The sequence below is a fragment of the Melopsittacus undulatus genome, chromosome 1, assembly GCF_012275295.1.
Source record: "Melopsittacus undulatus isolate bMelUnd1 chromosome 1, bMelUnd1.mat.Z, whole genome shotgun sequence".
In the NCBI taxonomy this organism is placed as follows: domain Eukaryota; kingdom Metazoa; phylum Chordata; class Aves; order Psittaciformes; family Psittaculidae; genus Melopsittacus; species Melopsittacus undulatus.
The window spans coordinates 131,110,170-131,164,782 of NC_047527.1; the positions used below are offsets into that span (position 1 = coordinate 131,110,170).

At 41.9% G+C, this 54,613-nt stretch overlaps 1 protein-coding gene across 1 annotated transcript; it reads left to right on the plus strand.

Moving 5' to 3' along the window:
• The first annotated feature begins 1,426 nt into the window (after positions 1 to 1,426).
• Positions 1,427 to 54,271, plus strand: TRIM71 (tripartite motif containing 71). The gene is made up of 4 exons (XM_034065669.1): positions 1,427 to 2,303; positions 40,431 to 40,598; positions 50,665 to 50,799; positions 52,820 to 54,271. Exons 1-4 carry the CDS (start codon positions 1,431 to 1,433, stop codon positions 54,269 to 54,271), a joined length of 2,628 nt encoding a protein of 875 aa, XP_033921560.1. The 5' UTR covers positions 1,427 to 1,430.
• The last annotated feature ends 342 nt before the right edge of the window (positions 54,272 to 54,613 follow it).

Consider the following 54,613-nt stretch of genomic DNA (forward strand, 5'->3'; position numbering starts at 1 on the left):
GAAGAGGGGAGATGACAAAGGAAATGTGATCCTAGGCGCTGCAGGGGCTCAGAGCGAGAGAGAACTGGAGAGGAGGTGGGGGGGAAGAGCGTAGCGCTCTCGGATAGCATTGCACAGCGGCTGCAATTTGTGCGAGCGAATATAATACCGCTCCCCCCCCCCCCCCCCATGAATAATTCAGGGCGGCCGGCGGGGACCTGCCGCTGCTCCTCTGCCTGGCCGCTGCGGAGTGTGCGAGCCGCGTCGAGCCCTTGGTGCTGACCGGCCGGCCGGGAGAGCCCACTGGGCACCGCCTGTGGAGGCGCTCTGTGTGCTCACCGTTCCCCCCACCACCGAGGGGAGCTCCTCATAAGGGAAGGCGTGCGGCGGGAGCTCTGAGAAGCAAGGGGGGTGCGGGGGTGGGGACTTGGTCTCCTTAGTCTGCTCCTCCTAGCCCTTTTTTTCCTCCCATCTCCTCCTTCTCCTCCGTGTCCCGCCAGCGTGAGTCTCCGCCGGTGGGGTGGGCACCAACGCCGGCCCCCATCCCCACCCCCAGTCATGCGGTGGTGGAGCAGGCGTCGGTGGGGGAGGATTGGAGCCGGAGAAGTCTGCCTGGCCACTGTGTTTCAGTGCCTCTCTCTCTCCTAGAGCTGCTCTGGATTGCAAAAGTGGAGGGGGGAACTGAAACGAAATTTCCCCTTCCCCCCCGACAAGCACAGGTTTAAAGGAAAAGAGGAAAAAACCCAACGCCCCAAGAAGAAAGAGCGAAATTTGAGTTAAGCCCCTGCTGCCCCTCACCCGCGTCCGCCCGGCCAAGAGGAACTTGAAGTGCCGCCCCGACTCCGTCCTGCAGCCGTGGGAACCAGAGCCGAGCCCGGGCAGACGAAGGCCCGGTCCCCGCTGGATGCGGTGGGGATCGGGCAGTTGGCGCCCATGCATTTTCCGTTCAGGAAGACAAGTAACCAAACAACGTTGTCAAACTGCTGACCCGAAGTGGAGATGGGAAGACTGAGTGTGAGGTATTGACAGATCTGGAATCGATACAATTTGTCTAATGCAGCGGGGGATCGGGGATTAAGTACATGTGAGGGAAGAGAGGATCCATTTGCTGAGAGAGAACGGGACAGCTATACCTTGATACCAAAAATATCCCCCTGCAGTAGCGGGAGCAGCAGCAAGCCCGGTGGCAGTACGAGGCGAGGACCTAGCTCCCTGCAGACCGCCGGATCGATGACACCGTATTTGCAAAACCGGCCAATCGATCCCACTTGGCAAAACGACTGATCGTTGCTAGCTTGCTCGTAAGCCGCTCTCAGAACTACCTTCTCCAAACGTCCGCTGCCTCCTCTTGTGTTTTCTGAGCACGTTTTTTGTCTTGTTTTCTTTCTTATTTTGGTAAGGGAGGGGAGATAACATTCTTACCCTACATCGAGGAGTCAGGCCCATCGCAAATGGCTTCGTTTCCCGAGTCCGACTTCCAGATCTGCCCGCTGTGCAAGGAGATGTGCGGCTCGCCAGCTCCCCTCTCCTCCAACTCCTCTACCTCCTCGTCCTCCTCGCAGACCTCCGGCTCCTCCGGGGGCGGCGGCGGCGGCGGCGGCAGCTCCTCCTGTGGGGGCCCGCCGCGGAGGCTCCATGTCCTGCCCTGCCTGCACGCCTTCTGCCGCCAGTGCCTGGAGGCGCAGCGGCACCCCGGCGCGGGGGACGCGCTCAAGCTGCGCTGCCCCATCTGCGACCAGAAGGTGGTGATCTCGGAGCCCTCGGGTATGGACGCGCTACCCTCCTCCAACTTCCTCCTCAGCAACCTGCTGGACGTCGTCGTGGTGGCCACCGCCGCCGACGAGCAGAAGAACGGCCGCGCCCCCGGGGCCGGACCCGCCGCGGGCTCAGGCGCAGGAGGGGGAAGCGGCGGCAACAACCGCCACCACGGCCGCCCTCCGCCGCCTCCCCGCGCCGCCGGCTCCTCTCCCGCCGCTGCCTCGGCTGCGCCTTCCTCGACATCGTCGTCGTCGTCCTCTGGCGGCGGCGGCTCGGCGGCGCTCCTGCTGCGGCGGCCTCACAGCCGGCAGGGCGAACCCCGCTGCAGCTCCTGTGACGAAGGCAACGCCGCCAGCTCCCGCTGCCTCGACTGCCAGGAGCACCTGTGCGACAACTGCGTGCGGGCGCACCAGCGCGTCCGCCTCACCAAAGACCACTTCATCGAGCGCTTCGCCGCCGGGTCCGCCGCACCGATCGCCCTCAGCCCGTCCTATCCTGCTTCGCCCTACAACATTCTCTCAGTGTTCCCCGACCGGGCCAGCTACTGCCAGCACCACGACGACGAGGTGAGCGAGTGCGCGGGAGGTGAGTGGCCGCCCTCCCGCCCCTGGCCGGCGCCAGAGGGCCCCCGCCTGCACTGCACCCGGCCCGGAGGGGCGGGCGGGTGGTGGGGACCGGCCGTGGTGCTTCCTCCTCCCTTCCCGCGTTGCACGGCGGACGCGGGTGGTTTCGGGATGGGTGCGGTAAGGCGGCGGCGTCCGGGGAGGAAGAGGAGGGGTGCGGGAGGGATTGACACGAGAGGCGGTCGTGGGAGCCGCGGACCGTCGGTGCGCGGTGGGTAGCCGCTAACGCGATGTGCTGTGAGGCATCGGACTGTGTGGGCGCCGCCGTTCTGCGGGAGCTTGTAGAGCGCTTAGCGGGACTTTGTGGAGCAGTGGAGGTGAGATGAAATCTGGAGTCCCCCCCAAAGCCCTTGATGTCTCTAATACAAAGTTAAATTATTTCGTGGAATATCTGTGGCGTGTAATCCATTGAAGACAGAAACCCCTAATAGATATGAAGGAAAATGTTTGCATCGAGGAAGGGATCCTTTTTTAATTAGTTGGAGGTAGTCAGAAGGTTAACAAAGATAATCACACTTGTGTATACCAGCTTCATCTCTTGCCCTTGAGTAACACTTTCGCTGCCTCTGTGGTGCAAACGGGAACGGGAGCTTCACTGATGTAAAAATGGGAACTTGGCTTTATGTGCTCTTCATTTAAAGCACTTTGCTTGCAAGTTGTGTTTCTGATGATCCTCAGTATTGTTTCACAGATCTAAAAGAGGCTTCGGCTTCTTCAAAGTGAACTGGGATGTATTAAGCTTCATCAGAACACAGTTTCTTGCTGTGATGGTCTGAGACTTGGTTTTCATCACCGACTGGAAAATGGCGGTCTGCTGTCCCCCCTTCTGCCCCCGGTGTCAATGCAGGGGATTTTCTTGAAATTTGACAGTAACTTCAGTGTTTGAGCTAGTTTCCTCCCAGTATGAAAGTGGGCAGCTTCGGGGGGGGGGGGGGGGGGGGGGGGGGGGGGGGGGGGAAACTGCCTGAGGACAAGAGTTTTCTGTGGGATGCTTCCTTGACTGATAGAGGAAGGCGTTGAGCCCAGTGAAATGTGGTGATGCCTTTGTCTTGGGTTTGCAAGGATGCTTTTATTATCTCCTCTATTGCTGCTGTACCTCTGAAATAATTTTCTAGGAGGCTCCGGAAGAGCTTTTACATTTTCTTAAAGTTGCTGGTATCGGAGGACAAATTTCGGTAAAACAAAAACCTTCAACGTGTGTAAAATTAAGCAATAGAGGGCTTTTGGCCATAGCAGGAAGTATCTTCCAAAGCAGATATATTCACCACCACTTAGTGAAGATGTAACTGGGACAGAAGCTCCAAGGTATTTTGTAGACTAAAAATCTTAAATTGTAAAGTTAAAAAAAGATATTCTAGCCTTGCTTAAACTGTACAGCTTTCCTAGAAGTGACTCCTAAGAAAGCTTATTAGCTTATTTTACATAATTAATTCTTTTCATTAGTGTCTTTTGAAAAGTGTAAAAGAGTACATGTCTCTTGGGATTGGTTTTGGGTGCCCTTATGTCTTGTAGACCTAGAAATTGCTTTAAAACAAGTAAGCACTTTCAAGCCTTTGGCTTCTGTTGAGAAAGGCTTTTATTCTGCAAATTAATGATCTACTAGTGTTCTTGATTAGTGTGAGTTTTGGTGGTTCCTTAAATGTGAGTGTGCCTGATCAGTACTTATCCACTCAAGTGAAAACTTTTGGGAGAGACTGGGACAGTTTATACTGTTAATCTTTCTCACTTTTGCTGGGAAAAACAAAGTGGGTGAGGTGTGCAGCCTTTTTTGTTTGTGTGTTTGTTTTTTAGAAGGGATGGCTGCAAAACTGGGAGGATTATTGCTTGTATAATTCTAAGAATGCTATTTACAGCCTCATAAAAGGAATGATACTAGAAAGGCAGCCTTCCAAGAGGGTACTTAAATGATGCATTAAGTACTTTGGCTGTCTAATAGTGTGAAAACAAACCTAAAATGCAAGGTGGGAATGGTAGATTGGAACCTTAACTTAGTACTATTAAACAGTGGTTTAACACTAGTGTTTAACAGTGGTTAAAAGCAGTGGTTCTGCTCAGTGGGAAGAGCTGGTGCCAGAGCAGGATATTCCCTCAGGCTAAGGTCATGCAGGTAGGTTTGAGTGCAGGTGGATCTCATTTGCAGGCTGCTAGAATAGTCCTCTTGGGTGTAGAGTTCTCCTTCCCCAGGATGTATCATCCTCACCCTGTTTGGGAACAATTATAAGGAGTTAAACTCTGACTCTGATTCTGCCTGTGAGGCTTTTCTGGACCAAAGCAGCTGTGTACCTTATTTTCTACCTCCTGGCCTAGAATGTAACTTCCTGTCTATCCAACATCACTACTTCATTCGTAACCTTCTGTTCCTTTCTGGTCTTTCCACTCCTGGGAAGCACTGTCCATTCTCCCTAATGTTGCCTCCTTCCACTCCCATTTTGAGACTCCCTCAAGTGAGGAGGGTAATAGTACTGTGGGTGGTTACATACTGGGTGTTCCAAGTCTCAAAGCAACTACAGATAATGCATTTGCCAGAAAAGAGTGACCTAGTTGTTTGCTCATCAGAGAAATGTTGGTTTCAGCTTTGCCGGGATGTCTAGAGCAGTATCTTTTAGTTGAGCTGGTTCTGGTCTCAGTTGAGCTGTTGGAAAAACAACTGTAACCCATTGTGTGCTGTGAGTGCATAGTCACTGACAGCATAGCAGGCAATATTGACTGTTACTGTAGTGATAAACACTAAAAAAAAAAACCGTGCAACTGATCGCTGCTTTCAGGGTGGCTAGTGCCTGTAAATACTGCAATGGTGCATGGAAGGAAAGTAAGTGAACTATTCCTTGGCAGGGAAAAAGAGCAAAACCCAGTCAGCCTTGCTTATGGAGCTGCTGCTGAAGCCTGTTCTGGTTGCTTACCACTTGAAGCCTCACTGTTTGAGGTAAAAGGCTATCCTGTTACCAAAAGCAATGCTTAAACTCTACAAATGCAGCAATATTTGTGTTGCAACCCTGAAAGCCTTCTTCTGTGTGACTATGTTTGTATGGCTTAGAATTATCAATGTTACAGTAGTAACTAGATGCTACTGTCATAAAAGCCCCTAGAACAGGACTTAAGTCTTGAAAAAGGCTTTACCTTTGTCTTATACATAATTAATTGTGTTAACTGATATGTCAAAGTGTGCTTGATTTGTGTTGTGCTCTTCTATTTTCTTCTAAAAGAATTCTCAGTAACAGGCTGCAGACCCAATGAAATGCTTGGAAAATGTTGGGACAGCTGTAGGATTCTTGGATTCAACCTGGATTCAAATGCATTTCCTGTTGCAGAAAGTGGGAAAGGCCATAAGTCTGAAGTTAATGTGGAGTTTCCTTTATACAAACTCTCAGCTGCTGTGTGCTTTAGTATCACTTAGTGATAACGGTGGATGGTCAAAGTACTTCAATAGCAGACTTCTAATGCTGTCTAGGAAAAGTTCAGAGTTGCCAAATTCAGTCAACTTAATGGTCTGTGACCCCTTAATTCTCATATTGCTTTACAGATTCCATTTTAGAAGTGGTTCACAGGCTCCAAGGGAAAACCCTGCAGCACCACAGTTCCCCACCACTGCAAGAAAGGATTTTAAAGTTATTTCTCCCCTTACCCACATTGTTCCTTTCTTTTGCTCAGATCAGTTTTGGCTTTGGTCACATTCTCTATTGAGCAGATTAATTAGCAAGCTCAGAAGTTTTTTGCCAGATAAGTGAGTTGAAATGGCTTGTGGTGGCATATCAGTGTATATGAACAAGACTGGCTAAAATTAGACTGTTGCACTGAATTCTGTAGTTGTATATGTTCCTGAAAACTGTCTTTTTAGACTACCAAAAAAATTACACTTCTCCTTATTGTCTTCCAGATTGTAAAAGATGCAACTTTTGAAGTCTTGTGTATATATAGGGGAAAGCATTCAAACATTTAACTGTCTTCTGAACTGAAAGGTACTTATCTGGTACCTTGGGTAAATTTGCTGATCGATTTTATACCTTTTTCTAGCACTGGAATAAGTTTATTTGAATTGCAGAGGAATCTGGCCCGAACTAAACTGCTGTGAGGTAAAAGGAGGGATAGTGTGGCTAGGAAGGAAGTGTAAGTTAGAAATGGTTCCTTTTGTGTAATGGCTTGCAATCATTGCCAGACACTAAGCTTTACTCCATGGTGCTCTTAAAGCTGTCCACCCACATCTCACCAGAACAGTTGGCTAACACAAAGGGAATATGCTTGTGTATCCCCACTTCTGTGTCTCTTGCTCAAGGGCTATTTATGTGAAACTGTGGTATGTGAGAAATATAATGCAGGCTCTTGCTGTTTGTTTTTCTAATGGTTAGGGGTTTTCTACCTCCTATCAAATGGCTGAACTTTTAGGAGGGCATCCTGGAGGCACTGGTCTTACCATGTAGCACTTTGTGTTGCTGCTGTTGTGGCTGCTAGAGCTTCAGCTGTAGAGGAAAATGTGCATATGAGCTAGAGAAATTCATACTTCCAGTATATGTAAGCAACTGTATTTATTTCCTTATGCAGATGTGCCCTTCATTTATTGTACTTGTTTTGTCTTTTTTTCTTCTGGTATCAAATGCACATGCAGGTGCCCAATCTGAATGAGATATTTCAAATTCAGTTACTGACACTTGGGTTCTTTATTTTTTTCTGGGTGAAGGCAACAAGTTATTTTGTTCATATGTGGTCTATATAATGTGGACGTAACATACTCAGAATGAAGGGGTTTAATAATTTCATACTTTTTTACTTGGAATGTTCAGATACCTGGTGCTAAACAGATTGTCTCTTAGGTTACTCTGACTTACTTCTCTTTTAGCTGCTCCTTCTGAGCACACCTGTAGCTCCTGTATTTTCTCTATATGTAGAAGAATTTTATTTAACTGCTGCTTTATTTATTTAACTGATATTATGTTACTGGCCTAATTAAACATGACGAGATAGTTTTCAGTGAGTAAAAATGGGAAGAAACAGAACTGCTTTTTTCTGTTCAGGCATATTTCATGGGGTGTTCTTACTTTGAGAACATCTTTGAAAAAACAGAGTACCAATACAGTAGAAACTTGCAGGCTGCAGCATAGACCTCGAAAAAAATAGGAGTGGAGGTAAGCCTACAAGAGTGTACAGTATACAGTGTACAGTAACTAGTATCATGCCTAATTTTCTTTAACTTCAATTTTGCTAAAACTGATGTCTCTTAAGTGTATTTCCTAACTCGTAGACAGTCTGACTGAATTTGCACTTCAAGTGATGAAATCTTGCATCATGTGTAGGGAGTTTCTCTTTTCAGCTGAATCTTCAGAGCATGTAAACATGCTTGCTAGACCATGCTTCCTTACAGGAAAACTATTTAGTTCCTCTGGTTTAAAGTTAAGAAGGTATTACTCCTCTTTCAATACTGTCTTGACCCTGTTTCTTCCTAGTTCTCCTCCCATACTCGCTTCCTTGGTTCTTGGTGTCTTTCCATCAGACAAAGAATCACTGTGTTGAAAGCACAGATCTTAAGATGTATGAACAATGCACCAAATGCAAGACTAATGTTACCACAGATAAGATTTCACAGAAGGGGCTTATTTTCTTTAGGGTTAATCCACTTTCAACAGAGCAGCTACAAATATAACCTTGGATCATAATTATATAGTACGTAATTTTAGTAATGCTTTTGACCTGTCATTCTAAGACTTAATTAAAGTGTAGAAATCCTGGATGGGAATAGGACTACTGTTTGGCAGTGCAAGTATTGGTTAATGTAATGAAGGGATGTCCCTAATCCCTAGATAGATAAAGCATATGTGTTTGTTTTAGGTGTTCCTCATCATGGCCTCAGCTGCAGTTCGTTCTTTGGGGTTGTTTTCTGCTTTCTCTGGTTGTGCTTGTTGAAGGGCCATGTGGGTGAGATGGGTTTGGTCCTGTTATTTAACAAATTATGTTCTGTGTCTATATTGATTTTTTTTTTGAAAGTCACAGGAATAGAACAAAAAACATGTTAGAGAATTGGAGCAATAATACCTGCTGTTTTCTAACTGGAGTTCAAAAGTTTCTTTACTATGTAATATCACTTTGAACAACTTTATCTCTTCTTTCCCCCTTCCATTTCCCAACTTGAAGAGAAAGTGTAGGTAGCTAGTAAAGGAGTAATATTAATTTCTTAAAGTTCTTTTGACTCTAAGCTACTTTGTTCTTCACCAGCCCTGAACAAAATAACTAGATTCTCAACTATGGAGTCCATAGGTAACCTTACTTAGGAACTGAAACTGCTGACGAGCTTTGAATACTAAACAGCTCTAGCTGTTCAGTATGACAGGGAGGAAAACTCAGTACCCACAGATGAGACTCACTGTGTGTTCTCTGTTGTCCTACTGTGCTGCTTCGTGGATATGTGTGCTATACTGTCACTTAAGTGTCAACTTAAGTTACATGTTCAGCTGGAAGAAATAAGAGCCCAGTTGCATTTCACTTGAGTGTGTAATACGCATTTCTAAAACCTCAGATGCTGGGCTTGTTGAATAAGATGATGACTGGTAAGCAGTTTTCTCACATCTGTAGGCAAATTATTGAAGTGACTGAGACTTAAACCAGAAACTATGTGAGAAGCTTATTGTTTTATGATTTGGCATACTTTGTGCTATATGCCTCTGCACTGTTGCTGACTTGGGGAAAATGGATTATCTTCCAGCAGCAGGTAGGCAATTTGAAGCAATCTAACTAGCAATGGTTGTAAGTAATTTTTCAGAGAGAACATTTAAAATACTGGAGATTGAGGTCTCCAGTGCTATAGTGGAAATGTTCTTCACTGAAGAAGTAAGATTACCAAGGCTGCTTCCAGTACTGGTACTCTCCAGGACTGTTAAAACTGACAGCCTGCCCTTGGATCTGGGTGCTCTGTGGAAGAAGGGTCCTTTAGTGAGCTAAAGGTAATAGTTAAACTTGTGCATCATTTTCCCTTTAATGTTGGTCTCTATGCATAATCAAAATATTTAGCAAGCTTGACAAAATACCTTTAACTCGTATCTTTTCCAGTTGTTGGCTTGTATTACCTGCCCATCCCATACATTGTGTGGATGGCTGATAAACTACCACCCACTGTAAATATTTCCTTTCCCTGCTTAAGGTATCATAAATTTAGAGAGCTATCAAACACTGTGTTTGGCTGGATTAAAAGGCTGGTAGGGACCTGAGATTTGACAATCAAACTTCAACAGGATTCTCAGATGGTAATGTCAAAGCTCATTGCCCTTGTTGTATGTTGTCTTGGGTTTTGTAGGTTCTCTTTCCATGTTTAGGTACTTGCTGTCCAGAGTGGCAGGCATATGCTAGAAGATTAGTTTTATACAGCCTTTTGTTCAGCTGCTCTTGCTCAACAAAAGGCAAACTATTATTTAGGGAAAAATGTCAACTATCAAACTTCAAATCCTCCCCTTTCCCTCCCCCTGCACTTCAGTGGTTCTTATTATTCAGCCATTCACACTGTCAGATGGTGAAGTGTATACCATTGCCTTAAATCTTCGGTGCAAGCAAAGAATGAAAGCTGTCTACTTTATGGATGCCTTTATGCTTTGTAATCCAACCTAGTGCTGCATCAAGGGACTAAATAGAATTCCCTCTTATGTGAGGGTTGGTAGTATGGTCTGTAAATTGCCAGCAAACTAGTTGATACTGGTCCCTGATCTTCTGTAACTTTGAATAATGCCATGTCAGGTGATTGAGGATGTAAGAGATAACAATCATTTAGCTTCTAGGGGCTCCCTGTTGCTCTTTCTGTGGCTTGGGAGTCAACTATATGGTCCTAAAATGTTTTAGCAAGTGCAAGGGGAGGCAGTCTGTTACACTGAGGAAAAACCTTACAGAATGGAAAGGATCATTGTGCCTCCAAGCCTCCTTTTTCCTTTAAAAGCAATGCTGTTAAAGAGTTAAATTCCTGCCCCCCCCTCCACCACAGCACACCCTGCCCCCACTGCTATATGCTGTGTGCCCACAGGCACTGGAGATTTAATACATTGAAGTTGGAGCGTGAAGGGGGTCTGCAGCCTGCTAGACAAAGTCACTCAAATTTCAAGAATACTTGATCCATACAAGGATGTTACTTGAGAAAGGCATGACTTCTCTGTAAGAAACTGGTTGCCAAATGAGCCAAGTGTATCCTAAGCAGTTTTTGTGTATAGATGATTAGACTGGAAACCAGATTTTCTTTAATTGAAGACTGATAAGCAATCCAGCTAAAGTGGCTGTAGGAACAATCGTTATTTATAGGGGAAGATGAAAATTGTGATTCTCCCACTGAAGTGCTTTCAAGTTATAGAAACTATTGTGCAGATAACTAAATTATCTATTGTATTATATTGAATTGACTGAACACTAGACTGATCAAATGGCAAATATAACCTTCTCCCATCTAGTTACTGTAGAAGCAGCTGTAGTGTCACAGTGGTGTCCCAGCACAGGGCATTTGCTATCAACTTCTTTAAAGGTTTTTAAACAAATGGGCAAATACTTTGGGAAGAGAGGAGGGGATAGTTACAGGGGAGGAATAAAACAAAAATCAGAGCTGGAAATATCAGGCAGTGGTCTGGAGTAGATTCTACCTTGAGAGAAATAACCAAGCTAACAACAACAAAGTATTAGGAAATTGGAATGAATGAAGTAGAAAAGAATTTCTGAAACACTGATGTTCTGGTTATCCTAGTGCTGCTCTCATACCCAGTTAAAATGGTAATAGAAGGAAGATGTAATATTCTTCTTGCTTCTTCCCCTCTTGTACTTAATATAATTGTGAATGGGTGGATGTAATACTACCCCCCCCCCCCCAATATCATGAGAGTATTGATAAGATTAGAATTGGAGATTTGATGAGGGTTATAAATGGGTGGCTTCGTGTCCCAAAAGGTGACAGCATGTGCTTTCTTAGAGTGAGGGTGTTGTCCGTCTTTCTCCATTCCAGGCAGCATGTATTTTAATTGACAGTACTGTTTCACGGTAGCTCTTGCTCTATTCTAACATCTTTTTTTTTTTTTTTTTTAAGGACTCTTGAGCCTCTTAATAGAGCAGAGAGAACTTCTGTTGCTGAGGCATGGTTCCCTTACTTGAGTTACCCTGTATATACCCTGTCAGTGGGATGGTTACTATGGAGGTTAGTGGGCAGTCTTAAGCAGGCTGGTGTTGACTGGAAGCAAGTCTGTGAGGGTTTTGAGGTGACTTCCTCTGCCTAGTTGGCATGCTGCTGGAGGGCTGTCTATTCCAAATCTTGGGCCCCTCTTGCGAGGTGCTCTTCCCAATGACAGACTGCATGCGAATGCATACAAATTTGATATACTTACAGGGCAAGTTTCACACAGTTGTAACTTGTCAAAACAAACCTGATTGTGTCTTCACATTAATGCCTTTCTGGCAAAGGTGATGTTATTCCATCTTTGCACCTTGCCAAAAAGTAGTTCACAAAATACCCATAAATCTGAACTTTTATTCTAAACAGTAGCAGCTGTGGTCAAGGCAAACTAACTTCTGTGTCTCTGTACCAAATGCAAACAGGAAACTTCTAAGGCAATGTTCATGTGAGCCTGAAAGGGAGAGGAGTTTCATTCCATGTGGCTTACTCTTGAAATAATATTTTCAGGAGTAATTGTATGCTTTGATTGCATGTGATGCAGCTACATACAATTAAAACTTCTTTATGATCCAGGGAAACAGACATTCCAGAGAGCTAGTAGAGAGATTCTGCTGAAAGTTCTGAAGCGCTTCAGCTAAAATTAACATAATGCCTGTGTTTCATGACCCCTTGAATGAGCACTTGGCACTGACTGGGTAAAGGTAATGGCAGGATGCCTTTGCAAAGACTGCAGTAGTTGGGTTCTTTGGCCACTTAAGCTTGTAGTGGCATACTGTATGTTTGGGCTTGCATTAGGTCCAGAGGCTCTTTCACCTGAATGCTTTCTTGTCAATTCTTTCATTTCCTATGCCTCTGAGTCAGTGAAGTGACTTCACATAGTACATGATTACTGCCAGTATTTACTAGTTTCTATCTTGGTCTCTTAGCAACAATGCTGAAAAAACCCTCTACATTAAGGTTCTCCCATTTCTACTCTCAATGTAAAAGTGTGGGTGTTAACATGAAGTACACACTAGAACAAAACAAACACTTGAACCATTCTTACAGTTGATAGTTTAATTTTCATATATCAGTTCTTAGATGCTACAAGCAAACACACCTTATTTATCTACACAAAATACCATGATTTTTATTGTTACAGAAGTCACTGTAACTGTGTTAAATTGGGTGTTAAACTATATGCTAGCTTTATTTTAACTGATTTCTGATTTGCTCATCTAGCCACAAAAACTTTGTGTGGAGGATTTACTCAACTGATTCATTTGGCAACCAGATTCTTACAGAGAAGTCACAGCCTTCCAAGTAACATCCTTGTAAATACAATTGAAGGTTAGCATTTTCAGTTCCTGAAACCCTAATGCCATGCTATGCCATTCAGCAAAAACAGGGCTGCTAAGGAGCTCAGGCTGATGAGACCCCTTAATGGTGTGGGGTACAGGCACAGAAAGTTGCATTCATTATATACAGCTATATAATGGAAAGGGAAGTGATAAAATGTTTGATATGCAGGCAAAGCAGGAGGGCTTATGCAGAAATCATCTAGTTGCCTTGCTAGCCTTGGCACAGGTAACTCTTGTCCTCTTAATCTGAAATTCCTTTCTGCTTCAGCCTTCTTCAGATGGTACGTGTTCTGCATCTGATCCCTTCACACATTAATTAGCAAAAAATAGCTTACATCTAAGAGGGAGGAAGCCAGTGCCAGGTTGGCCAAAATCATTGGACAGTGGAGGTAGCAAAACCCTGCAGCTGAAGATGTTGTAGGGAAGAACAAGAAAAAGTACTGAAGTTCCTTTTCTTGTGTCCAAACCTGTTAATCTGTTCTCTTCCCTGAGTTCTGCCTTAACTCTAAACCCCAAATTGTGAAAGGAAATTGAATGACTTGGATGCTTTGAATGAATTTTTGTTAAACCCATAGCTCTGCTTTTCATTATAAAAGATTCTTGTGACTAAACATCTTGCTTTTAAATTGTCATATTTTGCTACTGCAAGCCACTGTCTAGATGTGCAGCATGTGTTCATTCTTCTCAGCTGTTTAGTAGTCTGCTTTTTCTGTTGCCATTCATCTTCATTCTCTATTGTCAGTGTACTTATATAAACATAATTTTTATATAGTATTTAAGAGGGTTTGGCTAGTGTAATAAGACTTTTTTTTTTTCTAAATGAAAGGTAAAGCTTGACAGTTAATCAATCTAGGAATAATGGAACCAGTATCTTGTCGGAATGTCTGTTTTGTCTTCCCCAATCTTGAATACATCTGTTCCAGAGAAAAGTATGGAAAGCTGTATAGTATATAGCTTTAGAGTAATTGTTCCACAAGGTGTCCTATTTTAATTTATATATAAAATCATTATGGGGAAGCCTTGAAGATGTCCTGTCTTATATATTCTCAGTTTGGAAATAGGTTGGCAATTTTCCATTTGGCTCCTGTGGCAGTGATATTTTATTGGACAGTTACATAGTCCCTTGCCCTAAGGAGGGAAGTAAGGGGAAATAATCCAAGGTGACTTCCACAGCTGTAAATCTAGTAACTTGTTCTGGATGCATGTATTCTAAGGAAGTAGCATGTGTTTTTGAGTGCTATGATGTGAAAAGATAGAAAATACTATGCTTGTGATCTAGGGAAGGAAACTCCTTTTAAGTGGCCCCTCTGTCTGACCCAGGCAAACTGCTGCCAACAGTTCACTAGGAGAAAATGGCTGTTGATGAAAGATACTCTGCGAAATCAATGTGAGTTAGAACATCATGATGTGTTCATTGTTTTTCTCCACTTCATGTATCTGTTTTTCTCCAAGCAGGCGAGACATCCCTACCAAATACTCATGCCGTGGCTCCTTTTCCACTACAACTAGATAGAAATGCTTTCTGAATTAAAGATCTTTTGTAAATCAAAGCTTAAAGAAACAAAATGAAACAAACACAGCCAAAACTAATTCTCAGAACACCCAACTCTGATATGGTTGAAGAAGCCACTTCTTGGAGTAAGCTGACTTGTTTACTGTTTGATCACATGGAGTTACAGAGAGAAACCATTCCTTGAGTGCTTTTGTTAAAGCTGTTGCCGTGAATTAAGCAACACTGCCCTGGAATGTTTCTGATCATGGTCTTGCAGAGCTTGTGACCTTTGCACTGAACATGTGAACTAAACTTCATCTTCCAGTGTTCAATAACCATGTTAGAAATTCAGAGTTGAGGCAGTCTTGGGATTTCTTTAGACTAGCTTAAATGCCAGGTGATGCTTAAGTGCTGATTTATACAGTTACTCATATTTTTTTGGTAAATCTAATTTTCAGATTGAAAATGTTAGAATTTTAAAGCTGAGATTTTCTTTGTCAAGTTAAAAACAATTGTGTAGATGATCTCTTAAAATGCTTCAATTTATTGGAGCCTACTAAAGCTCTAAAATACAGTCGCCTTGTCCAGAAACATCCAGTTATTATTAATCTGGATGTTTGTAGTAGTGTACTACTACTGCTTCTTAAAGCAGTTGCTTTAACCAAGACCTGGATGTAGTGCCTGAAGAGGCTATTCAGCTTAACTGGGCTGCAGCTGAAAGGGAAAATGGAGGAGTTTAAGATCTGTGCCTCTTGCAGTATAGCACTGTTTGATGCCACTGGATTTCCTACCCTACTAAAATGCTATAAACAATTAGTATTGTTCTTGTTTACCAGATAGAAACACTGCCACCTCTTGGCTATTTGTTGTGCTGACCCTTTTAACAATTTTCTAGTTTCTTACGATGTTCTGATGTGTGCTTCTAAATTATCAGGTAGTGGTGTGGTGAAATTCTTAATAAAATGTACTGCAGACCTGAGGTTTTGATGGAAATCTTAAGTTACTGATTTTACTTAAGTTACTTGAACAAAATGTGGGACAAAATGAAGAGGGGGTGCTGCTTGGTTTAGTGACTATCAATTTGCTGACCCATCTCTGTGTATATGTCCCTGGAAAATACACTATGCTAAGTTTGGGCTCCTGTCCTTGGGTAGATTAGCTGACTGGACAATTAGGCAGCAGTGCTGGCATCTGGAAGTCATGTCTGGTACAAGTGAATTCTGCCTTTATGCCTTAAAAAAGCGATTGGCAGAATATTTCCTACATATCTTTGTTTATTTGAATTTGGTAAAAAACTATGTTGATCAGCTACTGAATTCTGCACAGTTGGGGAAAGAGGGTCATGTTAGGTTCTGACCATGTTTCTGATAGCAGTTTCAGCAAAGCTGGCTTGAGGAGTTCTGTAAAGTCCTGCAGTAAATACTGCAGCTTCAAAACTATAGTAGTTTTAATTACAGAAGACTTTCCATTTGAGAGGGAAGTTCAATATGTAACTTTCCTTACTGTAAGCAGCCTTGTCTTTTCCTATAAACATCCAATGCTGGCCACGTCTTTGGTTGTGCAGTGAACCTTAATCCTGAGAATGCATAGAGAAACTGTGAACTTTGAAACCAGCCTTGAGGAACCTGATGCTGGGCTCTTACTCTTAACAAGCCAATCCAACAGGATGCTGCAAAGACCTCCTGCTTAAAACCTGCCCAAGTGAGGAAGAGGTCTGACTTGGACACTGACTTTTCCCATAAGACAACTCTTGTGCAAAGCAGTAATATCCATATCTCAAAAGGCAGCAATAGTAGTTAGTGCAATACCCACCCCAAGGAGAAAGTTTTAGTGAAATGTGTAGAAACTTGAGATGGAGATGAGGTGCTTGTAGCACATGAGTGGACTTCAGTGTTTGAGTGGGATTGTCAGAATGTGGTTGGTGTAAATCCAGTTTTCTGTGAATGAACTTTCAAGTCTTAACTTGGAGTGTCTTGTGGGAGCTGTTCAACTTTATAGAGCAGAACCTAAGTGAGTGGCCTAAGAGAGAGCAAGGATGAGCCTGTCTTTCTCATCAGTAGGAGAGGAAGGAGAATCTGGGGTGCCTGTCTGTGCTCCTGAGTTAAAAAGATGAGGATTCAGACTTCGTATTAACTGCAGTGCAAACTACAAAAAGAAGCTGGAGTTGCTTATCAACAACACTGTAGCCATAGCATGTAAGGCTTCACTGTACAAACTATATGGTTCCTTTTGTCAGATTTTAGAGTGAGGGAATGAAAAGGCTGAAAGATACTGTACACATTTTTTTAAGGCTTCTCTTACGTCTTGACTTTTTGTAAGTTACACTTGTTGTCTAGCTTTGTGCCAGAGAGAGCTCTAAAATTTCATTATCGAATTTAAATGGCAAGTAATGACAGTCCTAGAGGTTCTGAAACTATTGTTTAGCAGCAAAAAAACCTGGCATATAGATAAAAGGTGTATTGTGCTGATGCTGTGTCATTAATAAAACTGATGTCTAGTGTCTTGTATTCCAACATCTTTACTATTGCAGAATCACTGACACTGTATAACCAATAGTAGCTGACCTTTTTAAAATGGAGCCTTGCTGGAGTGGGGAAAGGACTGGCAAATGTTGCATCTGAAAATTACTGGAAAGCAGTAATTTTCACAAGTATTCTTTTTGGTAGTGGCAGATTTAGTCAGGATAAAATACTAAGTGAATAGTTTTGGCTAACAGATAATGGGAATTTCAGAATTGCTTGCAGCTATTTCAGTGGCTCAGTATTTTGAATGGAAGAACAAAAATCTACCTTAAGATTTTTTTTTTGTTTTCAGTCTTTTTGACAAAGCTTAAGAGTTTAACATCTCAAAACATGTTTGACCTTCCCACCCTTAAGCCATTTTGACACTCTTTACCATTGCATTTCAACAGGAAAGAATGATCCTTTTTATAGCCAAATGGCTTCCTCCTTATCTTCTCCCTCTTTCCCTTCCATCCCCCACCCCAGAATGCCTTTCTAGTGCTTAGGCTTCAGCTGCTGCCTGGATATTGGCTACATCTGTCTTGTTTAGATGGTCCTAAGGAAAAACAGCACAAAATGTGACTGCAGGGCTGACAAGAAGATAACCTTTCTTTCCAAATCTGAAAGGAAACCCTGCACTTGTTCCTGCCTTTTTCCCTAAACTGTTTTAAATCAATCATGGCTAGGGCTGGAAAACGTCATCTCTTCCCTCACTTCCTGAAATAGTCAAAATCCGAAAGATTTGAGGGGTCTAATGAGTTAAATATGGTGGTGTTCACAGGACTGTTTCCCCTTGTACAACTTGCAATTCGATGAAATAACTTTTTATGGGCTCTTGCTTTGAGATGGCCATTGGGAAAAGTTTTGGAGAGGAATAGTGTTGCTCTGGGTGGGATTTGGAGGTTTGCAACTCCATTAAATGCTTGCACTGACAGCAGACTGGGCTTTTTTTCTTGCATTAAAAGGGACAGCATTAAAACCTGATTTTGGTTCTGAGCAGCGTTAATGTTTTGTGGGGATTGTGGTCTAAAAGATGGTGTCTGTCAAGGGAAAGAGTGATTATGTGGGTTAGATAGAGGACAGTGCAGTTTCTATTTTGGGGAAATTTTCTGGTATTTAAGTGAAGGATGAATGCTCAAACAATGACAGTTTATGCCAGCTGAGAATGGTTATAAGCTTGTGGGATGGTGGTACTTTTTTTAAAATTAATCAGCTTGTGAGTGGGGGGGGGGAGCAATTCAGCTTGATAAAATTCTGCTATAGCTGAAAGGGGTTTGCCCTTGTGACAGTGTCTTGTTACACACAAAATAGGAGGAGGCTTGTCTTAAAATATCAGCATGTTCTCATGCTTTTACATCACAACCTGTGTGTGTTTGGCTGTTCTGAGGTGATAGCTTGTGGTTAGCAGTCTCCTTACCACCCCCACTCTTGATAAAGGTGCATTGTAGTGAACTGCAGGGAACACAGGAGAAACAAATAGTGAAAGAAATGGCTCTTGTAAGAGTTCATGTTGATATTCCTTGTTTTAATAATGGTAACCAGTACCTTCATCTGTTCAAGAACTTATTAACCATTTGACTTTATAGTAGGCTTATACTGCAGTGAGTGGCTATAGATGTATGAGCTGTTTTTTTATTGTACATTGTGATGTTCTAAAGACTCATGGAATAAGTGTATAGGCTCAGGAGATGTAGCCTAAATAGTCTGCATGTTACTGATGTGACAGAGATGTCTAAGGATGTGTTCTTTAAAACACTGAAAACACTGCTGGAGTGAGACTCTGGGTTTCATTTCTGTGCTTCCTCTGTAGTAACAGTATTTGAACTTTGGAATCCACTTTCCTGGCTTTTGTGTGGGGAGGCAGAGCAAAATGGATGTTTGCGGTAAACTCAGCACGTGCATTGAGCTTCATATAACAATTACTTGGCTTTTTAACAGCCTTATTTGGCATGTTGAACGAGCCACACAGGGTTGCCTTATGTATTCCTGCACGAGGTGTAGAAAGTGACCTAGCCAGCTTGCGAAGCTGGAAACCAGCTTGTGACTGCGCAGAGGCATATTAACCTAACCCAGCTCTGAGGCTGCTTCAGCTTGCACTGGAACAAAGATTCTGAAGCATGTTATCGAGGATGTGTTATAAGGACAGTCTCTGCCTCAAGGCAGATCTCAATACATGCTGCAGAATCTCTTGTACAATGGGTAGCTTAGGCCTAAAATTAAAGGAATTCTTTTAAAATGTGTTTCCCTGTGGGAATGTGGATTAAATAGGGAAATGGATTTGCAGAAAGTGAATTTAATACCTCTGATTCCATTTCCTCTGGACTTGAACAGGTACATTTTTTAAAAATTCATTGATTTTAATAAAAATTAGTGGCCTAGCATCTGTTGATTCTCAGCAGACCTGAAAGAGGTTGCAAACTGGAATAGGCTGTGCCTCCTTAACTGTGCCTATACTGGTGGAATGTAAGCATTGGCATATACTGACATGTACACTAGGTGGATTGTTGCCTTTACTAAAAGATATGTGGACCCTGCTGAGTCCGAAAGCTACAGTAAATAAATTGTATCTAGCTCTGTCTTTGGACTGCTCTTGAGAGGTGCAGCTTGATATATTAAAATGGCTAGCACTTGCCTTCACTGTCAATTTAGTAGAAGTTGAGGTATTTTTGAGTTTCTCACTTATGCTGTGAGGGTAGGTCCCCCTCCCAAAATCCTGCACTGTGCTCATGGCTGTATGTGCAGCCCTCTTCCTCTGGGGTGGGATGGGAAGGGGGCTCAATGCCCAGGTTGCTGGGGAAGGGGACCTCAAGGATAAATACTATATACAGTAGCGTATGAGTAGGGGGAATGCTGCAGGCACTAATAAGCATAGCCTATGCTGAAAAGTGCTAATACAAATCTACCATTTATATTTCTAGTCATTGGAAGCTGATGTTTGGCCTCTCCAGAGTGCCCTGAATGCCTCCAGCTCCTCAAAATGGAGGCTGTTTGCTGATACAAAGGCAATCAGCAATGCTGCCAGAAGGCGTTCCCTCTCCACCACTTTTCTCCTCTACTCTGTGGTTCTGCAGTGGCCCCAGGAGTGAAGTGCATGCTTCTGCAGGGAGGAGGGGCAGGCCTGCCCCTCTTATGCTTGGACTGCTTCTTCCCACCACATACTTTTACACCAGTGTTTACACCTGTATTCCTATAACTTCCCCAGCACTGGTATAGAAAGGTGTATCAGGGAACTGATCTGACTGGTGAGCAACATTAGAGATCATGGACAAGTGCAGTGTAGTGTTCAGCCAGATCAGTTCTCTGCTTTACAAAGGTATTGACTAAACTGGGGGGATGCTGATGTGGTAAGCCCACTTTACTAGAAGGATTTGCTTGGGTCAACCTTGAAGCAGTTGTAAACCCCCTGCTGCTTATTTACAAACACAAATCTGAGATGTGTGCTGCTTTACTTAAGTTTGTAATTCCTTCGGAATTGGACTTCCCCATACTGCTTCCACAGTGCAGCCCTGGGGACCTGTAGTGCTGACTAGAGGGGAAAAAGGATGTGGGACTGGGATAACTGAGGATCTCTCTGGGTTGCATTGCTTGTTTGACACCATGAAACTGTGGTACTGAACAGCTGTCTCTTACAGTAAACATTGAACTACATGTACCTTCAAGTCCGAAGTATTGATTGCAGTGAATTTGCTTGCTCTTTGTTTTTCTTCAGCACATTAAACTGTGCTGCTAAGAGAAGAGCAGTCTTTATCAAGAAGAGGCATTGGTCCACTGCATGAACTAAACATAAAGTCAGTTGTTTGAACCACCAGTGTTACTGAAATCTGTAATAGTGGGTTCTTCACTTACTGAAGCCTTCAGCAAATACAATCTTAAAATGGAGCTCTCAACACTTCCAGAGTTGTTGAGTTGTAATCCTCTATCTTTCAGATTTGCTGCTTGTGTCTGGCACCACAACTTTTCACCTGTCTTCTCATTCAACACTTGTTTTTTGAGTCTGGCTTTAATGAACAAATGTAACTGGGTTAAGTGAAGAATATTAATGTACAATGTAACTGGGGCTGCTGTTCACTGTAACTGTCTTTTGACCTGCTTATTAGTGGGGGCATTGTTCTGGTAAGCCATTCCAGGACCCATCCTGCCACTTTTCTGCACAGGATTAATCATTTCCTCTTGACCTCCTGCTCTCTTTTCCTAACATGTTGCATTGATCAGAATCCTTAACTCACAAGTTTGCTCCTGTTTTTTAAAAATGGGAGGAAAAGGAGGGGGGAAGGAATGCAGAGAAATTACATATAATGTCTGCTGTTAACATTCTTAGTAAGCTTTTTCCTTCTTGAGTCCTTCCTTCTCTCAAGAAAAGAAATCCCTTCCTGGTATGTATTAGCTCCAGATCTCAAGCATCTTGACTGCCTCTGTTTCACTGGAATTAATTTTATTTGAGCATGCAACTTCCTGTAATATCAGCTTTGGTTATAAATGTCAGATTTAAAGGTGTACCTAGTAGAGGCTCTCGGCTACTGATCTACCAGGTTAGAGCGCTGTAATAATCTTCCTGATCTGCATTATTTCATAGGTAAGGCAGTGTCAAGAGTACTGCTGTGACTCTTAATTTCTCTCTTTTTTTATGGCAGCAGAGGAAGGTATTTATAAGATTGTACAGTTCTAATAGAGAAAATTCCATGTTTGTCTTCAATGGCAGTACCTTTGTTTATGCCTTTAAAGGGGCTGTTGACCTTAAGGTACAAGGGTCTGCTGACAGCCAGTCCCAGGTTATAACAGTAGAAGAAAGGAGTATCTACTCTGTTCAAATTATCCATGGGTCCATGTATTCCTTTACTGTCTGTGACTGGTGGCTGAACCAAAATGCCCAGGAGCAGACCTCTAGACTTCAAATTTCACTTCTGCCGGAGCTAGTTGTTCTGACCCACTATGTCCAAGCATGGTCTGGCTTTGAGAAGGCTGATGCGGCTTGTGCTTCCTTTCCTGAGTTGTCAATAGCAGCTCCAAAGGATAGAGTTAAGCTGGAGAACACCAATGGGATAAAAGCAAAGGTCTGGTTCCTCTTTCCGTAAGACCCTCTTTCTGTGAGGCTGCATATCAGCCATTGCTTTTCTGCAAGCAGGAAAGAAACCAGTGGTAGGACTTAACATGGAAACAAATCATTTAACCTGTTTTGTATCTCTTCTGGTGGATAAGTGGTTCTAGGTTCATGGCCTGGCTCAGCCAAGGAGTGCTTGATGTCTGAGCACTTCCTACTACTTTGAAGAACTTGGAGATTTATTTTTGCATCCCAGTTTAAGCACAGAATGCTTCCAGAGGGGACTGAGCCATGTGACTGACAAAGCAGAGATCTGGACATTCATTTCTGAATAACAGAAATGACAAAGCTAAAGTAGGCTGTGAGCTGGAAAGTAAAACTGGATGTGGTTCCCCTAGCAAAAGCAACAGCTTTCTCTCTAATGAAACTCACAGTCCCATGGAGTGAGCTGACTAGAAAGCCCATCTACTAAGCTCATGGGAGCCTGAGCTTGAGACACCATAGCTGTTAGTTCAAGAACTGATGGTTTTGGAGGAATCTCCAAATTCTGTTTTGTCTCCTGCCCCAAGATAGGGTTATGGGAAAACTGATGGCTAGTAATGTCACCTTGCTCCTCAGAGCAGCATGTTAGGACCAAGCAAAAAGACCACATCACAAAACCCCCCTACCATTTTGTTGCTCTGTATGCATCACAAAGGACTTGGAAGCAAATTCCCAGGAACACATCTGGACATGGAAGATGGCTTGCTGCCTGCTTAGTGATAGACAAGATGAAACAAGTCAGCTGCACTGAAGGAGGCTTCAGGCTGATGGTTCTGACACTATGTATAGGGGGTCTGAGGCTGGCTGAAGGGAACCATACATCTTTTCTATTTCTCAGAAGGTTACTGTGGGGTTGGGGTGCCTTCAGCCATGTTGCATACTCTGCATTAACATAGTTGTTAGCTGTTGGCCACCACATCTGAACATCCCGGATATTGTCACTAGCTTTGCTGCTGGCTGTTGAGCTCTGCACCAGCTCCCTGAGCATCTGGCTCTAGTGATAAGACACAGCACACTAGCAAAGATGAGGGGGAACATGCAGTCACAGAAGGGGCCCTCTTGGTTGCCCCTGGTCTAACTCCCAAAGTCTGGCGTCCTTCTCCCTAACCTTCACTGTAGAAGGCTGTAAGCTTTCTTACTGTCATTAGGTGATATAAAATGGAACCCTTCAGTTGGGGTGTGGAAGGGGGGATAGTTGCTTAACACTACCCATATGTGTTATCTTGATGGGACTGCATTGGTGGGTGTTTGCGAAAGTCATTGTTAGTGATTGTCTAGTAGTTTCTGGTGAATGGTTTCAAATCTTACAATGTTTTACAGTTGGCTCTAGTCCATTTTTAGAGATGAGAATGGAGGTCTAATGGAAAATACTCCCCCCCCCATAAGCAGAGAAGGTATTTTTCAGCTTCCCGTGGCAGCCAGAACAAGGGATGAGGCCTATGCAGATCAGGGGTAGTCAGTCTTCTGGGTGATTCCCAGCTTGTTCCACTCCCATGCTGAAGAGCAAATTATTGTAGTGCTGGTTATGGTTCAGTGAGTATACTTGAACCCCTGAGGGGCTTAAAGGCATAGTCTTATTTCTAGCTCAAACAGTAAAAAAATCCTACGTTTTCAGGAAAGAAGGTTTTGTATTGTAAGTAGCTGGATTTCATAAGTTTTTGTGGTAGAAGTTGTGTCAGGGTAGTAGTATCCAATTCCAGAAGCAGCCTTATTGCCCAGTCCAAAACCAGTGTCACTTGGTGGCTGGCCTGTTTATATGAGAACTATTTCTTAAACTAGAAAAGTGAGGAATAGCTATTTTAGCAAGGCTTCATTTTAGCTATGTCTATACTTCTCAGAGGTCTGTGGAAGGTAGTGCAGCAACAACCAGAAGAGTTAAGTTGTAGCTTGAAGACCTGATGAAAGCTTTGGTCTTTCTCTCTTGAAATTTGTAGTGCTAGAACCTGTCTTCTATCTAGGAAACAGTGGACACATGCAGGCTGCATGAAGTAATGATAACGTTTCTGTGTTGTCTCAGCAGAGAATTTGAACTTGTGCTAATGTGAGTAAACCAGAATGCTAACCAAGCAAAAAATATGTTTTTTCTATCTGAAAGGTCTTAATGAGGAAGTATGTGTCTTCAAGTATCTAATAGGTTTCTTGTTACCTGGCTTGCTCCTTCAGTGCTACCTGAACTGGGTACCTGAAAGGATCAAGATCAGCTAGTGGTTTTGTACCTCTTAATAAGCCAAATGGGTGAACTTTTGAAGTTTTTTCTTCTAAGAAATTACCAGTGTGGTCTTTTTGGTGTTTTGTTTTGGTACTATTACGTATTAAAACGGACTTAGTTATCCTTTTACTGGTTTCAGCATTGTAACATTAGGTTCTTTGGAGAGAGAGGCCTTGCTTCCTGTGGTTAGCTCTGTGACTTGTGCATAACAGCTTGTATGTTCAGAATGTGTTCTGTTTGTATTGGCTGTGTTATCTTGAACCTTTCCTAGAAAGAAAGGGTGTGGGAAGAGAAGTTGTTCTGCTCATCCCTATTCAGTAAGGTGTTTGTTAAAGGTGGTGTGGTTTTTCACCTTGGCAGTGAAAACAGTGATGGTGTTTAAACAAACAATCTACCATGTGACTAACGGCATAGGGATGTATTTTTACTCAAGTCATTAATGCCTAATTGCAGTTTTTTGAAAGCACTCCTCCTTCTTCCCACCAGGGTTTCAGATATATGGCTCAGTCCATGCCTGAAGTCGTTGCTGTGACTTAGTTTATGCTTCTCATGTGAAGAGCTGGTAGTGATTAATCCTGGAATACTAAAGCGTAAGATGGTGAGGGGGTACTTTGAACAATTTGGTGCTCTCTAAAACACAAAGTAAAGCAATAGTTTTGTTTTTGTTTTTTTTTTAATTGCCTTTTGAATGTTGTTGTCTGTGTGATCCTTTTTGACTAAACAAATTGCTCAAAATTGTTTAAATACACTTAGAAATGTCTTACATACAGGAATCTTTCCAGCTGCTTGTATGCAGACTGGTTTTGCATGTGTGTGCATGTGCTCAGCTGCTGCTTGGAGGATCAAACACGCTCTTCAAATGTACCTTTGATACCTGTGCTGCTCTTTGCCAGGCAGCAGTAAAACCAACCCCTTTCTAGGAACTTGGAAGCAGCCAAACCAGAACTCTGGCACATACTACAGACATTTGTCAAGGTAGTTCGTAAGGACCAGTCAGGAACTGTTACCAGAGGGCAGTAGCAGATAAAATTTAAGATCATGGGAGGCTAGAGAAAGTCAAAATAAGAAAATGGCCTTTGCTTTCTGTCCTTGCTATCTTAGCTATGTAGAAAAATGATTATTAATAGGAGATACAAATAGACTAAATGCAGTGTTCTTGTTCTTCTCAGTCTGAGACAATACCTCAGGTGTGTTTTAAAAATGTGCAACCAAATAAATTGTTTTTAACTGTGATTTCTGAAAATTCAAATAATTCCAAGGAAGAAATAGAATATTCTAGTGTTCTCTAAAGTTCATTCATTATATTCTTAAATTCTACTTGCTCTCCCTGCGAGGTAAAGAAGCTCCTTAAATGATTCAAATGCTTGAGTATCTTTAAGTTTGATAATTTCATAGTCATTATTTGTACTTACAGCTTTACAGTGCAAATTTAGTCTGGAGAGATTAAAGAGTTAGTTTAATCTCTGCTTGCAAGACCTTAAACTCCTCATTCCCTCCCACCCACCCTTTTCAAGGATAATATTCCACTGTGCCAGATTGCCCATATTGCCACCAGAAAATTGCTTGGACCACTTCTTATAAAATCAAAGGTCAACTCCGTGGCTTGGTGGCAGCTGGGAAACTAATGATTTAATGCTGCTTTGACCTTTGGCTTCCTGGTCCGTTTGAATCTGACCCAATGTTTTAATTTTCCAATACTGCTGGGCAGTTGGCTTTTGTCTGTTTCCAGATGTAACTTGCATATTGAGGCCTGTTACTAAAGTGAAAACAAAACAACAAAACATTTCGGCCTACAAGGGGAAGGAAAAGTAACAGTGCCTAATTTTTTAATGCTAAAAAGTACAGCTGCACAGTGAGACTGATTCTTCTACAGTGAACAAGTTCAGGTTTAGAGTAACAAAATGTGAATATTTGTCCAGCGTTTACACCTAGAAGTATTTTAATGGTAGTCTTGCTGAAATGCTGCCTTTTTTTACAGATCTGTAAGAAGTAACAGTAAAACCGGTAGCTCTTTCCCCTTCTGCCCTCAGTCTCTCCAAATCAGTATTTCTTTTTTATTGGAATAAAAGTCAATGTTTGATCTGATACTGGGTAATGTCAGAAAAATAACGAGTTCTTGAAAAAACGTATGCATGCTGTTGGTGGAGAAATAGACATGAATTGAGATGGAAAGCAGGGGTGACTTTGCTTTTAGTGTGATTAGGAAGTTGCAACACTTGATCAAGAGTGCTTTGTGATGGATTTTTTGTGTGTGTGTGTTTATACAAGGTGAATATTGCATTAGGTTTTTGCAATACCGGTAATTTTGCAACCATTACCGGTATGGTTTGAATTTGCTATTAATGGTGTGATAATGGTGGAGAAAGCACCCTAAGATAGTTGGCCTTTTCTTAATGAAAAGACTGCTGATTGCTTGGAAAGATTCCCATTGAGTACTGATGCATGTGGAAACTGCTCTTTGCCTGAAAGTGCAAATCTCTTGGTTTGTCCTCCACAAGTACCAATCCAGTCGATTCCTGCCTGAACTACTCTGCAGCTCTCAAAGGTCACCTCAGAACTGGGCTTGTGTGCCAGAGGTTAGTTTTGCAGAGCAGATGGGCTCCTAAAACTTTTATGGTCTTCAGTCAAATCACCTCAAGCTGTAATCTCATTAAATCTTAAGTGAATCAGTGGGTCTGGTTATTACTTGAAAGCAGTGTTACAGGAAGCGATGTTCCTGATGCAGTACGTCTGTCTTGGTAGTAAGATACCAGAGGTACTTGCCTGTGTGTGGCTCAAAGCTGCTGTTACTTTGATAGCGAAGGTGGTATGTGGGGTGCAGCAAGTTAACCTTTTGGTACAGGACAAAGGTAGAAATGTAGCTTTTCCTGATGTCTTTCTGTTAACATAAGGAGTTTTTATTCTCCCTTGCACTTTTGATCATACATTTCCATTAACTGTGCTGTAAAAAATTGTAAACCACTTCTATCTTACAATAAATTTAACCTAAATATTCATTTAGGAAATTAGCAGAGTATGTAGCACAGTGCTGAAAGAACTGCATGACAGCACTGTCATAAAGCCTGGCCTTCCTCTTTAATTCAGCATAATTGTCCTTGTTTCTGTGCTGGAAAACATTACATGGAAGAATATTCTAGAGTCAGGCAGGTAGCTTCCTTGTAAGTCTTTTACCAAGCAGAGTTGACTCAATAGGTCAGTTGTCGTGTTCTTTGAAATCTGGTTAAGCATGTTTTGTTCTTCTGCCTGGATTGCAGAAAATCCTCTTTTTAGAGAGAATAAATCTAATCTGTGACCTCCTCAAACTTTATCATAAGCAGGTGGGGGACATGTAGGACTAGTTTGGCAATACATAAAAAATTAACGATCATGGCTTAACATGCAAGATGTGTGTGTACACAAGAGTGTTCATAAAAACTTCTTGCTGGTTGTGCAGATAATAAAACTTCTTCTGCCTTCCCTACCTGCTTCCTCCTTTGGGAGTGGGAGAGAACCATACCTTATGTAAACCCAGCCTTCTGGTTAATTGGGTACCTAAACTGCAATTAAAACTCCTCTGCCAGTGCTTGTCAGAAATGTCGTATTACATAGGTGTTCATGGTGTCCTTTTACTGCAAGAATGGTCTCTTCCTTATAATTCTATTATATGACAAGATAGGGCAGATTTTATCATAAAATATGTGGTTTTTTTTCTTTAAAATAAGGCTAGTGTATGTTTTTCTTTTCAAGAACTGGGCATTTAACCTTCTTAGCCATCCCTTCTTTCTTCCTTTAGTAAAGTGTCATACTTAACTCTTCCCTCTAGGTCAACTTGGATAGCTTTTCTTTCCTTCACTGATGATTGAGCAAGCTTTTAATATTTGCATTTATCCTGATTTAAAGCTCAAACAAGGCTACAGTTAAAGGTTAGGGTAAGGCTAACTTGCCTGAACAATACAGAAGCAATCTAAAGGCTAGTATTAGTGGAAGGCTTGCTGCTATTTTTCAATAGCAAGATCAAGGCTGGTGTTTTCACTGAAGGATTCAAATTATTTAAGCATTTTCAAATTTTAAAAGGTCCTTGAAATATCACTGACCCCTGTGACAGGGTGGCACTGAAGCTCTATGGTTCGGTTAGACCAAACCTATAATACTCCATAACAGGATTTATTTGGTGGCTGTATGAATGCATACACTATGTACTTGACCCATTGGAGCCCCATGGAATGGGTCAAAAATAAAGTGTGTATATCAATTGTAACTTAAACCTTGAATGGAATAGAAGATTGTTCTCTCCCTTAACTGAACACACTTCCTAATAATGTCTATGGCACAATGGCAGGTGCAGTGATTAGTGTTTCTCATTGTCACATAGGAAATCTGCCCTGCAGTTTGAAGCAGTGGTAATTCTGTTTTCCTTCAATTTTCATTTAATCAGATGTTCGTCCTGGAGTGTCTGTCTCTTCCCACCTCTCCCAAATTAAAAAGAGAAACATTCTTACACTGTTTCCATGAGGGAAAGTGCTCTTGTAGTTGGATGTTATGCAGCACTTAAATCTGTGATAGAAAGGTGGGAAAGTGGGGGGGGGGTGAATGTAAAAAAAAAAAAAAACCAAACAAAAAACAAAAACCCAAAACAGCTAGGGATAAATGAAGAATACTTAAATTGTCCATCAGGATTTGTCTTTTCAGATGGAAATAAAAGTAGCCTCTCATTTTGTGTTAATGGCTTGTAAACCTTAGTTTCTGTTGTTCTTGCTGTCCTATAGTGATAGAGAAAACATTATTCTGAGTAAACACTTCTGACTTCCTGGAATAGATCTCCTTATTATATATATATATTTTTATGATTTACAGTATCTTCTTGGCAGTAACTGCAGAGCTGTATCATTATATGATAGATGGACAAGCATTTACTCATTCACTCACAAGGGATTAAAGAATAACCTGCAGTAGTGTTTGTTATATGATTATTGAAATGCCCTGTGGCTGTTAAGACAGCTAGGTCTGCCAAAACAAACATTAAATACTAGAGTTCAGTTGAAAGTAATAGTGCACTAGCACCCATAGGATAATACTTTCATGAGGAGTCTTTTCATAAAATGGTTGTATAATCCTCCTTGAAATTATGAGGAATTGTAACAAGCATATTAATCTGCCCCATTTAGTCTGGCATTTTACTGCAAGCAGCAAAGCTTTGATCCTTGAGGACAACATTGCTTCTCTGAGTAAGATACTCCAGTTATGTGCCAAGTCCTATGCTGGGAGCAGATAATGATTATTTTTCATGTGGATGGTACAGTTTGATATCTGAGTAACCCTAATATAGCATGTATATATACACTTTGTGTATGTATGTGTCTATACATATATATACTTGTATATATGTGTATATATGCTTGTATATATACTGGTATCTATACTCATATATGTATTTATACACTTGTATGTATACTTTGGAGCAAACTGATTTTTTTTTTCATTCAATGCAATGTAAATTTGGTTTTGCTTAATTAAGATTCTTCATTTATGAGGAAATCCCAGCTGAAACCTCAACATGTTGTAATTTTTCTTCCTGCTCTGAAACGTACTTTGGCTAATAAAACTTTTACATGTGCATATTTTTTAGTGCGTGAGTATTTGAGAGGATGGTGATAGAGAGGGAGAGCCTGAATGCTTTTAGGAAAGATACCTTCTAGGTGTTCATGTTAGCCATTTGGGGTTTCAGTGAAGAGAAGGTCCTTTAAAGTCAGTCCTTATTCTATAAAGACTTGGTATGTTGGTATATAGCTGTTTTAAGAGTAGTTTTTGGGACAGAGTAAGGCAAAGAGGAGCAAGGAAAGCAGAGTACAGAGTAGGCCAATTCACTGCTGCCTTTATGCTTTCTGTGAAACCTGTCCTTCATAAGCAGTAACTAAAAACATTGCAGTATAAAACACTAGGAATGGATTTATATGTCAGTTTTCCCAGACAGCCATCTTGCCTGTATTTCCTAATAAAAGGCTATAGGTGGTCATATTCACTTTGACCTGAGTTTGATGTGCATATGGCACTAGCGGTAACTGGATTTGTTTAATAGGCATGGATTGTTTCACAATCGAAGGAAAAAATTTAACAGCTCCTGCTGTGGGGGTTTAGTACCATGGCTGTTCGTGTTACAGCTTTCCTCTGCAGACAGAAGAGGTGCAAGGCAGAAATGTGAGGGAGAGCAGAACTGTGCTATGCTTATCAGACATCCAGGCTGCAGTAGTAGCCAGTGCCCCATGTTGGGATGGTGGTGCAGGAGCAAAGGAGAGAAGAATGTCGCTTTCTTTCCCCTGTGCTGGTTGTCTCACGTGTTTGGCCAACTAGGCAGTTATCCACAGAGAAAATAGTATAGAATGGTTTAAGTTGGAAGGGACCTAAAAGCTCATCTAGTTCCAACCCCCCTATCATAGACAGGGACACCTTCCACTAGACCTTATTGCTCTGAACCCCATCCAAGCCTGGCTTTGCATGTGAGGAGGGAGCAATTCCTTCCTGTAATATTCCAGGTGATTAACTTATGCCCTAATGCATAAATTTCTGGTCTTGTTTTACTCCACATAGTTTTAACTGCCATAGGATCACTGTGATTGATTGTAAATTTAATCTGATAGAGGCATTTCATTTATATGTAAGAATCTTCAGTCTTGCCACAAGGATTCATTGCAAGCAGCCCAGTCCCTTTAGTAATTGCTATCTCTGTAGAGTTATTAGCTTGCATAATACTAGGTAAAATCTCTGCTGAAGAACTGATACTGGAAATGGGGGAGAAACAGTGTCTTGTATACAAGTATGTGTGGACTGATCTTGCCTACCAACCTATTACTCAAACTGGAATTACCAGAGTCTAGTGGTGGTGGTGTTGGATATCTGAATTGCTTCATTTTGCTAAATGTATGTCAACAACCCTCTTTGTTACAAGGGCTTTCAGATTTCTTAGTGTGAAAGTGGATATATTTTTGCTTTCACCCTAGCACAAATCCTTGTTAAAAAAAAACAAAACAAACAACAAAACATAGACGTGTTTTTAATTCCATAAGAGATTATGTAATTTCACTAAAATGGTTTTAAACAAATAGTTGGTACAGAGACAAACCTCTCCTGAGTATGCACTTGAAGATAAAAATTAAAGATGTTGAGCTACCTCATCCTTGTGGTTTTAAGTTAATGGTACTTACATATAAAAATGGCTTTATTTGAAATTCTTTACTTTCTGAGCACTGTTTTTTATTAGTTGTTTTGACTCTGTATTCTTATGCTCTTTCCCTGTGATTGACAGGCCACACAAGGTGGAACAGCCAGAGTATAAAGCTACAGAGTGGGCTCAGAATTCATAATCGCTTCATTTTCTGGTATTCTCCAGCTACTGCATTTTGAGTTGCAGGTTAATTTCATGTGGTAGTTCAGCTGTGGGAGTTTTCAAATATGTGCTTTCAGTCTTTTTCCTTGTAGCAGGCAATTACTAGATGATGTAATTGAAGTGCTGCACTGTGTGAAAGAATAAGCACAAACTCGTGTTCTAAAGAATACTTTTCTGAAACAGGCTTTCTAATACTGCTGAAAACAACAAAACGCCCAAACAACCAAAATCCCACCAACCCCAATCCCCCCTCCGCTCCCAAAAAAGGTGTAGAACCTACTGCAAAGGTAAAATAGGTAAAGCCATAGTTTCTTGGATAAATGTGTTCTTTCTCCTCATACTCTGTTTTTTCCTAACAGTTGAGCCTGATAGGCTTTCTGTTCCCCTAGAAGAGCCCTCTAAAAATGTTAATGGGAAACAGTTGCACCAGAACAAATTTTCTTAGGTAGTGGTGGCTTGACTGCAGACTAGCTCTATAAGAAAATGAATCCTACAAAGATCTGTTTGTTCTGAGATCAAGAAAACTCAGGCAAACTGCATGCAGCCCATCTGCTTAAGATGAGGTTTCACAATTGGCTTTTCCTCATTGTGGCCCTTGAGTGAAATCTGCAAGCTTGAGTTGTTTGTTTCCTCTTCCCACTCCCCCCCATCAAATAAAGAATAAGGTTTGTCTCCAGTATATTAAGAGACAAAAACATTTTCTAGCTATTTGTTTGCAGGGCATATAATAGCATCCTTGCTGTCAGCTATCCATGTGAAGGACCCTTCGGAGGTAATGTTCACTGCAGTGATGTAGGAACAGCGTGGAGTTGAGGAATACAAGTTTTTGAGAGAGGCAAGGGCTGTACTGGTAGTCACAGAGCAGGATGCAGGAGCCATGCATGTATGCTAACTCCTAGTTTAATTCCTTCTGTGCACAGAATGAAAAAACTTCAAAAAACTTCAAAAGCTCTAATGCTGAACTGTGCAGGAAATGGGAAAATAAATATTATGTAAGGAGTTTGTAGAGATGTTGAACTTGGTTCTGTCTAAAAAGCAAAATGCCACGTGCGATAGCAAAGTAATTGTCAACACATTATGAGTTACTGCGTGACTGAAACCATGGCCAAGCTTTGGCTGAGAACTATAAGCACTAACTTTCCAAGAGTTGGAGAGTTAGGGAGGCTCAGTGAAGGATTTGCAGGGAGTCACACTAGTGACTTGGACAGATGAACAGCTTGTACAGCTGTGTCCTGATGCACTCTTAACTAATGTCTGCTTCCACAGCAGGCTGTTAGCTGCTTGCTTGAACTGTTGAATATTTAGGTCCACCCACTGTCCCCTGTGCCAAGACCACCCTGCTGCTGCTCGTGTCATGTTGATTTGGCACAGAAGCTGCATTTAAACAGGTAATGAGTTGCATGTTGAAACACAGGCTGGTCTCCCTTATTGAAAAGTCTGTGAAGAGCTGACTTACCACTGGCTGAGTTATTTACTAGCTACTCATACTATTTCTTTTTTCCATAGATTGGCTACTTTACCTGCTTCACTGCTGAAGCAGATATTGTGACTTTTAAAAAACAAATGAAATGCAGGTTTTTCTTACCCCAAACAATTTATTTAACAGAAAGATGTGAAATGGGTTTACCATTATGCAGTAATGGAATGGTAGCCCACAGTGGGATAATTATACCTGTACCACCTCAGTATTAGTGTTGGAAAAATATTAAGCTTTGCTTTACCTATTTAGGAAGAACCTGAGTGATGTGTGTAAGGTGGATGTAAGATGTTCTTTCCAGTCCATCAGTAATTGGAATCTCTGAGGTAGTGTGATACATCAGCTGGCCGTGTTACATTGCACCCAAGAGCTTACAGAAAGCTATGTGATGAGATGGGCAAAGTGCAGGTGGGTGGTGTAGTGCTCCCTCTGTATTTAGGGAATGAACATGGAGCACCACAGCTGGCAGATGCTGCTGAGACTTGAGATGCTCCAGCTCGAGGCTGGTGGCTATAAGCAGGAGCTACAGTCCTCACGTGAAGTTTTAACTATAAGATCTTAATTCAAAACACAAAGACTGTGATTTTATAGTATGCTGCAGCCAGCAGATCCTTAACCAGCTTTGTCAAAGGTGTGACTTCCTGTCTCCTAGCCCATTTGCAGCCTCTTTGTGCACCATTACAGTGATGATACAGAGTGAAGTGGATCTTGATTGTCTCTTGTAGCCCAAGTCCTTTTGAATTTGAAAACGCTCTTTGTATTGGCAAAGACAATTTAAATGCCCGCTGCTCCACTCTTAGCTGACTGGTAATACCCACTGGGTTTTCTAAACTCTTAATGAATCTGTATCTTCCAAAGCCTCTTTGCTCTTAGCTGGTTGATTTGACTGACCCAGTCACCACTCTCTAAAACATGCTGCTGTTTTTACTGGCTTTGTAATATCATAGCAGGACTGAAAAAGGTAAACAACAAGAATGTTAAGAGTGTGGTAGTCTCTTTGGTTTAACAGCCTGTTTAGTGTATCTAAATCAATGTGGGTTGGATACACTTCTGGTTAGAATTTGAGGTGAATACTATCAATGAGAAGATTTACACTAATTCCAGCTGTGAGGCTGGTGAAGTACCAGAGCTGAACCATGTGGCTTAGTGCTGAAGCTCAGCTGGTATTTAATATACTTGTCATCAGATGTCTCTATGTCTTTAGTTGTGGGTTCTTCCTCCCTTGTGCTGGGTCTGCTGTGGTTCTGATCCCACAGTCAGCTGATAGAAAACAGTTTATTAAAAAACGAATATTCTGCTGTCTACAGAGATCCCTAAATTTCTTCAGTGAGATTGGAGGATCAGCAGCAAAGAGGGGAGGAAAGGAGGAAGGCAAGAGGCATAGGGCTTCCTTGTAGAGTGCTTGTCAGTTTAACTGTGGAGTGAAATGATAGCCTTGAGCTGTGTGTGGTTTCACACTGGGAGTGATGCTGGTTAGATTGGGGTTTTATTAGTGAGATTCCTCTCCATCGTATGCTGGGCCAGGAAATACCTGTATGGCCGAGAAACTGGAGCAAGGAACAGAACCCACTGGAGCATTTGGGGGAAGAGTGTTAACACTGGTGCTAGGAAAAAATGCACATGAAATTACAGCTTTATTTCCTTAAAATGGACTTGCGCAAGTATTAATCATCTGTTAGCTGGGCTTTGTTATTTTTATGGACTAAGGAAATAAAGCTAAACTTAACAGAAGTGCTGAATTATTATCTTGCACTTGAACTTATAAATGGACCCAGCTGTATCTCTGTTCATCCAGGTAGAAAAGGAAGGTAATAAATAGCGAGCTAGCTTGAACTAATCCCACTTGGTACAACTTTCTGTGCATATATTGTATGCCTTGTGTAGTATGGGGCTGTAATTCAAGGTGCCTATATTCTTGTGGAAATTTTAGTAGAATATTGTCCTGAATTTGAGAATTAATTCTTGTCTGCTGTGGAGACCTGGAGTTGGTGTATCATTTCCCATTACATGCAGCAAAGAAAATTGGTGTTAAGCCAGTCTTTTCTACACCAGAGCATTAAGTCAAAATATAGTTTCTAAGGGTAATTTGATGATTAATGGGTATACAGAAACACTAGGGTTTTAATGCTTCAGGTATGCTGGCAAATAGCCGGTAGTTCTGATGTGTATCACACTGCTTGCTTATATCTTCAGTCTTTAGCATTTAAATTTAAAAAGTGTTACCAGTGCAGAAGTGAAGGTTCTTAAAATGCTGCTCTGATTGTGGTATGAATCAAGGTAATTGTCATTAATTGCTATTAAAATGGAAACTAATTACCAGCTTCCTGCAGAGTAAAAAGTATTAGTGCTTTCCACTCTAAAACTTGTAATGCTTATCTACACCAAACTTTGAGTCATCCTAGGTGGTATATTTATATGCTGTTCAAATTAAAAATTGCTCTGTGTGATGCAGGGAAGCAGCTTTTTGGAGGGGGAAGGGGAAGGGGCCACAGTGCTGAGGGAAGAGGACCAAAACCCATAGGAAAATTAGTTTATACTAAATTCATAGACCTCTAAGTCTTACACTAAACATTACACACTACCCAACAAAGCCACTGTTTGAGTTATTGTCAAGGGAACTAGATAATAAAACGCCTTTGATTATGGCAAACTTTAGATTGTAAGTAAGTATGATACTTTTATTTTTGGTCATAAACTAAGTTAACTTACAAACGCCATACTGAAACTTTTGCAGAAGTAGAAACCAAGAGGCTACTGTTTTGTCTGTAAACCTTTTGTAATTGTTGAGTACAGGGTGGCTTTTAGAGCATCAGACTCGTATTTTAAAATAATGGGACCTTATGTGGGTGCTGCCTTGTGCAAATTCTTAACTGTAGCCTTAGATAAAAATCATTGCAAGACACTGAAATGTGACAGAAAACAAATGCTTAAATGTGGCTAGATTCCACATGCATTGACAACTTCAGTCTTATATGCTCTTAAATATGCTCTGAAATTAAAGAAAACAAGTGTTTACAAGCTGGGAGGAACACGGCAGAGTACTGGTGAGAGAAAAATTGTTTAAACACAGGTTAAGGCTAAGCCTCCTTAGATGCTGTTTCTGCTGAATTCTTCCCTGTCATGGTGCCTGCTGCATTCCATTGCTTTTGTCTGGGCTTGGTATTTGGGATATTTTGGTGTGAAAGCTGGAGGGGGGGGCGTGGGGGGGGGTGGTGGAGAGACACGCTGGAAGCTGGTCAGCAGTAAGGAGAGGAGCGCTGGTGTGGGAATTGTGGAGTGGGGTCAGGGTTTAACTTTAGTGGCCATTCATCAGATGATGATTGATTGCTGTGCAGTCCCGGGGGACGTTTAACAGCATCTCCGCCCATCCCCCTGCCCTCTTTGAAAGCAGATGGACCAAAAAAGAGAGAGAACGACACCCAGGAATTCCTGCTGTTGTAAAATGTTTTTACGGTGCACTGTACAGCCTTTCCTGAAGCAATCACATTTATGGCCTTGCTGTTGTATTTCTTGGGCTGCTGTGGCTGTAAAAGATGAATAGCCCTCTAATATGGTTCACTGATTCTGTTTAAATTGAAGTAGGCTCCCTTTATTGTTTTGTGTCTAAAATTGTATGCCACCAATTCAGGAAATATTTCCTGTTTGGGAAATAATCAACCCATAGCTGATTTATTTTAAAATAAATCACTTTTAACTATCTCAAACTAAATCCCCCCCCCCCCCCCCCCCCCCCCGCTTCTGACTTCTGAATTTTTTTCATTTAATTTGGGTGGAAAGTCCAAATTACTAATTAATATGGTGAAGCAGTTCTTTAAAGCAAAGCAAAACATGCACACAAAACTAATCACACACAGCAAAAAGACCTACTACTGAAACTGATTATGAATCTTTTTTCCCTTACTAGGCATTTAACAGAATAGGTATTGGAAAGGCAACAGCTTTTATCTTTAACATTTATATTATTTTAAAAAACCAAACAACTGAAACTATCAAGTTTTATTTTTATAAAAACCAATGAAAGCCCACAAAACCCCTTTCAAACAGTTGTCTATTTTAAAATGAAAAATAAAATTTGTATTTTTACTTTAAACCAATTGGATTTTTACGTTAATTACTACAAAAAGAATCAATTCGCAAAATGCAGTTTACACAATTCTGAATTTCTTTTGAAATGTGTAATCTGTGTCTGCTTTCTTCTCTCTTTCCTTTCTGCATATCAGAATATTTGTGTAGTTTGGAAAAAACGGCATGTTTGGTTTTCCCTTAAAACCAGGTTTTTGTACTTGGGAAAATGGTAAAATAGTTTTATTTACAGCTTGATGGATCTTTTGACTATTATCTCTGCCTCTTCAGATATGGGGGAGGAGGGGGGGAATGTTAGGACTCTCCTTAAAGTACTGTGTGGTGTTTTTAAGCTGATGGCTGTTATGCAAGGGTTAGTGTTAAATTATTCCTTCCCACTACCCGTGCACATTTCAAGACCAGCCTTGTTATTTGTCATATAATTAGCATAGAAGGAGCAATATGTTGCTGTATTAACAGCGCAACTGAAATGCTTTGCTTTTAGGTACACAGTGCATGAAGTCTGAATTGAAAAACATACTCGGGTATTGTCCTACTTAGGTTGTTGGTATGAATTTTTTGCAGGGGGTGCTTGTTGGTGGCCAGGAGTGGGGATGCGTTTGGGTTATTTTCTCCCCCTTCTATTTAGAAGCAGGCATAGAAACTTAATCTAGCAGTACGTGACCTTTGTGGCCATGACCTAGGACTGGTGTGTGAGTAGGCTTGAGCTTTAACAATAAATGCCTGGTTGTGGTTGCAAGCACAGGCAAGCTGGATGCTGTGCTCCAAGCTCCATTAGCCCGACTGGCACAAATAAAAACCCCCCTTTGCTGTTGCACCCTGCACAGCTGGGCTCTTTCCATTTTAATTCTATAGGAGTGTGGCCTCATTGCTGCGTAGAGCTGATGTACAGCCTGTTGGGTGCTCCTGACAGTGAGTTTGTAAAATCAACCCCAAGAGGAGGATTCCCCTTGTACCTCTGCCAAGTTTGAGGTTTCTGTTGTATCTTTGTATCCAGAAAGGAGTTTCTTGGGATCTGCTAGTTCATCTTGAAGCTGGCTGACTCTTAACATCTCTTCTGGTGGGTAGCTTCCTTCCCCACTGAGAGCAGTAGGGATTATGCATTTGTGCTTCCTCTTGTGTGCATTTAAGGGTAACCATTTTGAGTAACAGTGTAGTGATGGAGATCAGTCCATCACTCTCTACTTTTTTCACTCAAGTTTAACTCTTGCTCTCAGATTTAAGTCTAGGTTGTTCTCAGATTTAAGTCTAGGTTGTTTTCATCATTTTGTTTACTAAGAAACAATTATCAATTGCTCTATAGTATTTAAAACAAGGCTTTCCCCTGCTATGTCCTATGTAAGTGGCATATTTCTGAAATGAGATTATGGCTCTTGTCTTTCTTCATTTTAAATTCACGAGTGATATTTTCCACCACGTTGTGGTGGGTGGCAGTAGGCAACTGAATAGCTAAGTTTCTCTTCGGTTTGAACAGCTGGATGACTCCTTTACCACTGGATGATGTTACCTCACAGGAGTGCCTGAGTGACAGGACTGATCTGTGGTGTCTTACAGAGCTTTTGCTTCTGGTATACTCCAAAATGGAGGACTGACAATAGATTTAACTTCCTTCTGGCCTTCTGTTCATATGATCACCACTTTCAGCTGCTTCTGCTTGATTGAGGCCCCAGATCCCTGCTGTATGTTTTTAAAGTATATCAGATTCTTATGACTTAACTTGATACCCTGTCTTGGTTTTCATCCTCTCTTAACTTCTCAGTTGTTTAAGTGGAGTAATTCAGCAACATGTAATAAACATTCCCTTTAATTTCAACAGTGAAATTACAGAACTGCATGAGCAAGTGAACATTATAGAGATTTAGACAACCACAGTGTAAAGACAGGGAACCCTCTAGTTGAGGAAGATTATGCAGTTGCATAATGAATTTCAGAGCCAAGGCAGCTTTCTACTCACAAAAGATGGAAGATGTTAGACACTGCTTGAACAGAAGCAAAACATAAGTTTGCTTCAGTTTCCCTATTTTGCATTTTACTAAAGCTTTTCCCCATGCATGCACGAACACACACATATCCCTTGAGAAATTAAGCCATGTACCACTTCAGCTGTTGTTTATAGGAGCTTAACATGTCACTTTCTGCAGCACAGGCAATCTGAGGGAATCACCTGTCCTAGCCTCCTCCCCCTTGCTTTTGAGGGAGAAGGGAGAAGGGGATGTTATGCACCATATCATGAACTGTTAGCTGGAATTGGGAGTGGCTGGATGACAGCTGTGAGAAAACAGGCATATCATACACTTGTCCAAGCTTTGTTCTACTCTTACTCCTTTCTATGAGGTAGATTTCAAATAGCTGGTGATGGGGAAACTGTAGCAGGAAACATTGTTTGCCATTTTGTAGTGGAGTTTTGACTCTTCCATGGCAACACAGATTTTCTAACATGCCACTCTAACTGAAATAGTGTATGTAATGAAGAGCAAGACTTGAGATTTAAAGCTTTCTTGTGTTGAAGTGTTGTATTCCTTGCATCTTTGAAAATAAAACAGCTGGTTTCAGCTTGCCTCTAAGAAAACACACTTCCATGGAAATGTTATTTCTGTCTGCTGCTTCCCTCTACTGGATGGAATGGGAACAGTTATGGCTGAATGGATCCAGCTTCCTAGGCTAACATCTTGGTGTAAGACTTCTACTGTGATTTGAATACAGGGTTTTTAAGTGCTTTGTGTATAGAATGGGGGTTTAGTGGTTACCCAAAGTTGGCTGTAGCTTTCAAATGCTCTGATAGACATGCTAATGCCAGTCTTGTTTTCCAGTTCTCACATCTCCTGAGTATCACTAGTATAGGAACATGTAATTGAAAAGGGTTTTTTTTGCTTTGTTGTTGGAAGTGGCAAGAGGGCTCTTGCCCAGTATTGTCACTGTCCTGAGCAAATAAGATATTTGCATATTTTGAAAACGTAAAGGATGGGTTTTGGCTACATAATTTGTTTTCCCCCTTCTATGGGGTGGCATGCTGTAGCTACAGTTTTCCAGTGTGTTGGTTGTTAAATGACCCACTTAAGAGAATGTGGTGGTTGTGTATGCAGGAAAAGTCTTCACCTGAAACTTGCTATAGATGACATCTCCAATCTGCAAGTGTTGGCAGATGGCTTCCGCTCCTAAGAGGTGCTGATGTAGACACTCTTCCTAGTATTGTATTACACAGAAAACAATGACACTTCCATCTAACTGTTAGAGTATGATTTGGAGATTACTGGGGAGAATAGCTCTTACTCTGTAGAGAGAGTTGCAAAGTTTTTGCCTACTGCCTCTGTCTCCTTTTATAGTTGATCTCTTGGCCTTTTTTACACCCTGACTCTGTTTTCTTCTTAATTTTTCATTAGATAGTAATATAGTTTTTTTTTTTTTTCTTATAGGTACTGCATTTCTACTGTGATACCTGTTCTGTCCCCATATGTCGGGAATGTACCATGGGACGACATGTGGGTCACAGCTTTATCTACCTCCAAGATGCCCTACAGGATTCCAGGACTCTTACCATTCAGCTCCTGGCAGATGCTCAGCAAGGACGACAGGCTATACAAGTAAGATGCTCCCAACGTGAATACTATTTCCCCTTCCTTCTTCCTCCCACAGCTTGTCTGTTACAGGGCAAGGTGTCAAGGCAAAAAGCTCTCTGCTTCTGCTGTCAGTCTTCTCACCCCTTCTGACAGAGGTGGCTGTGGAGTTGAAACTAAAGTGCTGTTATGAGTTTTGCATTCTTGCAGCATAATCCTGTCATGTAAGTCACAATATGAAGCTCTGTACAAATGTGGCTGTATAAAGCATTTTGAAGAAAGTTCTGATCTTGTATAGTAGCGCTAAGTACAGTTTTGGTTTTATGACTGAGAATTTTCAGCTGTCTTTCATGCCTGTACAGCATCTAACACGTTAACTATCTATGGCTCTGGTTACCTCTTCAGTGTTGCCACCAAATATAAAATACTGATTGGCTGTTGGATTAGTGTACAACTTCTAACCTGCCTGTGCAGAGGATCTGGAGCTGCCTCTGTACAAAGATTAATCTGTGCGCACACAGATGCATCCTGTAATTGCTTATTATTGCATTGTAACTCAGCTGTGTTTTATAATGCAAAGGACTGTAAGGAAGGTAGCACAGTGCTTCAAACTACATAAGGAATTTACATAGGGAATGAGCCTGCAGGGATATGCGGATAGTTACTTTTGCTGAGTAATACCTCGTAGTAACTATTATAATCTTGGCAGTAGTTTTGCCTGTATAAAGAGACTTTTGATGGGGAAAGCTTAGTGGGAAGCTTTACTCCACACTACTGCTTTCTAGTTTTGTTAGCCTCAGATGCTGTAGTTTGAAGCTGGAAATTCTGAAACTCAGCACTTCAATGTGATTTAACTAAGATTTTTTATTTTTTTTTGTTTTAGTATGCATTGGTAGAATGTCATGGATAGGAAGTAAACTTGCTTTCTGCATTGGGTTTGCTTTCCTGGTACATGTATGGTACAAATAACACAAAACCCAAACCCAAACTTGTTGTCCATCCATCACTGTTTGTTTCTAGTATATGAGGAATTAGCTTGTTCAGTGAAACAGGGGCAGCTAACTTCTGTCCTTAAGTCTTTGTGCCTGTGGAATGAAATAAGTATTGTGGCAGTCTAGATAGTAAACTGTTGTTGATGTCTCCCTTTAGCCTGTAATGTTTGACTTGTTACATCAGAACAGCAAACACCAAATTTCTGAACCTGGGTGGCTAATTTAAAACTCTGCTTAAAACAGAATCCTACAAACCATAGCTTCTTCTAATATTTGTTTTAAATGGATCATAAGGCTCTTCAGCAGCATCCATACTGAAGCATTTCATGTGCCCCCAAAATGAGCAAGAAGGAAGGGATTATACCTCACTGGTGTTCTGAATTTCTCCAGTTTGTCATAGACAAGGGCTTGGCTGTTAGTAATTAAATTACTGCCTTTGACCTCCAAGACTCTTAATCATCTAACTGTGATTAAATCTTCTAAGAAGGGACTACCTTTTGGAGTAGAAACTAGCAGAATATCATTGAGTACCACTCTGCTACTATTGCATGAATGCTTTTGTGCCTGCCTGCTTCACACTAGGCTTACTTTATTCTTCCTATCCAGTTTTCTTCTGGCTTTCATGTTAGAGGCTCCTGCCACTGGGGTGAGTTGCTTGATCTACAACAGTACAGGTAGGAGGGTGGTACTGGTTATGCTCATGTAATTCAAACAAGCAGCTCAACTGAACTTAGTCTGCAGTTTTGCCCTGGTCTAGCTACAACCCATCCAGGTTAAGAGGCTATCTTGGAGGTGTTAATAAAGCAGCGTGTGTGAAGATCATGAAAAATGAACTATGCTTAAGAACTAAGATATTGTATTAGCTTAGTGAGCTTTTTAATCTGGACCACTGTCTGGAGAAAGGGTGGTGAGTGAGCAGGTTGGTGGTAATCTGTGTGTGCATGTTCACGAATTAGGAAGCCTGTACAGGTAAAGACAGCTACTAAATAATAACAGCAACAATTAGAAGAGCATGTGATGCAGTGAAAAGTGGAGGTGTCTGACTGAAAGGCTGATGCAGTAAGCCTGCTGCATAAGGAAGCTTTCTTGGAGCAGAGCTTTACCTATTCTTGGGCTGTGAAGCAATATATTTATCCTAGGGAGGTGACAGCGTGTCAGCATAAATTTAAAACAAGTTCTAACTATCTTCTAAAATAAAAGGAATTGGCTTCAGTGCTTTTCTTAAAGATGGGAAACAGTCAACAGAGAATTAATGCCAGGACAAGCTGGAATATAAGGAACATGGAGTACTAAGCATTGAAAGTAATATGGTGTAGTAACACTTTTTAGTGGGACTTATTCATACTGCTGTATTAGTAACTCTCTGAAATAGCTGTCTTGACATGAGATGTTGAGGCTGGATGAGGAGGAGTAGTTGTGAATAAAGGGGAAAAGGTGGAATTTGAAGGGTGTTGCAGGAGAGAGGAAGTCAAGCCATGAGTCAACTGGCTGGGGAGAGTATCTGGTTAACTGAAGTTGGAGGTTTTTAGGAAGAACTGTTTATTTAAACTCTTCCTGTGGCTGTGGAGGAAAGATTTGTTTTTCAGAGTAAAAAAAAAAATGCAAACCGTGAGCTGGGATATGTTTCAGCCTCTTGGTCCACGGAAGCCTGATGTAGCCTGTCACTCCTGAAAGTCCAAACCTCGCTTTTCAAAGGAGTTGAAGAGAGGGGCTTGCTTTGTACATCTTCAGCAATGGAGTGCTTCCCCTGCTTCCCTGTGCTGTACTGATCCTGGTCTGGATTGTGTGTTTCCAAGCCTGTTCCTAACACAAGAACTTGTGCTTGTGTGGTGGGGTGGTGAGCTGATGTAGCTGAAAAGGGTAACCTTTCTTTGGTTTTACTTTTTGGCTGGATCAGCGTCCTGGCTGGTTCATTGCAATGCTCCAAGGCCTGTTGATGGTGGCGGGGAATGGAGCAGAAACACTCAACTTTATGGCTTCTAGGACATCTCAGTGGAAAGCTATCCTCCTTGCTGGGATACTTTCCTAGCCTTATCAGAGGCTTGAATTGATTTGCAGGATGTGCAAGCCAAAGCTGACATTGGATTACTGGCATGGGGGCAAGCAGGGTTGCTGGCTTTCTATATGGGGAGCTTGCTCTGCTGCCTTGTTTTACCCCATGAAAGTGCACACCTGGCTGTCTTCCTTAGGAATTTTTTCCAAGGACTGGGCCACATACTGAACGTAAATCTCTTACGATGAAAGATAGATGGCTTCTTCAAAATGTCATCTCCTTAAAATACGTTTATACATGTGTAATTGTATATATGTATATGTGCATGTAATCTAATGCACTTGTGTTAACAGTAAAGCATTGAGTGCTTGTTCCCATTTAGGGTCAATTTCCAGGTGAAGATGTTGAAATACAGATTAACCTGTTCATGTCAGTTGTCTTAAAAGTGGTTTTAGTGGAAAACATTATTTTCTGGATGAGCCTACAGCCATATTTGCTGGGATGCTTGAAAGTGCAGTGCAGGCTTCCACACTTAATACAGTGATATTGGTCATGCACAGTTCATAGAGGGAGCTGCTCTCATCTAACAGCATGAAAGGCTTAGGAGCTGGTAGTAAAGTAGGTCAGCCATTAAGGCAGTGCCTCTTCTCTCACAAATACGAGATATTCTAGGAAAGATGGATAGAGAGGTACTGCAAGAAACTTGGCCAGCCAGAGGTGGAGGCTGATCTGTTGCCTTGAGCCTCTGCCCTTCAGTGGAAGCTTCCCTGTGGGTTGCCATATGGGTCCCTGCTAAAGGGAGGTCAGTACTGGAGAAGGATGGCACAGCTGTGCTGCAAGGGATCGTTCTTGCATTGTCACATTGTGTTAGCTCAACCACCCTTGTGCCTGGCTTTGAAGTCAGGTTTGCAGGCTTGAGAGTCCAAAACAAACCAAAATGGAGTCTGTGCCTCTCTGGATCCAGGATATATATCAGCAGAGCCTGAATTTCTTTGTACTTCTAGTTACTAGTTCTGTAACACATAGTACTGCACTTCTAGTTACTGTTTTGTGTTGTGCTTGAGTTCTATAGCATAACATACGAGCAGCTGGTTATTGGCAAAGATGGATTTGACACTTAACGCTGTCCATACTATTGTTCTGTCTAAAACTGTAGGCAAAAAGTCTGTTCTTACAGTACAAACCAAAGTGGTTGTCAGCTTTTGACAGGAGTTAACTCCTAGCCCTCCCCCTCATCAAAGCTTCTCTTTGAATTCTCTTCATGTGAGAACTCTTCTTCAGGTGATTTTAAGTGGTTTATGTGTTTGGCCTGAAACCTTTAAACTGGTCCAGTTACTATGGAGTTCTGTAGCTGCACCAATATTACTGCAAAGCCACTGTTAAATAAGCCTGTTAATCCTAGTATATTTACTTCAACTATACTTTGTATATGATCTTGCAGTTAATTTTTAAGTATAAGAACATTAGGAAGCTTATATCCCATTCTTGATGCTGGAGAAAGCTGGCTGTTATGTTCTGATTGCTTTATCCTGCTCTGGAACAATCATAAGTAATTCGAAAAGTTCTGGGAAACAAGCCTTTGTTACCATAAGGACCTAAAAACAAATGAGTTAGGGATGGAGCACCTTCCATCTGGTGGACGAAGGCTTACTTGAGAGATATGGAAAGGTTTCCTTAAGCTTTTTGTATTTAGTGTGCTTTTAAAAGCTAGAGAGGAGTTTATCAGAGAATATGTATCTCAAAGGTTTTTTCCTCTAATGAGGATTAACTTTCTCTTAAATTCCTTTAAGTGTAAATTCTCCATAGTGAGGCAGGCAAGTATGCGTTTACAGTTCTTTAGCTGTTTCCTATGGTCCATTCACCCCTAAAATGCTGAAGGATTCATCTGAAGAAAACAAACTTCGCTTTCAAGTTTAAATTTTCTCTCCAGACACTTGCACCTTCATTAGAAAACTTGAGAGTAGCAAACTTGAATATTGGAATTACTGACTGAAAAATGATGCCACATTCCCCAATGTTTAAATGAATGGAATTAAGAATCTTAAAGACCTTTTTAACAAAGCTGGCATTGAAGAGTTGCAATACAGTTGCCATAAGCAGGTTTTACATATCTCATGGTATTTCCAAAGTGGGATGTTGTTGCTGCAATTTGTTCAAATAGATAACTTGCTGAAGTGAATTGGTGTAATCATGGCTCAACATCTGGATTAACAGGCTCTGTTAAATAGCTGTGTGCTGTGTGGACATAAATGGGCAGACTGATTTAATTTGGGTATTGGACTGTGGAAGCCCTGCAGTGAGGGCATCAGAACCTTTGTGATAGCTCTTTAGTTTGTAGTCTGTCAGAACACATGCTTTGTAATGTTTTTCTTTCTCCTGGAGTGTTAGGTGCTCCCAGTCATAATTTTTCATTTAAAAAAGCAGCACTAGTGAAAACATTGAGTAGTGATATTTCTAGAACACCACATTTAAATATTCCAATATTTAAGATTAAATTGTAAAAAGCTTTTTTTGTTAACTTGAAGCTCCAGTTCCTAATGACCAATAGAAGACGGGAGATGTGAAAAATGGCTGAAAGCTGCCGTTGTGCAAAATGGCAAATCCCAATTTGGGCTGTTCTGTAGTTAGCCCAGATATCTGTAAGTGCAGCCATGTTCTATGGTACTGTTTAGCTGCCACTGGCTTTTGCAGATGGCATCTTCATAGGTTGGTGTTGCAGCATCAGTTGCCATGTCAGAGCCACTGGAGCAAGCTCATTACTAGTTTTTCTCCTAGGAGTGTTTGGTTTAGCATGTTGTGTATAGGCACTGAGTGCCAGTGACCCTTTATGTATGGTTATGTTTATGCAGAGTTAGGTCTAATAAGATGTAAAATACTGTATTAAATACAAGAATAGTCTCCTTGAGGTGTTAACAAAGGGGTTTGTACAAAATGTCCAGAGAATGAAAACTTGGACGTGCACATTTAACAACCCTCATTAAATGCTTTGAAATATGAAAGCACAGTTAATACCGAATGCCTCTGTGCAAACACTTTTCTGCTAAAGTGTTCTGAATGTTGTTTGTTGCTTTTTGGGTAGGTTTATAGAGTAGAGCAAGACATTCATAAACTTGCTGGTTGCAGCTGCTAGTGTTGGATGTCTGTGTTGCTTTCCTGCATCAAAAGCATGCTTTTCTGCCCCTCGGAAAGCTCTAGATTCAAGGTTTCCATTTGTTGTGGCCTTCTGGAACATACCACCTGCACAAACACCCAAAGTTTTATTCTGAGGAATTGGAAGTACTGGTTTCAACCCTAGACTTTACAAAATGTTGCCAAATCCTTTGGTTTTTAACACAAGGTACTGGTGACATCACTAATAAAATGGGGTGTGGGCCCCTGAGAAGTCACAAGTGAAATGGGTACAGCTTGCAAAAGTCAACTTGCTGTAATTGGCCAGCATCAGGAAGCAATAGCTGTTCTCCATATCAAATTCAGTAGCCCAGTTCTTTGCTAAACGTAGGCCTTGTCTGTTTCCCAAACATGTGAACTTGCACTGGAATTCACTAGTACTGGAATAATGATGACATAGCATGAGGAGAGTGTATTGTAAAAGCTGCTTTTCTGTAAAAAGAGACAAGTTCTGCACAGGAAATGTCTTCTGAACAGCTGGAGAGAGTTACCATGATGAAGCTGTGATACCTTACTGCAGTCAAAGAGAACAAGGGATTTCCATGTAAAGAAGGCTCCCTGAAGTTGTACTGAAAGCTCTTGGCTTTTGCTTCAGATAGGTAACTTGCCTACCTCTGTGCCCACTATCATATCACTGCCTGTTGCTGTGCCTTCAATGCTGGTCAGCCTTCCTAGGCTGTTTTAGCCTGTTTTGGAAGAGTGCCAGGATCATGTGAATTTCGCCAAAGCTTTACCAATATCCTGAATAATATTAGAGCCTTAGTATTTTGGGCATCCTTCACTGATTTAAGCTATTCGGTCTCGGGCAAGTAAAAATAAGTTGAGATGATGGTAGGAATTGCTGGTAGACAACCTCGTGTTATTAAGTATAGTGACTTGCCCTACCATAACTGGTTCCTATGGCTGAAAGATCACAACATCCACAGGGAATTAATACCTCTCCTGCTGTGGAGTTCCTGAAAGGTTGACTCTGATTATAGTGAAGAACTGAGATTGCTTTTAGCTATCTAATGCTCCGTTCTGTATAAAATGCTCAAATAAGCAAATAAAGACCTTCCTGCTTTCACAGACATGCTTGCTAGAATTGTAATATGAGTGGATAGCACTTCTACCTATTTCTCTTTGCAAGAGGAGGAAGGTATTTTGCTGTCATTAACAAGAATCCAGGTTTGTAATGGAAGAAATACATACCTTTTCTATGCAGTAGGTTCTGTATTTGAATGGCAAAGCAGAGATGATAGAGGTGCAGTATTCCTACATGTGGACTCTTCCAGCTAGGCCTGAGACTTCCTGGCTTTTATGAATCCTTAATCTGTGGCCAACCGTGACTTTGTATCTGCTTTGCCAATTGTTTTAATGAGATTTTTCACTTTCTGACAATTTTTGAAGCATTGAGTCATATTTGTCTGCCAGAAGCTTTGTGTGAAGGCAGATCAGGTCTGCCTCCAGTGAGACATGTGGGCTATTTAGGCTGTCCATGAGTTTGAAGACATTCCCTGTTAAAAATGTAGTGACCTGTGAGTTGCACAAAGGAGGAACAGCTAAAAAGCAGGCTCCTTTTCCTTAACCCTGTGCTGCAGAGGGGCTCTGAAGTAGCACTCCTATTTTCCTCTGCCGGTTTGCAAAAGAATTCTTTGGATTTAAGATCAGAAACTTTGCCTTGTCTTATTTTTCTCAGGGTTGTCCTTATCTTGTCTCCAGATGCTAGTCACCTGACCCTGTCTTCCTTTTTCTTTCAGTTCTTTATTCCTACATGACCTGGAAAAATATATTTAACTCAAATTAGTTTAAAATAACTATGTGGAATGAAAATGTCCAAGTAATGGGGCACTTCAGGGTTTGAAGTTCTAGCGTTCTCATTGTTGGCATAATCTAGATACTGTTGAACTTGTCAGATCAGACTTTGAAAATACCATGAAAGGAAAGAAAAATCCCATCTGACTTTCTAGGTGAAGCTGGATCACATTGGCTCATGGACTGTTGCATCAGTTTTGATACATACTCATACACAGAATTAAACTGAGGATGTTTTACAGTCTTTAAATTACTTTTGCCAACTTTATCAAGCCTGGATTTCTAAAGGTCAGAGGTGGTTTCTGCAAGAGCATTCTCTGGTCTCCGTAGTCTGAAACAGCTTGTGTTGTGAAGTGGTTCCTTGTATGAGAGGGAGGGAAAGGTGGTATAAGGTCTATCTAAAATGCTGTCTTTAAAAACTAATACTCAAGCTTATTTCTTTGGCTCTTTCTGTAATGTTTTGTGAAACTGGGAGAAGTTTGTAAAGGATTTTTGCAAGGAAACAATTTTTCATATGAGGGGAGACATGAGACCTGTTCCTTCCAGATGTATTCTGTGTATTTGCAGAATGCTCCTATGGAATGTTTTTAAAATACTAACATTACTGAGCTATATTGGAAGGAATTTGGTCTCTGTCCAAGGTGTGTGTCCTGGGTTCAGCAGTAGCAGTCATTTTTCTCCTTAGTAGCTAGTGCAGTGCTGTGGTTTTGACTTTCAGCCTGGGAACAGCACTGATAACGCCGATGTTTTTAGTTGCTGCTCAGAAATGTTTAGTCTGACCAAGGACTTTCTCAGCCTCATGCTTTATCAGGGAGGAGGGGAAGCTGGGAGGAAGCAGAGACAGGACACCTGACCCAAACTAGCCAAAGAGGTATTCCATACCACAGCACATCATGCCCAGTATATAAACTGGGGGCAGTTACCCGGAAGGGCTAGATCACTGCTCAGTTGGGCTGGGTATCAGTTGGCGGGTGGTGAGCGGTTGTATTCTTTTCCCTTGTTATTTCCCTTATCATCATCATTAATATTATTGGTGGTAGCAGTAGTGGTTTGTGTTATACCTTAGTTACTGGACTGTTCTTATCTCAACCTGTGGGAGTTACCTTCTTTCGGTTCTCTTCCCCATCCATCTGGGGGAATGAAGGGCGGGGAGTGAATGAGCAGCTGTGTGGTTCTGAGTTGCCGGCTCGGCTTAAACCACGACAGTGTGAAAAACTGAGTGCTGTTTAATGATAGCCATCTAATCTTTGGGTTTTTTCTTTTGAAATTGATTCACTTCACATTCTTCTAGCGGTATTTCTGTGCAGCTCAGATGCATGGATAACACAGTCACTTTTCTACAGTGTCATTTAGTAGAAGCAGAACCATCACACAGCAATGGCCTGAATCATTTTGAGGGACAAAACAAACTGGGTTCTCTATGTGGGAAAACAGGAGTATATATTTCTGTGTAAGTCTCCTGTTTGACTTCATACTAGCTGCTCGCTGGAATTGCACAGGGAGTTCAGTGCTGTGGTGTTGGTGCATGGTACAATGAAAGTGTCAACTTCATGTAATAGAATCATAGAATAGTTAGGGTTGGAAAGGACCTCAAGATCATCTAGTTCCAACCCCCCTGCCATGGGCAGGGACACCTCACACTAAACCACATCACCCAAGGCCCTGTCCAGCCTGGCCTTGAACACTGCCAGGGATGGAGCATTCACAACTTCCCTGGGCAACCCATTCCAGTGCCTCACCACCCTAACAGTAAAGAATTTCCTCCCCTGTTTAAGTTTTGACCTGTTACCCCTTGTCCTATCACTACATTGCCTAATGAAGAGTCTGTCCCCAGCATCCTTATAGGCCCCCTTCAGATACTGGAAGGCTGCTATGAGGTCTTCACTCAGCCTTTTCTTTTCAGGCTGAACAGCCCCAACTTTCTCAGCCTGTCTTCATATGGCTGTATGTATAGCTGTATTAACTGTTTGTTTTCAGGCTCTGATGTATGAAATAGGTAAAGGCCTGGTAAAAAAACAAGAGTTGTTGCTTCATGCCTTCACCTGAAGGACAATGAAATGTAAACAGCAGTCTGTCTTCTGATGCATTTCTAATTGGTTTCTTGAGCCCTAACTGGTTTTTTTTGGTCTTTTTTTCCCCCTCCCAGCTGAGTATTGAACAGGCCCAGGCTGTGGCAGAGCAGGTTGAGATGAAAGCGAAGGTGGTACAGTCTGAAGTCAAAGTAGTGACTACTAGACATAAGAAGGCCTTGGAAGAGCGGGAGTGTGAACTGCTCTGGAAGGTAGGCACCTTACATTTGTTATGTGAACTGCTGACATGTACCTTCCCAAACCTGAAAACGTGTTTTTTAACTAGTGCATGGCTAGATTCCTCCAAAGGAACAGTGATTGCAACACTGTGGTTTACTCTGAGCTCATTTTGATGTAGGTAGGATGCTGTATTCTGGCCATGGTTGGTTTTGTGCTGTAGATATTTCTAATCTGAAAAACTGGCTGTGTAAGGACTGCTGTATGCTCAGTCCCACAAGCAGGGTCGGCACTCCTTTTGCCTCATATCTTGGTACTGACCTGAGAGAGAAGGCATCACTTTTAAACACATTCTTTAAAGAGTGCTTTTAAAACCTTTTTAATACGTTGCTGTGGAACTAGTATATGGGTTTTCTTACATGATCCACTTCTCATAAATAAAGGAGTAAAGCCCTATATGCTGAGTCCTTTTTTGAAAGACTGATAGAAATTCTGCAAGACTTCCATTGTTCCCACACCTAAAGAACTACTCTCAAAGCAGTGTCCCTCTCCAGCCAGCAGTGCTTTGTTGTAGGGGCCAGTAGCAAGATAAAAACTGTACTTTTTATAGTTACTGTACTTCTAATGCTGCTTTTTCTGAGGTACTTAGATTGAGGGACATGAATTCACTTCCCACTGTTAGCCTTCCCCAAGAAGCTTGGCAGCTATCTCTTGAGGTATTCCTAGTAAAAAAGAAGTAAGAGCTGCTCCTTTGCAATTTGTATCTTGAGAGGCTGCATAAATCCACTTTAGTGGAATGTCTGCACTGAGAGCAAGTTCTGTTCAGTTTATATAAAACATTAAGAAGGAAACTTGGTTGTGGTGATAAATCATTCTAGTAAAAACAGCTGAATATATTAAGCTTCCATGTGAAGCATGTTAGTGAATAATTTTGGGTACCAAAGATGAGGACAGATTAAGTTGTGATTTAAGATTAATCTCTTTTGGAAATGTGTTGGAGGAAGCATTTGACTTCCTTTTTATTTTGCATTCTGATGCATGCCTCAACTCTTAAGTGAAATATCGTGTTTGTACATCTGTTATCTAGTCAGTGTATAACCAAGCAGTCATCAGACAGCAAGCTGTCCCTCATTAAAACACATTTCTGGTATTGTTCTGCAGCCAAGCAGGTGTTCAGACATAAGGAAAATTATTCTTGTAACAATAAAGCAGTTGCATATTTGGTTAGTTTTACACAGCAGGTGTCTTTGCCAGGTGGTCTAAAGTGATTTTTCACAAGTAAAAATATACACAGGTCTATATAAAATAGTTACAAGCAAACCATTTTCAGTTCAGCTTCAGACCCCAAGTAGGGACTGGCAGTGGCCTTCTGTCATTTGAAATGGCATTATAAGTGTCCTGTTATAAAGCACTAGCTCAGCATAACTGCCACAATTTGCAGTAAAATATTAAACTGATTGGACCCTACAAATCCTTGGAGATATGTCTGGTATTGTCCAGTAACATGAACACAGTCCTGACAGGTAGGGGAATGGCAAGAGCACCTGTGCATTAGCTGATGCTGGCTCTTATCCTTAGCTTTATGTGACAGCAGCCTACCTTCTGAAACTGGCCTCAGTTCTGGTTAGAGAAGTCTCAGCCTCTGCTCTTCCTTGAGAGCCTGCCTGTCCTCCCTGGAGTATAAATAAGATGTACCTTTGGATGATCTGTCAAGTACCTTGCAATTAGAATAGCATTTGGGGAAGCAAAATACCATTAGTAAGCAGGTGACTTCCTTTCAAATAGCACTCCAGCAGATTTGCAGAGTAAGAATGCATGATGTGAGCTGGAGGGTGGGAGAGATTAATCCTGAATTTGGATAAATAATACTTTTCCCTTATTTCTGCTTGTCTGCAGCATGGCTTTTAGAGGCCTGTCCTGCAGTTGTGTGCCATGACATTGAAACAACTGCGCAACCAGTTTTTATGTAGATGGGTGACATTATGGAATGTTTGCATTACAGGCTGTCTTTCCTGGTGTAAATGTGCTTTTCTCTCCCTTATTGTCCCCTGTAAGGTGGAAAAGATTCGTCAAGTCAAGGCTAAGTCACTCTACTTGCAAGTTGAGAAGTTACGTCAGAACCTAAATAAGTTGGACAACACCATTAGTGCTGTTCAGCAGGTCCTGGAGGAAGGTCGTACCATGGATATTCTCCTGGCTCGGGACCGCATGCTGGCTCAGGTACAGGAACTGAAGAATGTGAGAGGCCTTCTCCAGCCACAGGAAGATGACAGGATCATGTTCACTCCACCTGACCAGGCATTGTATATGGCCATTAAATCAATGGGATTTGTCAGCAGTGGGGCTTTTGCTCCTCTGACCAAAGCCACCGGGGAAGGCCTCAAGCGTGCGCTGCAGGGCAAAGTGGCCTCTTTCACAGTGATAGGCTACGACCATGATGGTGAGCCTCGCCTCTCGGGAGGCGACATGATCTCTGTGGTGGTGATGGGCCCAGATGGAAACCTCTTTGGGGCAGATGTCAGTGACCAGCAGAATGGAACCTACCTGGTCAGCTACCGTCCACAGCTGGAGGGGGAGCACCTGGTGTCCGTGATGATGTGCAACCAACACATTGAGAACAGCCCGTTCAAAGTTGTGGTGAAATCGGGGCGCAGCTACATTGGCATTGGGCTGCCAGGGCTCTCCTTTGGCAGTGAGGGAGACAGCGATGGCAAGCTCTGCCGACCCTGGGGGGTTAGCGTAGACAAAGAAGGCTACATCATTGTTGCTGACCGCAGTAATAACCGTGTCCAAGTGTTCAAACCATGCGGGACCTTCCACCACAAGTTTGGTACACTGGGCTCCCGGCCGGGCCAGTTCGATCGCCCTGCTGGCGTGGCCTGCGACATCTCACGTCGCATCATTGTAGCTGACAAGGACAATCATCGCATCCAGATCTTCACATTTGAGGGGCAGTTCATTCTGAAGTTTGGGGAAAAAGGAACAAAGAACGGGCAATTCAATTACCCATGGGATGTGGCTGTCAACACAGAGGGCAAGATCCTGGTCTCTGATACAAGGAACCATCGTGTTCAGCTGTTTGGGCCAGATGGTGTGTTTCTGAACAAGTATGGCTTTGAAGGGGCACTCTGGAAGCACTTTGATTCCCCCAGAGGTGTGACTTTCAATCACGAGGGCCACTTGGTAGTGACGGACTTCAACAACCATCGCCTTCTGGTCATCCATCCGGATTGCCAGTCGGCACGCTTCCTGGGCTCAGAGGGCACTGGGAATGGCCAGTTTCTGCGCCCACAGGGAGTGGCAGTGGATCAAGAGGGGCGCATCATTGTGGCTGACTCCAGGAACCACCGGGTGCAGATATTCGAGTCAAATGGCAGCTTTTTATGCAAGTTTGGTACTCAGGGAAGTGGCTTTGGTCAGATGGACCGTCCTTCAGGTATAGCTGTCACCCCTGATGGCATGATTGTTGTGGTCGATTTTGGAAACAATCGAATTCTCATCTTCTAATCGGTGTTTGAATTAGGAAGAAACTGTCTCAGGGAAATTCTTCTAAGAGAAAATGAAAAGAAATACAACGTTAATTCAAACCTACCTCATCTTTAATTTTTTTTACAGATGAATGTACTTATCTTTTGTGCAGGGAGTGAGCCTGTAAAGTTTAAATTCTATCTACCTCATTATCCTCCCTTCCCTCCCTGGTTTCTTGACCTCGTCCCCATCCCCCCACACTCACAGTTCAGAACGTTTTACCTCTTTTTTTTTCAACCCCCAATGGGGTTTCATGCACAAACAAGTGTTGCTGTGCACATTAGGTGGTTTGTGTGGCAAGTTCTGTAGATGAAGCCAAAA

Bases quoted from the DNA above. Each gene is read 5' to 3' on its own strand.
- TRIM71 (XM_034065669.1), top strand. From the start codon at position 1,431: ATGGCTTCGTTTCCCGAGTCCGACTTCCAGATCTGCCCGCTGTGCAAG. The intron at 2,304-40,430 runs GTGAGCGAGTGC...TTTTTCTTATAG, and splicing joins GCCAGCACCACGACGACGAG to GTACTGCATTTCTACTGTGA. The intron at 50,800-52,819 runs GTAGGCACCTTA...GTCCCCTGTAAG, and splicing joins AGTGTGAACTGCTCTGGAAG to GTGGAAAAGATTCGTCAAGT.